This window comes from Passer montanus, unplaced genomic scaffold, assembly GCF_014805655.1.
Source record: "Passer montanus isolate IOZ18808 unplaced genomic scaffold, ASM1480565v1 scaffold10, whole genome shotgun sequence".
Classification (NCBI taxonomy): Eukaryota; Metazoa; Chordata; class Aves; order Passeriformes; family Passeridae; genus Passer; species Passer montanus.
Genome location: NW_024356505.1, coordinates 30095499 through 30167437, shown reverse-complemented (window position 1 = coordinate 30167437; position 71939 = coordinate 30095499). Strand labels below are relative to the sequence as shown.

Sequence of the window (71939 nt, the reverse complement as noted above, 5' to 3'; positions counted from 1 at the left end):
ATCAATCCTAATTTTGTCTCGTTTCAGAAAGGTCTTTACAGCTTAAGGATTCCCTGTTTAAATACCCATTTTGCTAAACTCTGGGGGAGGAAGGTGATCCTGGTCCAAGGTCAATGGCAGCGGAGTCGTGCTGAGGCAAAGGGACAGGAGCAGCTCTTTGTCAGAGGAACAAGCCCACGTCCCTGGGGATTTTTCTGCATTTGAATTCACTAAATCTGAAGTCAGAATGAGCTTTCAGAAGCAAAGGCTGATTTGTGGAAGGATCAGAGAATCCTGGCCTTGGCCTGGGATCTCTTGTTGGTCATGGAGACAAGCTGTAACTTCTAAGGAGAGACAAACTACACTGCAGCTCCCTCTTAACTCTGCAACTCACCTTTCAAATCAATCACCTCATGATGGAATATCTCAGCATAGAGGCCAAGGAGCCACGGTTGCCTCTGGAGAGTGTGCTCACAGCCTGGCTTCCAGAGGTTCTGGAGGCATCTCCCTTGCAGCCCGTGTCCTCCCCTCCGAGCATGGAGGTTGCCACATCCAGTTTTGTTGTTTATAAACAAATAAAATAGGCAACTGCCACCCTTTCTCTGCTTTTTAATATTGTGATTGGTCTCTGCAGAACATACAGCTTGCATAGATAAAGAACTGGACTGAAGTAAATGAGAGGTATAAATGGCAGGCAGGATCTTCTGAGCTTCAGCTGTAGGTGTCATAAGATTTCCCTTTGTAGTGCTGGATTAGTTCCTCACCTTTTCTGCATCTTCCAGTGAAATGAATGCAGGGGTATTGCTCACGTGAGAACAATAACTAATGTTAGAAGCTGCTGTCAAAACTTAGGAAGTGCTCTGGATTTCAAGCACTAAAGATCCTACAGATTTCACTATGTGAGTACACTGTAATGAAGTCAGTTCTGATTTGCAAGAGTGAATTATCCTGTAAAAGTAGAGTAGCAGTGAGATAGAAAATACTTGAATTGGAGCCACCCTCTCAGGAACACCAAACCCTTGGCTGGCCTTGGCAGCTGCCATCCCTCTGTGTCTCAGTGCACGATCACTGCATAAGCAATGGAGAAACCTCATCATTTTGAACTTGAGGATGAAAGCAATCCTTATTTACAGTTACACCCAGCGACCATTGTGCACAGGAAGTGTGTGATTATAAAAATACAGTTAGGACAAGTCTTACAAGTCTTCCCTACCTGACTGTAACAAGACAAATACTGCCTTTGTTTGATAAGGTAAACTGCAGAAATGCCCCTGCAGTGAACATGGCAGACCATGGCTTTGTAAAGTTTGTGCAGAGCTGCTGCTTCTGGGGGCAGAGTCAGGGTTTTGGGGGCTCTAAAGAGCCTCTTTAGCATGGAATCTCAGAGAAGAATTTTCCTCTCAGTCGGGGCACTTTCAACTGGAACATGAGCAACATCTCTTTTTACACCAAATTGTTTTCACAGGCAATATTTTATAGGATAAAAAAATGTGTTCTGTTAGCAACCATAATTGTTTGAGCCACAGGGCTTGGTTTGCCCAAGTGAACATACCTTATCCCCTGTCACACTGCTGGGTGCCCCCAAGAGAAGCCACACCAGGCTGACAGATGTGACACACAGCCTCTGGAGGCCAGGCTGGCTGCCCTGGCATGTCTCTCTTGACCCTGTATTTCCGTGGTGCCTGTGTGAGCATCCCCTCCCCATCCTGTTCCCTCTGCCCCGTCCCCGGTGGCAGCGGTGGCTCAGGCACTGCTCCTCCTGCAAGGCCATGGCAGGAAGGGGCTGGGGACAGCAGCCCACAGGCACAGGTAAGGGTGAAGAGGACGTGGCCTGAGCCTCTGCAGTGCCTGCTTCACAGAGGGGTGTTCAGCAGAGTTTGAGGCAGGTGATCCATGCCACGAGCAGCAGGTGCTGGTGAGCAGCGTTCCTCCTCTCCACTGAGCACTGGGGCTGTCTTTGCACTGACAGCATCTCACACCAGATTCTGAAGCCTTGAGGCAACATTGGAGCAGACAGCTGGGAATTCAGAGCACAAAGTACTCAGCCCTTCTGTATGAAAACATTCCTGCAGCCAGCAAAAGGACAAAAGTAGATCCATCTTGGGAGGCAGGACAGTATTTAATCATCAAAACTAGTGCAGAAAATATAATTTCTGAGTTTTTCATTCCATCTGACAGGCACTGAAGGAAAGGGCTGCAGTGAACTCCCCCATTTCTGGCCAGCACTTTTGTAGTGCATTCGGATTTTTCTAGTCTCCTCTGCAAAGGCAGCATAGAGTTCTGCAATTCTTTTAAGTAGCATCAAGGACATTGTGTTCCAGTTCCACATCCCTGATGTATCAATTAACTTGAGTGACTTGGAACTCTTACCTTGAAGCTGTGCACATAATGTTGACATTAAAAAAGAAAATGCTGCCAACATTTGTTGAAGTGCCAAAAAGAAAGTGCTCTGTTCAGGCTCACACCAACCACTCATTGTTCCCATCCTATCTCACAGGATAATCAGAAAGTGCCTGGGTGATTCTCCACCCTTTCCTCATTTTCTCTGCAGGGAAGCATGAGATCAGCAGCTTTCTCCTTTTGTTCATTTTTGTCCTTTGCATGACTATTTGTTTTGATTTATTAGAATTTATTTTCTTAAATTAAAAAAAAAAATCATGGGTACAATGGGTATAATGCAGGATTCCTGCAGCAGTGGGAAGCTGTCTCTGGAGACCCCCTGTAGCCAAGCTGACTCCCCAGAATTGTTCAGAGCACTTGAATGTTGGGTTTCTGCTCCAAATTTTGCTACAGAAATTTCCTGCTGGCTGCAGAGGCAGCACAGGGAGATTAACCTGTCTGGGCTAAAGAAAGCCTTGGTGAACACCACTGTAGTGATTAGCAGATTTGTAATTGCTAATTTGGTGTTCCAGTATTTAGTGATGTCTCTGGAAATAGGAGGTGTTAGCGATCTTGAAATATTTACAAATAGCTTCCAGCTAGCCAGTAAACGTAGACACAAGTCTATTAGTTCTAGGAAATAAATTCCCTGCTCCTAACATGTAAATATAATAATCAAAAATAGCAACCAAAAGTAAGAAATATGCAAGATTTAGGAGATATTTTAGCAAAATAGGAAGCATACTTTGCATAATTATGTCATGAACTGCTGCAGCTAGTGGGACTGTTACCTCTTTTTAAGAGTTTGGTCACCGCCAATTTATTTTAAACTAATGTGATCAGGAATTACATCTGTACATTACAAATCCATGAGCACTAGCCATAAAAAATGCAGCTCTTGCTGGTGCAGAATTCTTTTTGGTAAAACTTCCTGTGCTTTACTCACATAAACTCTGAGTCTCTGTTATCAGTCCCTTTCTCAGCTGTATAGCAAATGCCTTAAACTGAATGGGATAAGAGCTTCTGGCCACAAGCTATTTCACACTGTTCAAGGCAAGACAGGCCAACAAGAAAAGTGCCTGAAGTGAGGCCTGGGTAGCCACTCTTCTGGCAGCACAATGTGTACTTTTAACTACTGGCAGAATAACAAAATGAAAGAACTTGAGGTCAAATCAATCCCCAGCCATAAATACCAGGCATTGACCTTAACAACACTTCTTTGGTACATCTAACAGCAAAATTACATAGAAGGTGATATTTCCATTATGATTCATTTTCTCAGCCTCAGAGGCAGCTATCATTCTACCCTCTATTGCCTAGTTCCATGGATTCCCATTATTTTTTACCTAACTTCCAACTATTTTCTGATGTTATTTTTTTTATTCTGTCAAAACATCAAAGGAATATAGCCAGCACATGCAGAGTCATCTGAAGAGTGTCAAATCTGACAAATTTCCAACTGTTGATCTTCTAATCTCTGCCAGATTCTGCTGTAGAGTTGCCTTTCATTCTGCCCATCTAATGCTGCTTCCTTCCCTCCCTGTGAGACAGCCACTCTCCTCTCGAGGATTCCAGCAGGAAGGGAAGCCAGGCAAGATTTCCCTGCTCTGCTTGCACCCAGGGTTGCTGTGAGAGCAGGGAACTTGTGTGCTCCACAGCAGTGCCCGGGGCTCTGTGGCTTTACTGGATTTCACTTGCATGTCATGAGGGATTACTCTAATCTTCAGGTACACAAAGCAGAGGTAATTCACCTTTTAATCCATATTTAGCAAAAGTCTTTCAACACACCTCTGTAGTGCAGCTGACTGTCTTTCATTTGAGTACCAAGTGCTATTGTGGATAAAGGATAGAAGTTCTGGAACTCTGGGAACACTGGAGTTCACAGCCCAGGCATTCTGATGGAACTGATTTCTGTCTGTAGGTTACTGTCCTGAGCTAGCAATGGTTCACAGTGCTGCAGATCAGCCCAGCCCAAGCACAGACACAGCTGTAAATTAACACAGTTCACTAAAAAAAATAAATAAATAAAGAGAACGAGAAGGAACAAAAAAGCAGAAAGCAAGGTGGGAGCTCAGAAGCAGGGAAAGGGGCAAAACCAGGGTTTAGCACCCACTTCCCCCTCTTGCTGAAGCCAGGAGATGAGCATGGATTACTGTAAGCAAGGTGGGAGCTCAGAAGCAGGGAAAGGGGCAAAACCAGGGTTTAGCACCCACTTTCCCTCTTGCTGAAGCCAGGGGATGAGCATGGATTGCTGGCAGCACTGTGGGAATACCAGCTCACACAGATGTGCAGGGTGTGCTGAGGATGTTCTGCTCTGGAGCAGCCCACAATTAACATGGCACAAGGGATGGTGCTGCTCTCCTGACTCTGCTGCACCTCCTTGGCTAAAGATGCAAAGCCCTTTGCCTCTTATGGTGTAAGCAGGAATGTGTTTCTACACCTAAAAAAGAGCTGATGTGAGAGGGCTGACTGTGACCCTCTAGTAAAGGAGCTGCATTGTACAATAAATTGAAGTAGTTAAGAAAAATGGGTATGACTTAAACACTTCAGAGCTACACACATAAATAATATGAATTAATAATAGTAACATAAAATATTTAAAATGTAGGTATACTTTGTTCCTGTATTCACAAGTTAGGAGCTTCTTGTAATTCTTAGTAATATCTGCAGTGCACTTTGGAGGGGAAAAAAACCCCCAAACTTTTCTGACCTACCTTTCTCCTTCAGCTGTCATAGTCTTCAAGCCCCCTGGAACTGTAAATGTTCTTAGTCCTGAAAATTGTTCCATCACTGCTTTTAATTTGCCTCATCTCTTACTGTGTTGTGCTTGAATCAGAGTTGAATAATTGGTCTCAGTACAGAGCATGAGAAACAGAATCTTAGGGAAAGTAAATTAATGCATCCACTACTGCAGGTACAGTCCACTGATGAAATTATGGACTAGAAGCTCATGTCCTTGTAGCTACCCTTAATCAGCAACATAAATGTTCATTGAGACAAGGCATAATTCAGTATGAGTCTGTATCTTTGAACAAATAATTTCCAAAACTAATTATTTTGACTGCTAAAGTGAAAGACAACTGAAAAAGCATTCAGAAAATAATATATATTTTAACTGTCAGATTAAGAAGACAATATTTAGTATTTCAAGCTTAGTGGGGCATATATTGTTCTTATAGAAATCCACAGTTATTACATTAATTTGGAGAAGTTGAATCTATCCAGAAACTAGATATTTCTGTACAAGTTATAGAAATAATAAAAAAGTTTAAATGTCATATTAATATTAAATATATTTTTCAGTTATTTAATTTTAAAAAGGAAAGTGTACAACACCAAAGATATAATAATTTCTGAGCTTTTTTAACTACAAGCATGCTTTGCTTGGATGAAGGTTATACCTGTTATGCATCTGACAGTGACATACTGACCTGGCTGCAGGGTTTGTTTTCATTTCAGGGGAAGCTGAGAAGGTCTCTTCAGTGGGTGACCATAGACCCCACTGAAGAACTCAGGGTCCCTTCTATTCTCCCTTAAACCCCTTACAACATAAACACGCTGTGTTAGGAATGCCACATTCCCTAGGTCCCAGTGGATAAGTTCCAGCTGAGCAGGGAGCAGCCCTGGTACCACCAGAAAGAGAAGGAAGGATTAACTCAGGGGCACAGGGAGCTCAGGCTCAGGCTGCAGGGGGTGCTGAGGAATCGAAACTTCTTGGAGGCAAAAGAGAATTTCTCCACCACTGAATCCAAACCACTCTGGCCACTGTCCCCAAAGCAAATTTCCTGTCTCCTCCAGTGCAGTGTGGCTTTTGCTGGAACTTCAAACGTGATGTATCTGAGGAGCAGACCTTTGAAACTGTGGTTGTAAATAATGTTGGCAAGATTTTAAAGTGAATTTCACTGGATGTGTGATTTAAATCATTACAGTCTGGCCCTGACTGATGTAATGGAAGTGAACAACTATTCTTAGGTAAAATTAATGCTGCGCAGGACATGAGCACAAGGTCCAGGAGACAGAAGAAAATTTGCTGTCCAAGAAAGTGTTTAGTCTCCCTAAAAGCCTGAGATGATGGCATACACAAAAAAGGACCAGGATCATGGCTTTTTGGCAGTAGAAACTGGTTCACTAGGTTACCACTTTCTACAGACACCAACAGCCAGCCAAATCCCAGCTTTGAACATAAACTATTATGGTCCAGTTTCTTGATAGGGTGTTAGAAATCATGCTTTCTAAATTGGCCTTCTGGTTTAATAAGTTTCTGGGATAAAACAACTTTTATCATCAAAGAATTCAAGTAGAAAAAAGAGAGAATTTGTTTAATGTGTTTGATTACATAACTGGGGCTATGGATAAAATGGGATCAAATCCCCTGAATAAATGCACTTCCATGTTCAATAGTATTCTCTAAGAACAAAGATGGCATCATCTTAAGAGCAATATTAGTTTTGAGATATGTGCATATTTGAGATAAGTATTTCAGGCTTGAAAGTTTTCATTCTGTTTATCATTGCATGGCTCGGTGTGATAAACCTTTCTCTCAAAGTGTGCTTGTGGACAGACAAAGGAAACCAGCCACATCAAAAATCTGGACAGAGATAGTATAGCCCAGATAAATCTGAAGTTTGGCATCTGCTGGGAGTTCAGAGCTTGTTTAATTCTTTAGTAGTTTGTGGTTCATTGATGTCATCAGGAGAACAGGCTTTTGAAACTTCCCATTTCAAAAAATGCCTGATTTAAAGCTCAAAGCATATGGCAATAGCTGCTGCTTTAGCCCAGGAGAATGCCACCCAGAGTTGGAATCTGTGGTGTGTTTTAGTATTTTGTCAGCAATATGATCAAAATGAAGAATTTCAGAAGAAAAACCTTCTGAGTTCTGGGTGATTTAACATTTTCCTTGTGCTCCAGAGATAATCAGTATCATTTGTATCTTGGAAAGCAAGGCTCAGGAGGGGTAAAAAGCGTGTCCACCAAGAAATCATCTATTCCATTCTTCATTTCCATGACCATCCTCCTTATGTGTAAGGGCTGTGAGCAGCAAATGCCTCTGCAGTCTGTGTGTGTGTGCACAGCCCAGCCCCGGCGGCCGGGACAGTCCCTGTCCCTTGGGCAGGGCAGCCTGCGGAAGGCTTGTGCCGCTCTGTGGGGTGGGAAGAGGGCTGGGGGGGAACATTGCCCGGGAAGAGGAGATGGATGCGGGTGAGCACTGAACAAACCCGGAGAATGAAAATTAGCCGCCTCCTTGGCAGCTCCCTTGGCGCCGGCGCTTCCTGCTGGAGCGCAGCCCTTGGCAGCCGGGAGGAGCGGCTCGGTCTGTCCCGGTCCGTCCCGCTCTGTCCCGCTCTGTCCCGCTCTGTCCCGCTCTGTCCCGCTCTGTCCCGGTCTGTCCCGGTCCGTCCCGCTCTGTCCCGCTCTGTCCCGTTCTGTCCCGCTCTGTCCCGTTCTGTCCCGCTCTGTCCCGGTCTGTCCCGGTCTGTCCCGCTCTGTCCCGCTCTGTCCCGCTCTGTCCCGGTCTGTCCCACTTTGTCCCCCTGTGTCCCGCTCTGTCCCGATGCTGGGGAGGGCCCCTGCCGGGTGCACACAGCAGCCAGATGCCACCAGCCAAACCCACTCTCAGCCTTTTTTATGTCTCATCTTTCCACTGCTTGTCCCTGTTTCTCTCTGGTGTATGGCTCACAGGTCTGCCCTCCCGGGCTGCTCACCAACCACTGGCTTTGCTCCTGCTGTTCCTTTCGATTTGGCCACTTCTGCTTCACCTTTTTGTTTCTCTTAATACAGACAACATTGATAAACTTAAGTTGTCTGGTTTGGAGACTTCAGAAGATCCAAAGGCGTTGCAGGAGGGTAACAGGGGCTTGCCCTGAGGGCATTTGTCTGCTTGCAGCAGGGGCCAGAGCTCATCAAAGGACACCTTTTAGCTCTTTGGTAGCAAAAAAGTCACAGTTTGTCTCAAGTCGGATCCTGACAGACACAGATCTCCACAATCATTAAACCAATCGCCACAACTGCGAGTAATTTGGACCTCTGTAATCAGACACGTCAGGTTTGGTGATACAATCTCAGCCCTGAAAAAGTAATGTACATGTGCTTCAGTGCTCTGCATTGAAGATTCAGCTTTGAACAGAGCCAGAACAGACACACCAGCTCCCTTTCACTGGGAACCTACATTTTCATTTCCCACCCCAGATTTAGCAGTACTAAAGTAGTCCTGCACCTTTGCATCAGGCAGGTGTAGGAAACAAGAATTGTTTTATGTAAGTAAAGGTACAAAAAAGATGGGTTAGATGATACACTGAATCCAGCTATGTAATTATCTCCTTGCTGATGATCTCAAAAAAACCTTCCCTCAAAGCCAAGTGATGACAAACATTATTTCTCAAGGATTTATTACTTTCTTTCATTCTCTGTAAATCAGGGTGACAAGATAATTATGTGGAACATCTATAGAGAAGTTGTAGATTCAGAAGAGATCCATAGAAAGAGGCAAGAAGGCAAAGCAGCAAGGAAGATAACATGTACAAAATCTCTGCTGAATTTTGACATACCAGAAAACCAAATAACCTGTTTGGAATTAGGACCAACTTTGCATAAAATACAATGCTGAAATTACAGCCAGAACAGGAGAAATCTTGCTGACACTTGGCACCTGACATTGTTACCTGTGATGATCCCAGGGCAGACCTGAAAGAACTCTCAGCAGCAAGAACAATTTGGTTGAAGGTGTTGAATGTCTTCAAACACTGTCTTTTCTAACAGGATTCTACATTTCATCTCGAAGTCTCAGGGAGACATCTCATAATCTATCTTTCTATAATACATCCAGCTCTGCCAGATCAGCTGAACAAACAACTTTCAGTGATGAGTTTATTTGTATAAAAACACCATTAAAATTGCACTCACTAAAGTATGGAAACCTGTCAAGGCTTTGTGCCTTTTTAGATACTGACTGTTTCAATAGAAAAAAATTATGTGATATCTGGCCTTCCTTTCAGTTGCTATGGAGTTTTGTGCATACTGGGAAAATTTACCTTTCATTTATGCTTGGTCTAATAGACATTATAATGAAAATATTTGATTGAATGAGATGCAGAAAATATTTGATTGAATGAGATGCAGAAGATAAGTCACCAGCTGGTGACTTTCCATCTTGTCAGGAACATTAAGCCCGTTCCCTGAAATAAATTGCTAGTTCAGTTCCATGTGTCTGCTGGGGTTAAACAGCCTCTTACTGTAGGATGGAAAAAGACAGATTCAGCAGCAACCGCAGAAACCTGGCCCAAAATAATTTGGCAGAGATTAGGTTGGCACAGTGCCTGGGAGCGAATTACATCCATGCCACTGGGCTCAGTGGCCTTTCTCATATGGTCATTGCTATATGCTCCTGCAGTGACTTAGCATCTACCTCCATTTAGGTGCTTATTTCCTCAAATATCTTCAAAACACCCATACCATAACTATCAGAAGGTTTCTAGTGATTACGTGCTTTGCACGCAGAAGTCTCATCCCTCTGACCTAGTTTGGCTTGTATGCCTCTCTTTGATAGTCATTTTGGATACATTTTGCTGTTCTCTGTCCTTCCCACTACATTTCCTGGTGCAAATTTCTGTGAATGTGGCTTTTTGGCCAGCTCTCAGGCTTGAGAAAGATTCAGTGAAAGTACAGCAAAGGGAATTCTAGTCAGGAAAGCACAGAGATTAGGGGAAAGAGTACCCAGAACAGAAGCCTGACTTTCTGCCAGGAGACTGACTTTGCACTGTCTGACAGCAGCTGTCCCTCTGTGGGAAGAAAAGGATTGGCCATCACCAAGGATGTGCAGCATGCCTTCCTGGGTCACCACTCCCTGTGCAGGGAATATCACAAGGGATAGCAGGACACTTCAAAGGCAGGAGCTGTCTCACCAGTCACAGCCAGCACTAAATTCAGTACTGGTGAAGCATCACAAGTACCTTTTTTTTAGTTTCATCTAGAAGGCTTTTATTCAGGATACGGCAAATGGGATCACTGTGACATCAGCTCAGCTCCATCTGCTGATAGAGACTTTATTTTTGGCCATAAGTCACAATGGCTTTAAATAATTGAGACTGAAAACCTCCAGGATGATTCCTACAATGAAAATCATAATGCTTCCCGTGGCATCCTCTCTGGGAGAATGTGTAGAAGGAAGCTGAAACCCTGAGCTCAGCTGCAGGTAGGGAAAGGCTGTGCATGGAAACTCAGCTGCTGTCTGCAATGCAGGGCGAGTTCCTGGGCTGGCCCTGGCTTGGCTGGCCAGGACCCCACTGCTTCTCAGAAGGCAGATTTGTCCTGGCACAGCAGCTGCTCTGTGCTCTGGGGTGAGACACAGAGCAGAGTCAAGATCCTGGGGGCAAGTGCTCAGGGGAGAGAAAAGCAGAGAGAGGAGGCAAGGCAGCACAGAGGTGCAAAGCTTACAGGAACCAGACCAAGGGTCTCTAAATTTGCCTCCTGCTTTAGTTAACTTAGGATCAACACCTTGCATTTTTGAATATCTAACCAGGTACTACTATGTCCTTAGGCTGAACTCAAGTTAGTAAAAAAATTATGACTGGTTGAAAACAAATAAAACCCACACACATTGTGCCTTTTGACTCTGAGCCAGTGGGGTGTACATTCAGCAGTTTTTACAAACACTTGAGACATGCTTCGTAGCAAAGAAAGTCCCTGAAAGTGAAAATTCCCACACAGTGGTCAGACTGCAGGAATGATGGATTGGATGACAAAAACCTGATGTTGCAAATCTTGCTGTGGACTGGAGACAGCTGGGAACATCCAGCTGCAGGAACACAGGACTCTGTCAAGTCTGGATTATTTTGCTTATTTGTGCTATGGACAAGGATCACTACAGGCAATCTATCCTGTCTCCATCCACACACAATAAACATGACTTCTGTCACAAGTCTGTAATGGTGGCTTTCAGTGCCAGTTTATAGGCAAGATTCTTGAGAGACAGCTGGTTGTGGCTTTTGAACAACAGCCAGCTCTCACTGAAAGCACTGTACAAAGTTTTTTAGTGGCTTAGGAGTTGTCTGTCCTGTTCCCAGTGTACATTGACCCTGGCACCGATGGCAGAGCACATGGGTGGTATAACAGATTCAACAGGAAAAGACTGAAGGGCCAAGGATGTTAAATTCACATCCTACCCTTGGAAATCATTTCTGCCTAGTGAAGCTGTGAAGTGCATTGACAAAGAGGCACTCACAGACACTCCCCATATCCAACATTTCAGTGGAGGGACCCTCACTCTGAAAAAGCCACTCCTGCCCTAAGCAGTTTTTTCCGTGAGGAACTCCCACTGAAATTGGTGAAGAGGAAAAAACAACCTTGGTTAAGGCAAGAAATATGTTTCATGGGAAGTAATCCTTGAAAATACATTGAAATGACTTGCAAATTTTGATTTATTTCAACAGGATGGGACCTTGGCCACTTTTGATGTAGTGGAGATGAACTCCATAGGATGGCAAGTCAAATTTTCATGTTTTAGTGCAGGAATTCCAAGCAAGGCATCCCTCCTAACATGCATGTAATGAGCACAGTCACTGTTCTGCTGTTCCCAGCCTCTTTACAGCCACAAGTTATGCAGAAATCAGCTGCTATCAGATCTCACATACTATCTTTGACGTCCAATTTGTATTACATTATCAAAGAACTCATGAGCAATTATAAATTAATGGATACAGACACAATTCAACGTTAAGAAAATTGGATATATGTCAGTCTAAAAATGTGACATTTCAAAAATCCCAGGTGACTCTCCACAGTAACACATCTGGAAAGTTCTGTTTTTGCTGTCTCCAGTGACAGCTCACAGAGCTGGATCCCAGTCCTTGCTCTAGTCACTCTTCCTAAGCAGATGTCCTCACCTACCCCATGCCTTTCTGAAGCCAGCAAGAATCAGCAACTCTCTTCTCAACCTCAACAGCAGAACCAAGCCAAAGCAAGAAAGAATGAAAGAAAGAAAAAAAGAAAACACCTAATTTCTGATAAATCTAATAGGCTAATCAAATATAGTGAGGAAAGGCCCTGCAGAAGTGTATTTGTAACACATAGGATGTCAAACAAATCAGTGACAGAGGGAGAATGACTTGAGCAAGTTAAGTGTCCAAATAATCCATCAGGCTTTGAGTTGGCAAGAATGCTACAGGACCAGATGTAGGCTGTGAATCAGCAGCTTTGGAATGCCAGCACAGAAAGAATGGCAAGAGTGATCCAAGGGGGGGCAGAGGCATGCAGAAACTGCTCCAAGACCATTTTAGCAAAGCACATGTTTCTAACATATATTTATGTCCCTATGATGGTAAAATAATTGCTGAAATGCTTACTAGCTTAGTTCCTCAAAGCAGTAATTGAAGTCAAAAAGACTTCCTGATTTCTTGAAGAGATGAAATCTACTGCTGACGAGGCACTAAGACAAAATTTAAAATTTAAATCTAAAAAACAAGCATTGGAAAGTCCTATTTGCTGGTTCATTTCTGTAAAATGCTGAATTACTTCTGCTTAGTTTCCAAAATCTGCATTCTGTAGACTGACTCCTGTCTTGGCTGTCACCAGAGCAGGCTGCAGAGCGGGTGGGGGAGTGGAGGAGAGCTCTCCCTGCCCCTGGCAATGTGGTGCCAAGGGCAGGATTCCTCTCAGGGTGGGGATGGAGGCATGCTGAGGGCGTTTGCTCCCAGCTGCCTTTGGCTGAGCAGCCTCAGGATAGATGTGGGTCCAGCAGGAGGGCTTGGTGGCTCTCCCTGCCTCACCCTGCACATTCTCCCTCTCCTTGGCCAGGGATGATGCAGGATTTTTGTACTCCCAGACTTCATTGCTAAAGACCCTTTGAAGTCTGTGAAGACACTTCACAGGTCAGTGAGAGTCCTTATACCATTCTCTTTTTGGCAGTGTCATCCTTTTTAACCCCTACCAGAGGCGAGCCAAACCTCTTTTTGTCCTCTTTATTCCATTTGAGCTCATAGTCCCTGTGCCCTTCTAGAGAAAAATCAGACTACATTCACTAGAGAAAAGAAAAGAAGTGTCTGTTTCTAGAAACAGGAAAAGCACATGATACTGCCTGAGGAATTATCTTTATTTTCCTGAATTAAGCCATACTTCAGGATATTTTGCAGGGATTAGAATAGATCTATTTAACTTCAAATGTCTCTTACTGATTTTATGATTAATTTTTCTTTCCTTTTTTATCTTGAATGGGAAAAAGTTAATTAATTTCTAAAATTTTAGCAGTAACTTTTTCTCCAACTTTCAACCCAGGAAGAAACTTTAAAATAATTTCTCTATCAGCTGACTGACTGTGAGTGTACCCTGGTCTGCTCAACATACAAAGAGACCATTGTAAATAGTCAGAAAACACCTCAGCACTTCAAACAGAAATCACATGAAGGACCTTTCTGATGCCCAGATGGGTCAGTTGGCAGGAGGAGGACTGATAGCAATGAGAACCCTACTTTGCATGTGTTTATAATTAACACAAGGGCCGCTGAGGATATTTTTATTTCTTTTTTCTCATGACTCTGCTGTCAGCAAAGTCAAACATCCTCATGGCTTCCATAATGTACCCAAAGATGCATCTTCCTTGAGATCCATTTCAGCATTACAAGGCAGGAATATTCCTGTCACCAAGGAAGCAGGAACTGTTTTCTTCTTTCAATTAGAAATTAATTCTAGCTTTGACTAGTTCCTCAAATTACTTTGATCTAGTCCAGAACAGCAGAATAACAACACTTCTTTTTCTATGCTAGTGAATTCTCTGAATGTGAATTCATCTGAATTGGGATGAAGACAGCACAAGGAAAAAGAAAATGACAAGAAAAAAGGGAATTTCTAGTGTTCTGTTCTGCTTATCAGGCAAAAACTCCCATGCAAGGTGGCAATGCACTGGACCATGGGCTGTGGTCAGGAGGAGAACAGTGTTCTCAGAGGACAATTGCAAATCTGCATTCCTTAGGCTGGAGCTGTGCTGTGCTCTGGGGCACTGGGATCGATGACATTCCTTCCAGTCCCACTGTGCCCAAACTGAGACCTGGGGAAATTCAGTAACAGTGTCTTGGGCCCTCTGCCCTCGCTGCATTCGCAGCTGCAGCCGCCTGAAAGAAGGGAGGAGCAGCAGAAGCATTTCACCCACGTCTAGTGTATCTCAAACCTAACTTAACCACAGGTAGGGTGAGAAATTTATGTCACTCCTGTGTTCAGGCTTCACTTGCTGCTGCCCAGGCTGCTGCCGTGTGTGACAAAAGTGACAGTCTGGGTTCTGGGGACACCTCTGTGCTGGGAACTGGCCCAAGAGCACCAAGCAAATACCTGGCAGCTGCTGCCAAGGGGAGAATTGACCCAAACCTTTTGTTAGAAGCATAAATTGTGCCTCCCATTGCAAAACACCTGGGCATTTAGAAATTTAGAAGTGCTTTTTTTGTACTGTTTAACCATGAAAGAAGCTCCTCAAACAAGTGCAGTTTTTTGTTTCAGTTACTGTATGGTGAAACTAATCCTGGCCTTATAAAAAGAAAAACTGTCTCCTGTTCAACACCTCTCTTTTGATAAAAAACTTGAAATTATGTAAATTAAGTAAATCAGAATAAAAAACTGCCATGTATATTTCACATGAAGTGAACCTGCTATGCCTGCTAAATACTTACAGGCAATATGTGATCTGCTTTTGATTCATCACTTGTTTATGTCATACAGATATTTTTCCCTCCAAAGTAATAGGCAGAAAAAACACAATAAAACACAATGTAAAAAACCCCAAACCAGCTCTATGCCTAATGGCTTGTGCTTGCAGGTCAAAAAAGCAGAACTCTTTTCAGCCCCTTCTGAAAAACTTATGGGTTTGGGTATTATCTCACCTAGCAGAAAATCACTGAGAAATGTTAAATTTAAGAAAGACTTCATCAGCAAAATATGACACCTCAATAAATGGATTAAAATAAGTTGATCTGCATCTTGAACCAGAGATCAGCAGTGTGGCTCTGTGTTTGATCCTTTGCCAGTTGTGCCACAGGGAATTTGTCTTTGCACTTGTAACCCAGGCAGAGAAATGGCATGCAAGGGAGAAAAGTGCTGGAAAGGCTCATGAATGTCTCTGCAAATAGCAGTTCTTGCCTTGTAAAGGCACTGGGAATGCTTTTTTCATGAAGATTGGGTGAATACCCAAGCAGTCTCAACACTGATGGGCCTTGTATTGCTTTACAAACTTTATACAGACATACAAGGGAAGAGGAAAATGCATCTGGAAAGTATCTCTGTTGACCTGCAGATAGACTTATTCTATTAATTAACATTTTGATATTGAAAGGTTTCTTTAACTGCATCCCAAGGTAGCCACTAGCTAAAGTAAAAAGCCAGCTCTTGGGTTTGCCAGTAAAAACCAGAGTGGATGCAGGGCACACAGAATGATTCTGATTTTGGCTGAGTGTACACGTTCTTTCTGTTACATTCCCAGCCTGAATTGCAATATCAGAGATGACAATCATCATTTCACCTTGAGAAGCTAAAATACATGCCCTAAGAAAAGAAAACAAAACAGTTTGTACTTTCCAAATGGAATGAAATTATTTCCTTCACTGACTCATGGCAGTTTGTGCAGAGTTGTCCATGGTAGATTGTCAGACACCTGGCAATCAGCATATTGCCAAAACTATACAACACAGTCAGCTGTACAGACCTGATGTTTGTGACTTGAAATTATATGGCTTGATAGAGCAAATGTTTCAAGTTTTCTTAGTGATACTTCTGTTCTTCTGACAAAATAATTAAGCATTCTTTAAAAAGAGTATTTTATTGTGGCACCCTCAGAAATAACAAAGCATTTCTGACACACATCCATTGCATTCATTTGCGCAGTTGGAAGGCAAATCATCTGTCCTCTGATTGATTATGTCTGTGACACAGACCGCCATTAACATTATTTGAAAATGCAAGTTTGTATAATGCAGTCAAGGAGTTTGAATTCTGGCAGTGTCATCATATGCACATAATGTTAAGAGATGACAATTATTAATCAATCACCAGTTTGATTAATTAAAAACACCATATGCCAAAGCAGAAAAAATCGAAAGGAAATCCATCCAATCAAAATAATTCTTTTATCTTTTGATTTCAATAAAAAAAAACTTCCATAGTCTTATTCATCAACCTTCTTTGATTCTTTAGCAAATCAAAAGCATTGCTGCAGGGTTAAAATTGGACAAAAAAATCATGGAGATGTTTTGAAGGAAAACCATTGCATTTAGATGAATCAGACTGGGAGATTTTGCATAGGGAGTCTGGAATTAGAATACTAAACAATTTTCTATCTTCAAATACTGTATCTTGAATGATGTGGAATTCATTATTTTCACTTTTAACACAACAAGGAAAACATCCTCTTACTGGGAAAAATGAAGCTTAAAAACACTGCAGAAATTTTAAAAATATTGATATTGCCCTTCTATTTAAATTTAATTTTGATTGTATATGCTAAGAATTTTATTATTTGGTTCTAAATTATTGAAATACTTTAAATTATAGTAAAGGCCATTTTATAAACTCGATTTTATGAAAATGAACGGCATATTTAAAGACAAAGAAAAGAGCAAAAACACCCTCTAACATAATATGTGGTAGCTTATTTTTAATGAAATTATCTTTATTATCCCTTCCAAAAAAGCTGATCACTTTGATAATAACAGTACATAAACTAAAAGGAAAAGTGCATGCTGCGCTCTGCCAGTGGAATGTCTGATTTTGATCATTGAAAGTGTCAATTAAATACTTATGATACACTGGAAGATCAATTTTTATTTTTTTTTAATGCAGTGTGGGTAGATAACTTCAGCACACTACTCTGTCCTTAGGGCTTGTTTCCACTCAATCTGACATGCATTCATTGATATTGATATTCCTACCTGGTGGGGAAAGGACATTACTGGCAGGCTGGTTAGCCAATCTTTAAAGGATTCAATTTTGAATCTGATTCCTCCTTACTTTCCTTTCAAATATACCACAGACACCTGGCAAATTTGTCTCTTTGGTGTAAAAATAGAAGGGTTTTAAAAAATATTTTAAAATCTAGTTTCAGGTTTGGGGTTTTTTTTGGTTTTGGTTTTGTTTTGGTTTGGTTTTGGTTTTTGGGTTTTTGAGGTTTTTTTAGAGAAAATGCAATAATAGGGTGGGTAAAGTAATTGAGAACTCAGGCATGAGGAAGAGGGGATGTACATGAATTCCAAAAATGCAGTTATCCCAGAATCACAGAATAGCTGAGGCTGGAAGCAAGCACTGCAGAGGATCTGTCCTGCCCCCTGCAATGCCCAGTGCCTCTCACTGTACACACTAATACCATTTGGTGGCTTCTCTCTGCTCATAACTCATGCCAGAGTCCAATCAGCCCTTCCAAGGGCTAATGGCAGAGCTCTCACAGACAGCACTTCAGCACAAAGTTTGAATCAATAATGTTTTAATGGATTCTATTTGATCTTTGCAAGATACAGAGATCCAATCCAACTCTACGTCATTTGAATGCTTTCCTTCAAGTGAGTGCCAAATACAGCCCCTGCTTTGGAAAAACCTGCTCTGAGGAGTGTACTAGATGTGTGCAGCACATCTGAGACTCTCATGTGATTAGAAATGTTGTTCTGAGCCTGATGTGTTGCTGTTATCAAAATATTGTACATTGCTGCATATCTTACTGCAGTTTTCTGGAAGTCTACTTAAGGTGGGTCCAAATTTACATTTAAGGGTTCAGTGGGTCAACTTAAGCACCTGACTAAAATTACCCCATTTAGGGGTCCAGCTCAGTCTTCATCCTATCTAAGCTTTAGGCATCTAGGACTTGGATATCCAAAGGTAATTTGGATTACTTGGGCTCTTATACTGTAAATAGAAGGTACATGGGCCTCGCCAGAAGATATTTTTTCTACCTTGCAGTGACACAAATCACTTCTGGGCTATTTAAATTTGTTCATAGACTACAAGAGGAGACTATGAACACTAGATTATATGCTAGTTTATGGATGCCTAAACAGGTTAGGTGAAATCTCCTCTAGGTTTTACCTGCTCTGTTAACACTCTAGAAATCCTCCTGCCAAAGGCAAGGTCAAATAAAAAAGAACATAAGATGTCTCTGGCAGACAGAACTTCAGCTTTCCTTGGTCAGAATGCTGAAGAGACTTTCCTGGACACCAACCAGAATACAGACCATGAATACCAAGGTTCCCATATACTGTGGTATATGATGTTTCTTTAAACAATCTGTTTTCCCTTGCTATTTCTTCAAGAAAAAGTTATTGGCAGAAGAACAGTGTTTCCACAGATAAAAGATTACAATTTTGGCTGTTTTTTCCTTGCAGGAGCAAACTAATCTCAAAAAAATAAATAATCAATTAACCAGTTGACAGCGACTTTAAACTCTTGTTTATATGGCTTTACCTCTTTTAATGTTGAACCTTGAGGAAAGATCAAAGCAATAAATATTGGTAATCTCACGGGAAACCTGTCTGAAGCAAACCAAACCTTTGCTCCTTTTTCTGTGTTCTCATTGTTACATAAATATCCTTGCTAGCAATGCAGTAAATTCTGGTTTCCATGTATAAAAAGAAACAAAATCCAGCTTATTACCTACGACATAATTACCCTGTCTAGCAGGAATAAAAAACAAAGCAAAATTACTTTTGTTGCTTGTGTGTGCAGATGTTCCTTACAGAACAAAGAAATGGATTTGCTAAGTGAAAATCTGTCAGGTTTATGTGATTTTTTTCTCAGAGCAGAAATACTCTTTAAAGTAAAAATCTTCTACACATCAGAACACACTGGTGTGAGCACTTTCATTAATACATACGAGATTTTCTGAACGGGTTTTCTCTACAGTCCTGTAGATCTCATAAAACCTTCAGTGATCTTAATGAAGACTTATATCACATTGGACTTTTTAGTTAATTCTAATGTGATGTGACCAACATGCCAGGACTTGTCTTCTTTAAAGACAAGTCATGCTGTTGAGCTAGGAAGTACAAGAAAGGAAATGCCTGTCTCTCTGGGAGAGAGCTGTGCCACTACCTACACCTAAATACAAAGAAGAGAAAGAAAATGTACTTTGCACTCAAAGCCAAAACCAGCTCTTGTGACATTCAACATCTACAAAATGCTCAATAGGGATTTCTGGAGAAATCTTTAATTTGGCCGAGAAAAAGAGCCCTAAGCAAGTGGGAGGCACAACCAACAGCCTTCCAGGCTTGCAAGCACTGCTTGTTCTTCTCTGGGATCAGGTCCCAGCACAGTCTAGAACATAGTAATAGAGGATTAAAAAAGACTACTTGGGTCACTGAACGATGTCCCAGGCAGTCCAAGAACTACTGCAACAGGTATTTAGTCTTAAAAGGTCCATACAACTCCATTAACAACCACACACCTCAGCTTGCAGGATATTCCTGGTTCCCTGTGGGCCTGAGACACAAAGAAAAAGGAGTAAAGCTGTACATCTGGGGTACCATGAGAAGAAGGCAGGAGTGGTCATTTCCAAACACCCTTACAGCAGTAAGAATTGGAAGTAAATTGACCAAAAGGTCCTAAGATGCTCCAAGAGCTCCTAACCACAGAAACAACAGCAGTGCCTCTCCCTGACCACTCAGCCCAGGACCCACTTGACTGCCAGAGCTAAGAACAGAAGTCCTGTATGGGAGGCAAAGCATTGCAAACACACAGAATCTCCTCCCTAACAGACATTTGGTTACCAGCCCTACTAATAAATTGATACAAGAGAGCAGTGATTTTAAGCTTTAATTCTAACTCCACAGTCATTCTTATCTCGTTTTGGGATCCCCATCCATGAACTTATCAACCTCCATCTTAAAACACTTTGAGTTTCTTATAACAATGTACCATTGTTGTCTACCTTTTCCCAGGGAAAGTTAGCCTTGTGAAATACAGCAGTAATGTGATGCTTTTTTAAAAAATTTAAACAGCATGAATTTCTGTGTTAACCCTTACATCATTCTGCTAAATATTATATAAATAATAGTGACCATTGTTTTACCTTCATGCAATGGAAGTACGGCTGATGTATCTGTAATCAGTGTGATCTGTAATCCTTACACAGAAAGGACAGCTGCTCCAGATAATCAATTCATGCATAAAACACTGCTACAATTGAATTCATAAGTCCTAGATTAAATGCAGAACACATACAAGCATAATTTTTTTCAAGACAAACTAGGTACCCATGTAAGCCTCTGTGACCCATGAGATGATGATATAGTTCAAGAGGGAGGATTTTCAGAAATAGTGACAGGATTACAGAGGTATTCCTTCCTCTTCCATTCTTAAATTAATTTGGGGAATTATATCTGCTCTGGATACTTGAGCATCAAATTTATTAACAGTGTGAAATGTATATATTATTTTAATATCACACATAAAATAAGGATAGTATATTTACAAAGTAAATAAATACAAATTATTTTCTTTTCAATAATGACAAATACCTGTAACAATAGAAACGGAAAATTTTTGCACTAAAATTACTTCAGCATATTGTTAATGTGGTTGATGATATCTCTGAAAACACTGTTTCAACAGGAATTTAACTGTTGAAAATGGAAAACACCAATATTATTGACTTGTAAATAGAAAGGGAGATTATGTTGACAAGGCTTAGAATTAACAGGTAAACATAGATGGAATTCTATAACAGAAACATAGAAGGGCCTATTCCAAAGAAAACACTTGAAAAAGAACTCTGCTATCATGCAGTTGTTCCAAGGCTGCTAACTCTGACAAGCGTCAGGTACAATGTAAACAGGGCCACAGCATACAAGGACAACTGATGGTTCACACTACAATTTTGACATTACTAAATTAGTTTCCAATGCATTTTCACATTACAAAATATTCTGGAGAATTTCCAAGTCTATGTATAAAATTATTTTCCAAGTTATTCTAAAACTACCTCACTGATTATGAGGTCCATGTGCAGTAACCATTCTGTAGAACCATGACTGGGTAGACGGCTGGTGGATGAGGGAAAGGGAGCTAAGGCACACACAAGGCTTCAAACCTACAGTGTGCTTTACAATCTCCTACAGGCTGATCTGCCAAATTACAATGACCAATGAACTGCATGCTAAAGCTTCAGCTGCATCCCTCTAAGCTCCCAACCCTCTCCTTACATCCTAACCCTCACACACTCTGCAAGGAAAACCTTTAATCCCACATCACTGAACTGGATTGAGAGGAAGGCAGTGATCTATCACCCTTTTGTGCTGCCTGCTAAATGCTTGGCCAGAGCAAAGGACACAAAGAAAATTTTAGTTTTAATCACACTATGCTATGTAAATTCCAGTTATTGCAAGGGGAATTGTTTTCCATTTTAACAGACATAAACCTTACTGAAAAGTTTATTACGAATTGTTCATTTTTAGCTGGTGACAAGTCTAATGCTTTTGGGGGGCTCTAAGAATGAAGACTACACCAACTGAGGAACCCATTTCCTTATTTTTCTATCCAAGTACAAGCTCTCTCTTCAGAGCTGTAACCAAGGAAGGAAGTATTCTTTGCCAGGAATGATGATAGTATTGTTTCTGAAAGAGATGCATATGGACAAATCATAAGACAATTATTCAAGAGGCGTGGGAATCACAAAGGCAATTTCAGTTTCACTATTCCATTTTTTCTCTTTATTTCGGGCAATGCCTTAAAATTTTCTACAGACAATTAGTAAAACAACAAGGTCGTTGATGTCTATGGAAAAAGAAGAACTCAGAGTACCACAGTCAAAAGGATTAATGGCTTTTAAGATGAATCCATGTTTTCTTAATATCAGAAATAAAGGGGTTCCATAAATTGTTCTCATTGTTCTTTTGTCTTTGCCCATATTATTCATCATTTTGGTAGGCATCATGACAGAAGTCATTCTTCCAGGTGATTTAATAGCTAGGGTGATGCAGTAGAAAGCATTGCTGCAACTCCAGGAGACAAACTGTACCCTGTGCTCAACATCAAAGAAAAGAGAACAGGAAATCATGAGCAGAGGCAAGGACAGATTAAAAAAGAGCAGCAAACTCATAGAGATCATGAAACACAAAACAAATTATCTTAAATGTCGTGACGGTCTTGAGAAAGAGAGAATTAAAAATGTGGGGGAAGGCTTTATTAGCAGCTATACTTTAAATTTTTTTAGATGCTTGATGGACATTGGGAAAGCAACAAATGTATCACAGAAAACCATCACAGGGCTGGATAGACCAGGGTAGAGCTGTACTAAAGCTGAAAAGTGACCACCTTCATGAATGAAATAGGGATAAGACTGAAGTTTACTTAGGAGAACAAAAGCTCTTTAGATGTTGCCAAAAAAAGTGATTAGTACCTGTCTCATTCCTTACCTGATTTTCTTTTCTTTACTCAGCCACTCCTTAGTGTGCTAAATCAGCACTTCAGTACAAAAGCTCCAGAATAACCACTAAGAACTGCTGCTTTCCCACATACTAAATCCATGTTGTAAGAGCTGGCAAACATCCAGAGAAGAAAGAAAAAAAAAGGGAGATTTTTACTAAACAGCTTGAAGATCTGGTGGAACCTCTCTACTCTTTCCTGTGGACAGGCATGTAAACAAGCTTGATAAAAAATGAGAGTGAGATGGAGAAAACAGTAAGAATTGCACTCTGACACACACCTGGGCATGCAAGCACACACTCCCCACACCCCCTCACTCCCTCCACCTAGGGCAGCACATCCATGTATGGGAACAGTGGAAGTCAGGACAGTGAGTCTGTGTGAGGTCAGCAGGAGCTTCACAGGAAAGGCTGATTTTTGAGGTGCAGTTGTCCACCCTCTCAAACCTCATGAACAGTGTATTTACCATTGCCAGAGAAGTTTCTTCATCATGCAACCAGAAAAAGCACTTTCAGCCTGGCAGTTTTAAACTGAATTCTGAAAGTCAACTCTGTTCTGCCTATCACTTGTACTGTCATTAACGATAAATGTCAGAATTGAGACAATTCTGTTGATAAAAGAACTAGAAAAGAGGCTAGATTCTTCTCTTCCAACATTATTTCTACAAAGCTTTAAAGTAGAGATTCACAAAATATTATCTTGCTAAGAGATTTCAGACATGAATTTGAGTATAAGCATATTTCAAACTTGCTGAGTAAAAAGCTGTGTACAGTCATCTTTTTAAACAGAATTAGCCCTATGAAATAAATTTGGATTTTACAGTCACTTTGTGTGTGCGTGTGCATAACAACTGTGAAAAATACACTTTACTTCAACAGTCACAGCCTCTGATGTTTGATGTTTGTTGATGCATGAATTGGACAAAAAGATCTAGCCAGGTATAATTTTTCAGAACAGTATCAGTGGGAAGCAAATCCCATTTATCTTAAACTGATTCTGACTTTAATTTTCACTGGCTAATAGAAGCATGACAGGCTTGGCTGGTTAGCTGCAAGAATTAAGAAATGAGTAGAAAGCAAGATGGGACCTCTGTTCAAGCAGGCTTTTTAGGTCCTTCTCTAAGAAATCAAAAAGGCCTTCTCAAATATTACTCTTTCAAGCTTTAGATTTTAAAGAAACATATGAAGAGATGGGACTTTAACTGCTACATTTAGGGGCTTTTTATTCCTTTGATACTTCTAAATTCAAATTTTTTAAAAAAAACAACATATGAATGAATATATGAAAATTTAGATATTTTTCTTGTGAGTGTCCAATAAAATACCCTTAATGACAATGGAGGAAAAAGTGTCAGAGAAGACTCTTTCAATTCCATCAAAAGCCTTTTTTAAATCCCTGAAAATAAGGTCTCACTGAATTATCTGCACAATCTCAAAACAAAAGCTTTCAAAAAAATATATTTATCTAGGGGACTTGGGGGATTTTTTTCCACAGTCAGGATGGGACATTGCATGTAATTTCTGACACCCTTATAGCAGCTATATAACACCACTGGACAGACTCTGATGTGCTTAGAACTACACAGGGTATATGACTAATGTTTTTTGATAGATAATACATGTCATATAGATTTCTGGTCATAAAATACATAGCTTGACATTTCCTATCATTCAACCTACTTTTTGTACTCTTCTTTCTCCAAGTTTGGGGTCTGAAGTACTGTAAATTAGCTATGACCTAACCCAAGTTATATTAGAGTGGCAGGGGGTTTTTGGCACATAAAAGCACTTATATTAATAAAACAAGGTTATCTATAGACCATACCAATGAGGAGCTGTGACTGGCACTTTACAAACAAGAATAGATCCAAAGATTGAACATCCTTTAAAGTTCACAGTGCAGCTTGTGCTCCATATATTTTTGTGTGCCATTTAAAAGTTGAGAAAAAAGCAAGGCTGCATTTTGAAGAAATAAGCAAGGCTTTGGTTTCAAATGTAGACCTTTTATCTATAAATTTGCTGCTTCCAGGCAAGGTTATCAGGATATGCTCCTTCAGAAGAAAAATGCTGCAGTAAAGAGAAGGAGAAATTAAAAATGAGAATAAATAGGGGGGAAAAAGAAGACCAAATCCAAAATGGAGTCAAAGAAAAGTGTAGCCTTCAGATTACACTGGTGTTACATAGTTAAGGCTGACTTTCATTTCACATTTCAGGTAAGGTTGTAATAGCTGCTTCCTGTGAAATGGTAGTTTCCCCACCAAGTAAGTATGTAACAGAATGATCATCTCAGTGGGATTTCTTGCCATTTCTGCATCCAACCTGAGGTGCAAAGCAATGATGTTCATAGCCACCAGTGGTTTGAAATCAGGTTATTGTGAGACCGCCACTGCTGTAAATACCAGATCTTTACAGGTGGATCAGCCAAGAACAATTTTATGCTCTTTTGAACCCTTTGGATGCTAATTTTTGCAAAGCTTGTTCAGTGCATAATTTCTTTGTCTTTAGAAAGCTTGGAAATTTCACTCTATTTCTAAATATTATTATATTATAGTACTGGCATGAATTTTGTTCTGCAGTGCCTGAGCCAGCTCTTTTCTGGAGTAGCTCAATGAACCACACAGTCTCATGACGACACTTTGCCCTTGCCTCTCCCACTAGCAAAGCCTGTGGCAGCTATAGGATGGTGTCTTCTGAGTGAGCCAGGCTTCACTTGCTTGTTCCACGTTTCTTTGCTCCCGGTAGAAAATGAGGGATCGTAAATCCCATTCCTGATGCTGGTAGAGCTCCTGCAGGAATCACAGGCTTTTTTGTATGGTTCTTCTGTATTCCCAAACTTCTGCTTTGCCTCTTCTTTTCCATCTACTTTTCTCATTTCCTTCTGTAAATTCAAGACAGTCCTGCTCCTTGCCTTCAGATCAAACAGACTGAAAAGCAAAGGCTGCTAAGCCCCCATTGCTGAGACTTGGAGTGAGATCCTTTGTTCAGTGATTCACACACAAGCACAGACAGCAACAGGCATGGGCTGGGGGGCTTAATTCCAATAAAAGATTCTGCAGGATTCTAAAGAATATATTCATATGAGGTTTTTACCCAATATCAGCCTTGGTTTTTGAGAATCAAAATTAGAGCCCTAAAAAAGTCTCCCTGCCAAATTTCAGTCTTTAGGCTCTCTTTTATGATTCCCACATGGAAGGATTCTAAGTTTTCCTTTTGCAACAATGGAAAACAAGGCATTTCTAATTTATTTTTTTTAATAAATAAATCATCAATTTTTGCAAAAGTATAAAAAACTTGCTTCAGGCAGGCACCCAGCAAGCTAAGATACAATCCAGTGGTCAGTTGAGTAAGGGTTATAAACAATGAAAAGCAACAGAGAATAGAGACTTATGACAGGATATTTCAGACAACATATGCTGGATGATTTTAATGGTTAAGAATACAAACAAGGTCCAAAAGTGTGTTTCTTCTTCAAAGAGAATTGGAGTCAATGCTTTAGGTAATGAGCAGACAGATTTTTTTGCATGAATTTGCACAAATTAGCTGAAATAAACATCTAAAATGTGACATTATTCCCAGAGCTTGCTTTTGCTTTTAATTAGTCTATCACTATCAGAATATTAAATATGATCTTGCTGATTAGGAACAAATTAGAGGGTTTTCAGGTTTTATACATTTCCAGCTAAAAAGTGAAATAAAACTGATTTTTTAATTAATTACATTTTTTTTCCAAGAAGAAGTTACTATGTTTTAGCAGAAATGTTCTCAACACACATTTCATCCTTCTAGTCCACAAAAAATCCAAAACTTGATTTGAACAGGAGATGCATTCCATCTCATATTGTTTGCTGGAACGAAAAGAAGCTTTAGTGTTTTGCAAGCAGATAAGAGCTTAAAATGGTCTAGTTGGACCCCAACAGTTTCTTAGGCCATGGAACTTCATCCACCAACCTTCTAATCTCAATAAACCAGTTAGTGAGTTCCTCAAGCTGAGTTCACCAGACACAGTCTCTTGGAAAAGAGACTTAAAATATATTTATATTATTTAAAATATATTTGCACAAGCTGTTTGAACCATAACACTTGGTTAATTTTAATTACACTGTTCCAGTGTCAGGCGATGTTGCTAGACTTTGTAAGTCATCTTAACAACCTTTACAAAGTGCACTACAAACAACCAAGAATTTTGTTTGAGGTATGCTGTATCTTGCAGATTAATCACTCTTTTGTCCTGCAAATTGACTTGCAAATCTGGAATAAATTTGACCTGGAATGCACCTCAAATTCTCAGAAGTCATGTAATATATTTTCCTAGCACACTGCAAATTAAAATGAGTACTTGTGTTTGCATTGAGCACACTGAATGTCAACAAGTGCTGTCAACCGATGAATCTCAGAATTTAATACTTGAAAGGGCAGGAGGAAGCAGCTTTAATTTGCTTCTCCACAAACACCTGGTTTAAAGATTTATTCAAATATGTAATGTTCTTTTAAAACCAAATCAAGATCACTTTTGCTCTGCTGGAACAATTTTGATGGTTAATTACATCATTATCCCGATATAGCTTCCCTGTAAGGCTTAGGTTTGCCAATTCCTTTTGCTTAACATGTTTTTATTGGTGGGAAAGACTGAAGATCTAAAAGAGCCATAAGTCATAAAAGAATTTGTAGGGGTGTATTGCACAGTTCAGAAATGGAAAGAAACATGGTGTCTGAACTAACAACAGAAATTCCTTACATAAACTGCTTTAATAAAAGACGTCGGTCTTTACTAAGAAACGTTACCAAACTGATTGTCAGCTACATAGGGCATACTAGGCTTAAACAGCAAACAGAACAATTCACTTTTTATTACAACAGAGATAGAGTTTTTTCTCATTATAATATATTACTTTTAAACAGAGTCTCTTAAGCTAAGTGTCAAAAAATATATGCTATAGACATTAGATAACAACATAGGAGACAGCAAATATATTCTCAATTGGCAAAGAAAGCACATTCTGTTACTGCCACAAAATGGGAAACTTTCCAGGATGCTTGGTCTCTGCCATGTTCTCATGAGACCACATCTTTAAACACAAGTCCTCAAGGCTGCTCTTCTGACACATCTTGGCGCCAGCAGAGATAACACAGTGCCCTCTTTGAGCACACAGCTTTGTTGTGTCAGCCTTTAAGTAGGTCATGCCAAGGAGCAGTTGCTATTTTGAACAACAGATCAGAGAAGAGAAACTTCATGACAGAGTCCCTGACAGGGATCTGAGAGCACACGTGTGGTTCAGCAGAGCTCTTTTACCAAGGACTCCCACAGCTGGGATGAAACTCTATCCCAGCCACTTCTCCTATGGGCTCACACAGAACCAACAGCTTCAGAGTGGCCAGTTCCTACTACAGAGTTCACACATGCTGACATCTTTTGTTTCAACATATTTAAAATGAGTAATTATCTACTCATGCATCTGTGTTGTCTTTCTGGAGTGTCTGCTCTGTCAAACATTCAACAGGTAAGCAAGGCCAAGCACTTATTTTCTTGACAATCATCTAATTATGAGGTTTCTTCTTTGACTGAGATGTTCTTACATTGGACACTACACGTCATTAAATGCATCTAAAGATACGTCCCCTCTGCTTATGGATAACAAGAAGTTTCTTCAATACATTCGGGTAAAGGATGTTCAGCAGGTGAAACGTACTTCTGTGAATAATAATCACAAAGTTGTTTATTATGCAGCTAATATTTCTTTTTCCTTATGTACAAAAATAAATTAATTGAAAAAGTAGTAAATAATTTACACTCCTTTCATAAAAGTAATAATCTTCTGTCACAGGAAATCTTTGAGGATCCACATCCTGCAGCTCCATAAGAACATTACTAGCCATAAGCTTGTGAATAACCCCAGAAATAGATGGGATAGAAGTATTAATACATCTTGAGATAGAAGTATTAATACGTCTTGCTGCTTGAGATACAATGTAATAATTTCAAAAATAACAACCAACTAAAACAGGTTTTCTGACATGTAAAACCTAGTAACAATTATGTTTAAAACATTTTATTGAAAACTGTAGACAGATGTCTGTGTATATCTCATATGCCAGGTGTTGTGGACTAGCACTGCACCTTCCACAGACTAAGCCTCTACCTTGGCTTTTCCAGACAACTATTTCCACATGTCCTCATAGGTGTGGACACGTTATTGCTGCTGCCCTGCACAAGACAGCACAGTCCTGCTGCATTTTTCATCACAGTGGAAAAATAAACTTGTTACAACACGAACTCGGTTTAGAACATTTAGCTTACCTCATAAGATAAACTAGGCACAGAAATATTTTTTGCGTTACTCTGTGAAAAGAACCTATAACTGCAGCTAGATTATTAGGCCATTCTTCTGTCATGTGGAGCACTTTTGAAGTGTTTGCCTTGCACACCTATCCTAAGTAAAAAACACACCACTGAAATCCCTAAACTGAGAAGTCTTAAAAATGGGGGATGCCTGATTACAGATAGTCCCTGTTGAAATTCACACTACTTCCTCCCTTTTTTATAAAGAATAATGAGTACTTTTAAGGAAAGCATGCTGCTCTTCTGAGTCATTCTGGCCTACTAAAATACACTAACTTAAGAGAAAGGCTCCTTATTATTTTTTCTGAGGTTTTTAAAATTATCTTCAAGGTTATGTGAAAAATTACCCGTACAAATCATGATTTCTGTCAGGAAACTGGCTGAACTCAGCCAAGCTGTGAGTTTGTACTTTGTTCCAATCTGAAAGTTCACACCTGGATGTAAGAGGCACAGTTGTAAAAGTGTGAGACTCTTGGGGCTCTCTATCAGAATGGTTTACCTGATGTTTTTGTGTAGATACAGTCACTAAGTTTTGGTCAACTAGATTTAGAGCCCCTGTAATAAATACATAAACAAAACTTGCAATAATTTGAGCTTTAAAAAATTGCTGTCCAGATTTTTGTTTGGTTTTTTTTTTTTTCATTTGAGATGAAGATGTCATGACAGTCTCCATCCCAGAGGTGACACCACGAGCTGTGGGCTATGTGTTCTCTGATCCCACTTGCTGGGTTCCATCTCCAGGACGCACACAAGCAATGAGGGCACACTGGCTTCTCCATGTGACCACCTCATGGATGTGGATCTACCCCCTTTTAGCTAGCAGAGGAAAAGAAATGCAAACAAACTAAAAGTCCCAAGTATTATAGTGTCCTATCTCAACCACCTGCTTTAAGCCTTTGCTTCACACTCAGCCCCTCAGTTTTGTCACACAGACAGTGCTGTCCCCAGCACTGGCATGGCATAGATGTTTAAGTGGAAGGTTCCCTCTACCCACCACACCACCGATGCCACATTGAGCAAATGGATTGCCCTCATCACACAGCACACCGCATTGGAAACCTTGGTGACATGGCCATGTCACCTGTCCAACACCCGCTGCCAGCAGAGCTGAGGTGACAGCACAGATCGGTGCCCGACATGGCCATGTCACCTGTCTGACACCTGTTGCCAGCAGAGCTGAGGTGGCAGCACAGATCGGTGTCCGACATGGCCATGTCACCTGTCCAACACCCGCTGCCAGCAGAGCTGAGGTGACAGCACAGATCGGTGCCCGACATGGCCATGTCACCTGTCTGACACCTGTTGCCAGCAGAGCTGAGGTGACAGTGCAGATCAGTGCCCAACATGGCCATGTCACCTGTCCAACACCCGCTGCTAGCGGAGCTGAGGTGGCAGCACAGATTGGTGTCCGACATGGCCATGTCACCTGTCCGACACCCGCTGCCAGCGGAGCTGAGGTGACAGCGCAGGTCAGTGCCCAACATGGCCATGTCACCTGTCCGACACCCGCTGCCAGCGGAGCTGAGGTGGCAGCACAAGTTGATGCCCAACGCTCCTCACCAGAGTGGCCAGCAAGGCCTCATCCCTGCAGCCCTCGACCTGAGGGAGCCGGGGGTGCTTGGCCTGGAGAAAAGGAGGCTCAGGGGTGATTTTTTCAGTCTGTAATTGCCTGAAAGGAGGCTGTAGCCAGGTGAGGTCAGCCTCTTCTCACAGGCAACCAGCGACAGGGCAAGGGGACTTAGCCTTAAGATGGCCCAAGGGAGGTTCAGGTTGGACAGTAGAAAGAATTTCTTCACAGACATTGGAATGGGCTGCTCAGGGAGGCTATGGTGGCTGTCCCTGGATGTGTTTAAGGAAACACTGGATGTGGCATTTAGTTGACATGATGATGTTTGGTTATACATTGTACTTGATCACCTCAGGGCTTTTCCAGCCTGATTCTGTGATTCTGTGTGGATGATGCCAGGTTGCCAGGAACGTGGTGGAGTCACCATCCCTGGAGGTGTCTAAGAGGCATCTGGATCAGGGGATGGGTGATATGGTTTATGGGTCACGGGGCCAGCGCTGGGCTGACGGTTAGACTTGATGGTCTTAAGGGTCTCTTCCAACCTTGATGACTCCATGATTCTATAAATCTATAATTCTACTATTCCATGAGTTTATGGTTCGTGAAGGGAGCGGCGCCCGCGGGCGGTGCCATGGCGGCTGGGGCGGGGCGGGCGCTGCGGTGGGTGACGTCACCCGGCCGCCCCCCCGGCGGGGCGGGGCGGGAGCCGCGGCCGCAGCCGCCATGGCCGGTGCCATGTTGGGGAGGAAGTGAGAGCAGGAGGCGGCGGCGGCGGCCAGGAAGGAGCCCTTCCCTTTTCCCTCCTGCCGGGGCGGGCGCGGGTTTCCCGGCCACGGCGGCTTGCGAGACCCCCGGCGCGGGCGGTGCGGCGGCGGCAGCTGGCGGCGGCGGAGCTGAGCGCCCCGGAGGCGGCGGTGGCCTAAGATGGCGGACCCGGCGGAGTGTAACATCAAAGTGATGTGTCGCTTCAGGCCCCTCAACGAGTCCGAAGTGGCCCGAGGCGACAAGTACATCGCGAAGTTCCAGGGCGAAGACACCGTCGTCATCGCGGTGAGGGGCCGGGAGAGGCGGGAAGCGCCGCGGGGCACGGAGGGAGGGAGGCAGGGACGGACGGACGGACGGACGGACGGAGGGGTGTCGGGGGTCGGCGGGGTCAGACGCCGCGGGATGGGCGCGCTGTGAGGCGGGAGGGCTCGGAGCGCCCGCGGGCGGGGACGCCTCGGGAAGGGGAGCGGCCTCCTCGGAGACCGAGCAAAGGGGAGAGAAAGGGGGCAGGGACAGCTGCGGGCGGGGTGGGCTGCTCTGGCAGTGGGAGGCGGCAGGGCAGGGCAGGGCAGGGCGGGAGGCCTTCGGGAAAGGCTCCAGCCGAGTGCCGGGGTCCGCCGGCCGGGCGCTGCCCGGGCCGTGTGTGAGTGCTGAAGGCACGCGTGGGAGCTGCCCCCCATCCCTGTCTGCGGAGAGTTTGGGGGAGAAGCGCGGAACGGCAGTGCAGGCTCCCGAGAATTGGTGCTCGAGATCTGTACGGCGGTCTTCAGCTGACAGCTTCTTTTCTGTTGTTGTTAAATCCGAATAAACAGACCATTACATGTTCGTAAATGTATTTTAACTGGAGTCTCCTTGCAAGTTATGAGGCCTGTTAAAAACAATACGGATGTTGCAGGGGAAAAGATAATCCTTTCCGTTTTCTTCATTGCTAGCTACAAAGTGGAGCTGGAATATAAAAATAAAGTACGGTAGTTTGTTGCCTGGTTTGGTTGGTGTTGTACAAACTCACTTTAGCCCCAGTGTTTGTTTTGTTTTTGTTAACTCTTAATTTGTGTTTTCGTGTAAACATATTTCATGGGAGATGCTGATTCTTGCTGGAATTAACTTAGAGGCCAGTTATCTGTCTAAAAATTTTGGGGATTTGTTTTGTTTTTTGAGACTACCAATAATAGCTTTTTTGCATAGTGTATGAAGTTGCAGGATGCAATTTAATAAAATACTTCTTTTTGTAAGAGGAGTTGCTAAATACTAGTGCTTTAATCTATTAATATTTGGCTGATTTTGTCAATAGAATATGGAATTCCTTGAGTCTGGAGTGACAAGAACAATAGCATGCTTGTGAAATGAGGTAATTTGGGCTCATTTCAGCTGGCAAGTTACTATCTTGGAGTACATCACTTCTTCCTGAGGTTGTACAGGTAAACTCAGAGTAAGGAACCAGTCCTGGAAAACAGAAAATTTAACTAGAGTGGATAATCTCACTTTAATCAATAAATACCCATTCATTGTGACACTGCATAGTCTGTTTATAATCCACAGTTTAGTACAGAAACCTTCATGTGTTCTGACTTAAGAAATAAATTTGCTTTCAGTAGCCCTGGTCCAAATGAAAGCTTATCTTTTTAAAATACTCTTTAGGTGCACTTTAAAATTATCTGAAATGTAGATTGTGCTGAGGTGGTTCTGTATCTGAGTAGAACAATTTGATGGTGTGCTTCTGAGGGATCATGTGGGGCTTTCTGCTCAGGATTGATGTTTAATGTTGCCAGCTGTACCTTGGTTATTTCATCTTGGTAAAAATCACAACACATATCCCAGTTTTCCTGGATCCAGGACTTGCTATATCTGACCTGGGGAAAAATGCCCCCAAGATTATTAAATTGGGTAGCAGTGACAGTCTTTGTGTCATGTTTCACAAAATTTGGATAAAGGTTTGATACTCTGATTTTGTCTTTGTAATGGTGGCTACAAGATTGATATCCTCAAAATTATGACTTGAATCTCTAAAACTGTTGACAATAACTTGTGTTTAGTAGTTTTGTTTTTAATAGCTTGACTGAGTTTTCACAAATTTAGCACTCTCTAAGCTGAGCCTGTAGCCAGGCACCGCTCGTTTCTGTGTGTTGCAGAATTGCCCAGGGGAGGATAACAGAAGCAGCGCTCATGAAACAGTGGCTGAAAGGCTTCCTCCACGAGCTGTGTGTTTGGTTACCTCAGCTCTTTGGTTTCTGTCCTTGTTGCTGCCTGTTGAGCAGTAATTGAGCTACTTTTGTTTTTTTATAGCTGCTTCCCTGGCTGCCTGAAGGACTCGCACGTCCCGCCGTGCCTGGCTCGGGGCTGGAGGCTGCTTTAGCAATGCTTGGGAGTTGCCTGTAATGGTCGATGGGAGGGAGGTGAACACCGGCAGGCAGCGGAAGCAGAGCTGATCCCAGGCTGCAGATTTGACTCCTCTGGAGGAGGGTGGGGAGGGAAATCAGTGACTGTAACAAACCCTCCTCCTTCCTTGACTCCGCTGTCGTCTCTGAGCTAGCTGTCTTCCCTTCTTTTCCTAGCTCCTATGAAGTTAATGTCGTCCTTGTCTTTCTGGACGAGTGAGTCATTTTGATCTGTGTTAGATAAAATAATAGTTTTAACTGTAGCTAGTGTGTAACAGCAGTTTGAGGGGACATAGGGTGTTGGTCTGCTTTAAACAGCAGACTCTGAAACAAAGTATTTTCTTTCCACAGGATGAAACTTTTTAACTAGTAAAGGGTTTTAAATTTTTTAATTGCTGGTGGCTTCTTTTCATCTTACTATTTTGTTAATTATTTTTTTCCTAATGGCTTCTTCTGTTAATTAAGTATAAGGATTTTGTTAGAACAGATGATAGGATTACTTGTTATATGACTTTTATGATAAACATTAGAAATGTACCTGTATGTGAAAATTGATAGCAATTTGCTAGTGGAATTCAGGCTTTTGAGTAAGATAGAACAGGGAGGAAGAGCAGTTTGATAGGGGATTATCTCCTTTGTTTTATCCAATATAAAACTTCTTGCAACTGAGTAGCTTTATAGTTCTGCATAATGTATCTATAGATCTTCTTTAAAAACCTTTCTGTATCTAGTCTTGTTCATCTTAACACTCCCCAAAAGATACATTGCTGAATGCAGTGACACTCTGGGGTTTGGGGCTGAAGCCTCAGCCCAAAGCAGCCCTCCCTACCCAGGGGCTGCAGTGGCGAGGCCTTGTGGGTGTGTCAGAAATGGGCAGGATGCCTCGGTGTCCAAAGGGCTTTTAGTAACGATCATGGCCTATTCCTTATTTGTGTGGCTTTAGAAAAGCATCATGGCTACTGTCTCTGTTCTCATATTTGTTTAAGATGTACCCCTGTGATCCTGGAAAGAGCTTGAGACATTTCCCTTTATTATCATTATCTTTTAAACCAGTGTTGGATTGTAAATGAGACAAGGCTAGGCTAGAAGGTTGTTAGAATCTGGTAGAGAAGGTCACTTCTACTACTGCAGCTTTTAGTAGCAGGTTTTTCAAAAGAAAAATGCTGAAGGGTGTACTGGACTGTATAGATTTAAGAAATTAAATGCATTCTTTAAAATAACTTTATTGTTATTATTTGCTAATGCAGAAAGAAAGCAGTGTTTCATTACAGACAAGAAAAAGGCATCAGGTCTACAGTGGAACTATAAATATGAATCAGGAATTGCAATCTGTAGCTGAAATAATACTATTATTCCATTGTTACCCTCTATTTCTTTTTCTTACTTTATTCCATTAAATGTTGAGAAACAAAGATGCTTTTCAGGTGACAGTGGTATGATGATTTAACAGAGAGGAAATATTCTGGTTTCCAGGAATCTGTAAAGGCAGAGTTCTTCTCCCTGGCTGCAGTGCCAGTTGTGTAGAAACACCTCGCTCATATTTGCTGGGTTTTTTTTGTCCTGAAATTCAGTGACCATTTTTATATAAAGCAGTACTTGCTTTTCTCTTTAGAAGAACCTTTCTACTAAACTAAAAAGTTTGGCTGAAACATTTATTAAAAAAATATTATGTTTCTATTCTGGAAATTGAGTTTCTAGTCAGTGTTTTAAATCACATATTTTAGTAATTCTATAGCAATAAAATAACTGCTGTAAAAGTTAATACTTGAGTTGCAGTATTTCCACAGAAATAAGAAAAAGGGGACAAAAAGCTGAGATTCACTGACTGTTCTGTAACAGCTGCACTTTTGTGTGCATGCAGCTAAGACAAGAAGAAAATCCTCTTTCTTTATTCTGAAATTAAAATATGAATTTGTAGCTGTGCCTTTTCACCCATTGACAGTGTTGGGCTTGATTAGGTGTGTCAAAGCAGCAATACCTTAGCTTTGTAATAGGAAGAAGTGAGTCAGGTGTCTGACATCATACTTTCCAGAAATTATTCCATTTGGATAAATCTTTTAACATATTTTGTGCTGATGGGAAGAACATTCTTTAATATAGATGCAGATCTTAAAGGCAAAGTAAGCCCATTATGTACTATTTAACCTTTCACCAAGAATAGGCTAAGCATGGGTAGGTATTGTAGCACTGTTTTAATTGTCCATTCTAGCAAAAAACATTACAGAGCTTCTGCGTGTGTTGTGGTAGAAAAATATGCTACTGCTTTTCCAAGTGAATCTTTTACTGCTGACTTTGCTGCAGATATCAGTGCATAAGAAGTAAGGTGAACTCAGGTGATCTTATGAATAACCAATTCTGTACTTTATGGAAAGTTGCAATAGTAACAAGAGATTTTTTAAATTACATATATGGATATAACCTTTAATATTTCTCAGACTTTCGATGTAAGTTTTCAGTGTAGTTGTGATTGCAGACTTTTCTGTAGTCCTCACTGGATACGTTGACACAAAACTTTTTCCACAGAAACTCACGTGTACTCCAAATTTTGTATAATTTAGATTGGCTGAGCATCCTTCATATAATGGGTAACTAGTCTTTAAGTTAGCTGTGGAACTGTACTTCAGCATCATCCCTTTATTAAGATTTGGTTTTACTGCTGAATCACACTGGCAGCTGCACCTTTCTGAAGGCTGTGAGAGCACTTGGAAAGTTCTGCTGTGAGACCACATCCCTTCAAGTGCAAGGCACTGCAGGAGCTGCAGTTGTCCTGTGGCTGACTACAGACAAAAGAAATGCTAGGCAAGGAACGAAAAGATTCTGAGAGGGGAAGTTAGAAGTTCTGCTTGTTTGCTTGGTATTTTATGTCTTGCTTATAAGGCCATATGTACTACATTTTTAACAGAATTTGAGCAGCAGTTTCTGAAGATTTCTGGAGTGTGTCAAAGCAGCCTCGTGCTGTGTTGGTGACACTGCTGCTACCCCTGCCAGGGACCAGGGGTAACGCTGCTTGGGCCTTTTGTGTCTTCGGTTCATATTAGATCTGATTGTTTACTGCTTGGGGAAGAAAAGGCATCTGGTGCACAAAAAATATCTGACACTTTAATCTTTCTTGATTAATCTCTTAAAGGTAATGAGGAGACTTTCTAGGGCATGGTAATCCGTGTAATACTGTTTTAGCTTTGTTTACTGCAGAAAGACTGTAAAGAGAAGTGATAAGACATAGCATTGTAGATGTCAAGGACGTGAAGCCATACTGAGTGGGAGTAATTTGCATTCTTAAAACATAATTATCTTGGAACCTGCTTGTCTAAACTTACTTGATTAGATACTGACTCAGTGATGATGGAGCAGGGACATGCCACTAATATGGATTTTCATAGGTGTGATACAAAAATTAGGATGTGTGAGCAAATATTCCACTTTCCACATGCAAGGAATGGACAAGTGACAAGTGACAACAGGACCCCTTGTGAGGATTCTCTTAGCCAAGAGACATTATTAACATTATTAAGTTTTGTATATTGATATCAATTGTTAACTTGAGGGAAATTGAAATTGGTCATGTGCTTAGCAGCTTTTACTGTATAAACAAGATCAATTAAAGGCAATACTGCCAAAGTGAAGGCCTTGATTTTCTGTTGCACAATGGGATTATTTCAGTGCATATAAATGTGCACTGGAGCACGAAACAGAGCTGTTGAATGTTTTGTGGTGTAGCTGACTTGCAGTGTGTAGTGTAGCTGATTGATACCTGTGCAATTGGAGGCTTTTTGAAACTACAGCTGCTAGTGAGAAAGATGGTGTCATCTTTTCTATAGGATCTTTGCCTTTTGGTGTGATGTGTTCTCAGTCTTCATTTTCTTACCTCAGGGTTACTTAACTTGTTAGTTGTCTCCCTCCTGGTGTATCTAATGGCCTCAATTCTGCCTGTGGAACACAGGGATTTGAGGTGTCTTTGAAGCTGAAATGAGTAAAGGAGAAGGGTGGTGTTTTCCCTGCTGTGAAACAAGTGTTCTGACAAACTTCAGCCCCTTAGGGACAGTTTCTGCCTACTGAGTCTTGTGGTTTCTTGAACATATTTATACAGTGAACACTGTAATTATTTTTCCAAGAGAGTGCTCATCCACCTGATTCCAAGGCCTCAGATAAATGTGTTTAGTCTAAAAAAGCTTTGTTTGGTGTGGTGCTGGATATTATTAAAAGACAAATGGAAGGCCGGGCAAGGGAAGGCAAATGTGTGTGGGTAAAAAATAGAAGCCATACTTGTTTCTTTGCTGGAGAGGCAATTCCAGAATATCCTCGTGGGAGGATGATGATGAATTGAATTTAGGCAGAATGGCACACTTAACAGTTGCAGGGAGTCTTAACAGTGTTAACTGCCCTAGGTTTTTTGTAAACTTCACCCATCTGCTGGCTACCTACAAAATCAAGCTCTGAAAGTGCTACAAAAATTTGAGCTTTGTAAAATGAGCATAATCATTTATATCCTAATGGATTGTCAGCTGCTTAGAACTGTTATGAGACTCTTCTCTAAAACAAAGCAATATCCAAAGATCTTCTCAAAATTCTGTCAAATCTTCCTCATGTAGTCTTTTCCAAAATGAGTCTTGTGAAAGGTTCCCTTCCCCAGCATTGCCTTTTCTTTTGCTTGTGGAGCTTTATTTTAAGGATGTCTTATATGGCACAATAGTTTGTGTTGAATATTTCTTTTTGGTTTGATTTTTTTCAAGAAATACTGGCAAGACAGATGCTCTGTCATGGGGTATGTTTTTAATAATCTGAGTTTATCAGAGTAAACCCACCACCAGGGTAGGTGAGAAAAAGGGGTTTTTAGATGTACAGACCAGGCACTGGCTTACCTTGTAAATCAAGTAACTTGAGGTCATGTGGCAGAGCAGTTTTGCAGAACTGTGTAGATAACACTTTGAAACCAAATACATTTAATTCAAGGCCTTCCTTGTAAGCAAGCGTGTGAAGCTTTAGGCAGCACTGTTTAAGCTGATTTCCACACTAGTCTTCAAGTGCTTAAAATAGAAGATTGGGCTGAGACAGTGTGGAGTACTTCTAAACTATTAACAAACACCTTCCAGTTCCACTTCAGCATTTTTTGTTAACTCTTCTGTTTTGCTTTGTTTGTTTTTTACAGTCCAAGCCATATATATTTGACCGTGTATTCCAGTCAAACACATCACAAGAACAAGTATACAATGACTGTGCTAAAAAGATTGTCAAAGGTAAGGTAGAAAAGCAAATTTACTATAAGAAAATCTCATATTCCTCTGGATTTCAGTGTTGAAAACTAACACTTGTATTGCTGCCTTTTATCTCTGGAATGTTTAATAAGTGCCAACATGGATTGTAGCACCATACAGTCATCCTGTAGTTGAGCTAATAAATTATATCAGTACTTAATCTGCTGTTTCAGTTGATTGCAACATTTGGTAACATTTACCTGTTACATTTTAGGGGTTTTTTTACAGTTCTCTGCAATTATAATTTAAAATAATTTGTCAGAAATTAAACATAATAACTCTTACTAATAAGTTTGAGATGTGACACCTACCTTCCCTATGACCCCAAATTTACTGGTGAGAAACATCATACAGAAGTTCATTTGGAGGAATGCAAGAGGAAATGAAAATTGTGAAATACGTGTTATTGCTGTGCAAAACTGAATGCTCAGATTTAGCCTAGTACCTTCAGAAAATCAAGTCTTGTCACAAAGAAGGATATGCCACAGTAAGTTTTTGTAGTAAGCTATAGGCTAGTTCCCTGAAAATAAAATTGATTGATTTCTTGAGGGCATCAATAAATTCTAATTGACCCAACTTTCAAAACAGCTTTACAAAGCCTTGTCAGAAGTCCCTGAAAAACCAACTGTTAGTTAATACCAACAGAATATTGGGTAAACATACTGTGTTTTTCATCATTAGAGAAGTAAGTTGTGTGGGAAATTCATGCTACTGCAAGTATTTAACCCTTGAATGAGTTAAATAATAGTCAGGCTCAGATCAGAAGGTTGCTCCTTGAAAACTGAATTTAGCTAAGAATTGTAATGCTGCCCCTTTTCTCAGTGTAAGACTCTGAGCTCTGTGTGGCATTTCTCAACTGTGCTGCATCAAGTAGAAAAGAGCTCTAGTGGTGAGACAGGTGGATTTACGGGTATGGTGGAGTGGCAAAGACCTCCCCATTTGGAAGCACCTTCTCGTGCTTGTTTTTGGAAAACAGAAGTTTGCTTGCAGGATGTGATTCTAGAGTAACTTGCACATAAACCAGCCCCTCACCCCTCAGTCTAAAACTTTGCTTGGTTCATTCATAATTTGAAATAGAAGCTTATTGCCTGAGAGTAGCATGCTTGACACTTAAGAGCATTACCCATTTTCTTCACAATTGGACAATTAAACTTTCCTGAAGGCAGAAAATATGATGGTGTTCTCCTGTTTGGTTTTTTCTGAGATATCAAAGACCATCTGTTCAGCCTGGCAATTGTATCGATTTCCTTTTTGTTCCTAAATGTGAAGTCCTGATTTTTCTGGTTGAAGAAAGAGGTACTTCTAATCAGCCAGCTTCTAAGGCATGTCAGTAATGGCAAAATGCATTAAAAAATGTAGGAAGAAGCACCCTCCCTCCCCCTAACTCTTGCACAAGGTTCCCAGACATTGAGTGATTTAACTTGCTGGGCATTTTAGGACTTGCTTGCATTTTATTTAATTCAACTCATCTTTAGAAGAAGGAAATTAACACTAATAAAATACTCTTTCCCTTTAGATGTACTTGAGGGATACAATGGTACAATATTTGCTTATGGGCAAACATCATCTGGAAAGACACACACTATGGAAGTAAGAAATGTTAAAATAATTTTCTCTTACTGTCACTGTCATGTCTTTTTGTCACGATAGTCTTTGCTGTGTAGAAATAAGATGTCAGCTTGTTCTCTGCTTGCAACATTTTGATACCCCCTTTTTTTTAGGACTGAGAATGGCAATTAGTGTGGGGGTTTTTTCATGCTCAGTAGGAGGATGAGAAACACAGGAATAATATCAATAGCATAGTTTCACTTGTAGTTTGGGAGAATTCTTTTCACTTTTGGGAAACTGTGGGGCTTGCTTTGCTTCATGGATTAAGTGCATCATACATGTCTGCATTTTGTCTGTTAAACTGAACCAGATGTTTTGTGTTTGAATACTGTTTGTAATGCTGGATTGAGTATGAATTTTTTGTGACATTCTGTCTTTTTCTTTTCAGGGGAAGCTTCATGACCCAGATGGAATGGGCATTATTCCAAGAATAGTACAAGATATTTTTAATTATATTTACTCCATGGATGAGAATCTTGAGTTTCATATTAAGGTAAACTTTTGTTAATTTTTACTTTAATCTGTATTAAAACTCAAAGGTAGTCTGTATGTAAATGGATATTTTATATCTGTTTCAAATGCCTGTAAATTGGAAACCTGATAACCTGAGTTATTACTGAAGCAACTGATTTTTCCTAAAGAATTATGTTAAAGCTTTCATTTTGTTCCATTAAACATAGATGGAAACTATGCTGATAACCTGTGACAGTGCTGATAGTGATTGAAACTTCTGATCAAAACAGTTTCTTCTAAAAGATACATTTTAATTCAGCCTTAAGAACTTGGGCTGGATGTAGTGTTACGTGGGAGGTCGTAGTAATCATGCTGAATCCTTGTGATCAAGAAGCAAAGCATTTTTGCCTTCTGATGTATCTCTTTTCTTCTTACTTCTAGGTGTCATATTTTGAAATATACTTGGATAAAATAAGGGACCTTTTGGATGGTAAGACTTTTATTTGTATTGAACATAAAAAATAAATTATTCTGAAGGGACATATTAAAAAGCCCCTTATGTTATCGGGTATTCATTATGCTAATAACTTTGCATGATAAAGGTACATCATAATGGGAAAGCATGGAGCTCATCTGTATGGTATTACATGAGCTGCAGTGGTGGTGCTTTCTTACATATTAAGTTTTTGTCAGGTGTTGCTGAGAGGTGACACTGATGACTCAGGCATGCATTGTACACAATGCTTTCATTCACTTTTGCCTTAGCTTTGGGATGTTTTCTCTTCCAGTTTCAAAGACCAATCTTTCTGTTCATGAGGACAAAAATAGAGTTCCCTATGTAAAGGTGAGCATCAGTCTGATGTATTTTCCTCTTGCATGCCTCTAGTGTGCACCATTTACTGGTCATGTGGTGTTATTTTTCACAACCCCCCGTTTTTTTTTCCCCAAAGGGTTGCACAGAACGTTTTGTATGTAGTCCAGAAGAAGTTATGGATACTATAGATGAAGGAAAATCAAATCGACACGTAGCAGTTACAAGTAAGTATCAGCTTCTGTTTCCTTTCAGTGATTTATCTATTTGCTTCTGATATGCCTTAAAAAAGTAGGGGAGGCACAGACAGTGAGCTAAATAATTCAGGTGTTTGAAAGGGTCTGGTATAAGCAGTTTCAGTATGTTTTTCAGAAACAAGTATTTTCAGTTCATTTCTGGTTAGATCATGTTGCTTAGACTGGGATTGAAAAGAGAGAGTAAGTCGTCAGTGAGGAGCTATGCATCACTGGAGAAAAAGGTGTAGTTCTGCTTTAGGAATAGTGCAAAATCCCAGTTTGTGGAATTTGTTTCAATTAACCTAGAAATCTCTTAAGTGTGGCTTGTCCACAGTTTGATCATTCTGTTGCATATTCTAAGAGCAGCTGATCAGAATTCAGACCTGCTGCAGATTTAAACAGCATCCCAAGATTTTTGGGTGCAGCATGAAACTGAGTTGCAAGGAGCCGTGCCATAGGTCTCCAAATTCCACAAAAAGCAGGATTTGGAAATGACAGAAGGGTTAGAGAAGACGAGGAAAAGAGGTAGGTGCATGTGAAGTAAGACTTGATCTCTTAGCAACTGAGGTGACTGTCAGCAGTCTCAGAGCCAATTTGAGGATGTTTCACAATCTTCCTGTGTTTAGCTCTTTATTCAGGAAGAGAGATTATACAGTCATTAAGAAAATATAAGTGTTTTCTTCTCATTTCTTAGGTTAAGGATCAAAAATAAAAATATTATGTACCTTTTAAGGAATGTTTCGCTCTTGTGGCTTTGCTTCATTGCTCATAAGTAAAAAGGTTCAAGTGGGGACTGCACTAAGAAAATTGGATAGAATATTATTTTGTGTTCTGTGCTTCTTTTATATCAGTAAGATGGTACTTTTAGGACTGTGAGAGATTTATACTTAGAAGGAAGAAGAAATGGCCAGATGTTCTCATTCAGATTAAATTTTGTTACTGGATTAAAATAATACTTTAAATTCAACAAGTCTTATTTTCTCTTAATGTTTCACAGCAGAGGGGGCAGTACAAGACAGGAATGAAAGGCTGTGGCCAGTTAAAATTTTCAGAGAAGGATAAAATGGGGTACACTGGAAGTCTACAAAAGACTCTCCTATCAAGGCCTACATATACTTTCTGTTCTAATAAAGTAAATTAATGTGTGAAATCCATGGGTGACAAGCTAGCAAACCTGATGAGTGAATTTACGTGATATTAATAGGAGCCCAAGGGAAAACTGGATCTTTCTTACCCAATTAGATGATACCATTGGTTTTTCTGCCTCTAGGTCTGCTGTCATTGGGAGATTACACTATACAGCTTCATTAGCTTTGGATCTCTTGCTGCATTGTGGGAAGGTGTTTTAAGTGAGACTGGTTGTACAAATCTTTTTGATGTGTTTATTTTGAATTACAGATATGAATGAACACAGCTCCCGAAGTCATAGTATTTTTCTTATTAATGTAAAACAAGAGAATACTCAAACAGAACAGAAACTAAGTGGAAAACTTTACCTTGTGGACTTGGCAGGTAGTGAGAAGGTAATTATAAGTTTCTCTTTCTGCTCTGAAACTGTATTTTTTCTTTACAGTCAAGTATTTTACATTAGTGTAATTTCTTTACAGTCAAGTATTTTACATTTTACATTTAGTGTAATACTGATGGCTCAGTTGTCATCTCTGAGGTGTGTTAATTTTGATGCTGAAATATGGTTTCTGAATCCTAGGCTGACTTGGCTGTTAAACACTTTAAGCAGATTGACATTTCTGCAAGGGAGGGTTTGTAAATCTGGACTAGGGTGTGGAAAGAGGGTAAAGTTCAGTTTCAGTATCTGAGAAAAAAAAAAGTGTTACAGATGTGTGGGTTAGCCAGGTACAGGAATAAAGTTTTATGGCTGTGGAATATCTGGATTTTCTTATGTAGTGATACCAAGTTTCTTAATTTGAAAATCTGATTAGCATTGGTAATATTTGCTTTCCTGTATCAGTAGCTTAAAGCAGGGAAGGAAATATGTACTGTAATTAGTCTTCTAAAAGCTGGATTTCTGACATTCTTTTCATCTTTGCTTCTGGGTTTATCCCTGTCTTTGCCTCCAGTTATTTCAGATGTTTCTGCTTGCTGTTGTGTTTCCTTACATCATTGTTCTGTGACCTTATTGTTGTCTCTGATCCTATATTTATTCTGAAATGTGTTTCTTTAGTTAGAGTCTTGTTCCTTTAAAGAAGAGGGCTGGGTTGCAGGTCTCCTTTCTCTATAGTTCTTTTCAGTGTTTGTTTCAAATTTTACTCTAGAGCATTTCCTCACTCCATTTGAAATACATGGAGTTTTCTAATGCCTTGTATCAGTTTATACACAGGAAAATAGAATTCTTTCATAGTAGTCATTCCACCAGTCAGCTTGGTGGAAATAGTAATGGGAGGGTTATAGAACTCTAAGTCAAATTCAGCCCTGGAGGGAAAAGATGCAAGGTAGACAGAATGGCAGCAGGCCGGATTTATTTCATGTTTCTGCTACCAACTTAAGTTCCTAGAGCACACATGTAGGTCAGAATATGCCTCTAAAATCTGTTCTCACAGATTTATGCTTGTGAAGATTTTCTGCTGTATTTTCCATGGCTAGTAGTGGAATGTGGTTTGGGTTTTATGGTTTGTTTTGTTTGGGTTTTTAAAGGGGAGAGGTAGTTTGATTTTAAGGATGATCTCTGGACAGACTGTTCATAATGCTTATTTACTTTTAAGGAATTAATCTTTTTTACAGACTTTAAAAAAACTTTTGAAATTGTTAGTTTGATAGAAGTTATCAATTATACATCTATCTGCTACAAAAAAGTGTACTTTGCAGGGAGAATATTCACTTCAGTTCAAAACATGACAAATGTCTTCAGACACTGAGTTTTGAATAAGAAATTGATAGTGAATTGGGGAAAGTCTGACTAGGAGTTGGCTTATGTGTACCTCATAAAGTCAGGGAGACTGACTTATAAGTGGGGAAATTAGATAAGTTTTCTCTTAAATTTTGAAGATCTTTTTTGAAGATGCATTCCCTCAGCATCTCCCTTATCAATGTCCTGCAATATTGTATAGGTTAGTAAAACTGGAGCAGAAGGTGCTGTTCTGGATGAGGCCAAGAACATCAACAAGTCTTTGTCTGCTCTTGGAAATGTCATCTCAGCCCTGGCTGAAAGCAGTGTAAGTGTTTTCTTTTGTCTTTTTTTACTTAAAGGTTAAAAGTTTGCATCTCTGAACATACTGTGCAGAAATTCTTACCACTCTCAGTGATATGAGCCACTGCATTGCAGGAGCCCATTGCTCTTGTACTGTATTGACAGTAAGGATTAGTAAGTTACATTTAATGCTGAGGGACCTGAGCATCATACTGAAAATTTCCTTGTGCTCTAAAGGTTACCAGACATAGAAGTACAATTTTGTCATCTCATGCATCTTCAGTCTTAAGGTTAGTGAATTAAAGTAAAATTTAATGTCTTTCTAATGAGGTCATACCTAACAAAAGTGTAGTTCATATTTCAGCAAATTAAATGTGTCTGAAAACCCATGACTGATCATTTAACCTCTTCCTTGGTAGACATATGTTCCATATCGTGATAGCAAAATGACCAGAATCCTTCAAGATTCACTAGGGGGTAATTGCAGAACCACTATTGTTATTTGCTGTTCTCCATCTTCTTACAATGAATCTGAAACTAAGTCTACTCTTCTGTTTGGCCAAAGGTGAGTACATGACTTAACAGGAATAAATGCAGAATGAGATATAAGTAAGTTGCTCTGTTAAGATTCCTGAACCAAATTAATTAGAATGTTTACTTTCTTTCTGTAATTCTTGAGTGTATATGTGCCTAAGTGTTGTGATCTGTCTTGTCTTATAATATATGTAAATCCTTAAACCAGCCAGGATCCTGAAGACTGTATTTTCAGGAGAACCGTATCATTTGGATCAAATTGTGGTTTAATGTATAGTCTTGAAGGGCTATAAGTACTTCCCTGTCCCCTGCCCTCCCTAAAGTAGGTAGGAAGGAGCTCTCCCCTGGTAAGTTGAGAGCCAGGAGAGCCTGTTCTCTGGTCTGTATCTAACACTCCAGTAAACTTGGAAATGATACTTGTGAATTCCTGTGTCATTTTTAACTGAATTTATCCATACTCATCTCTAATTAAGTACTTTAGTTAAGTAGTTTTCTTTACCATTGTATTATTGTTGCTGTTTTGTTATACTCCAGTTCCTGACCACTAGATTGAATCACACCATTATTGGAGCACCTTACAAAACCAGTCAGTGTTTTGCTAGTCCATCTGGTCTTTGATGTTACTGTACCTCTGCCACTTCAGTCCAGCAGGATAGTTTCCTACTGGTCTTCTCTGAGAAGTTTTGTACTATGGAAAATAGACCAGATTAGAAATCCAGCAGAATGTGGATAGTTAGTGAGTGTGGAGTAATGACTGCATTCTGCAGCAGTGGAGGGTTTGGGTTTCCTTTTAGAAGGTAGAAAGTCTTTTCCTTTTATTTAGTGAATGAGCTACTGGAAAGTGTCTTCCAGCTGCAGCTATAGTCTTTTCCTTTTATTTAGTGAATGAGCTGCAGCTACGTAGTTTCACTGCCTTGTCCTCCTGATGTTTTCAGGAATTATCAGAGTGCACTCCTGTCTCAGCCACTACAGTTAGTCCAGTATAATAATTCAACTTACTGGGGATGTCAAATTTATGCTGAAGCCCCCAGCTGTAGTAACTAGAGGCTATGTAATACTCATATAATAGAGTAGAAAATCATATCTCTTTTAGTAGTAATGTCTCCCTAAGATTTTGCAGAAGAGTACTTATAGGAGTCAATGCAGGGCAAGGGAGATGTTTAACTTCTGTTAAGCTTCTTTCCTGTTCTGAATTTTGGAGTGGGATATTCAGTAGTAGAAGACCAAACAGGAAAACTACTGAGATAAGTGAGGTATGGCACTATAGTGAAAACCATACATTGCTTCATTAATATGTTATCAGTGCCTGTAGTTTTGTCTCCAAAACTAATTTTAATGGAATTCATCTGAATGTAGAGACTCACATCTGCCATTACCTAAGTAGCTTGTAACACCTTCTTGGTTAGTGGAGATCTAGTAACTGGGCTTTTGGTTGAAATGAGTTGTTTCTTAGATAAGCTTTTGGTTGAAATTGGCTTTTGGTTGAAATGAGCTGTTTCTTAGATAAGCCACATGGTTTGCATGCTTGAAGTGTCCTCTCCATTGGACAGTGTTTGCTAGATGTGGAATACTATCATTTGTTCAAAACTGTGTACAACTGTCCTGACCTCAGTTCTTTCAGATGAAGGTATGCAGCTTATTTTTTCCAACTCAAATCAGCTTGAGACTTCTGTGCATTCCAAAAGTTGTGTTCTGTCTTTCAACAATTTTATTAATCCAATTAAAAGAATAGTAACTTGATGGGGAATAGAAATAAGGTTTTGGAAGAGATGGGAATGTTTGTTTTCACTAGTGATATGTGAACATGTTTATTTAGTAACCTTTAATTCCTTTCTTTAAAATGAAGTTTCAGAGCTTTTTGCTTTCTCTGTGTAGAGCAAAGACTATTAAGAACACAGTCTGTGTCAATGTGGAGCTCACTGCAGAACAGTGGAAGAAAAAGTATGAGAAGGAAAAAGAGAAAAACAAGACTCTGCGTAACACCATACAGTGGCTGGAAAATGAGCTCAACAGATGGAGGAATGGTGAGAAGCAGTTTTATTATTATTCTTCAAACTTTAGGCAAGACAACACACACTGAGTTAGTCTTCAGGCTACCAGAAATAGCTAAGAGCACTATGCAAGGCAGTAATAAGCATGCTAAAGCTGTAGTAGTGAGTCAGTTTTGGAGCATGATATTTTTCACTTTATTGCAACTGAAATAACTTCTAATAATCATGTTATGACAAAAATGTCTGAAAGTGTATTCCTGTTAGATGGTTCAACACTTGGTTTTCTAACAGGACTAGATTTACTTACATTGTAAAAAAATTTATTTTGTACAAAAAACTGATATTATTTGTAAGTGCAGAAACTAAGTAAAATGTTTCCTCTGTTTTGGTTTTCTGATTCAAAACAACATCACACGATCTTGCCCTCATTTATTACTCAAACGTGTAAATAGGCAAAAAGTCCGCCCAAATCCCAAAGTTGCTGACAATACCAAATAAATGCCTGTTAATTCTTCCTGAATGATTAACTTCTTATCAGTTCAAGTTGCTGGCAAAATGCAAGTTAATAGTGAAGCCATAAATTCAGAAAAGGAGAACATAGGTCATACAGATATACTTTGGAGTTTAGCAGCTGTAGAAGACGATTTTGCAATCTGACAACTGCACCACATCCTGATACAAATCTGAAAAAAATGGGTTTGCTGAAATAGGTTTGGTCGGATGTAGGGGGTTTTTTTTGTTTGTTTTTTGTTTGTTTGTTTGTTTTGTTTGTGTTTTTTGTTTTTGTTGGGGTTTTTTATTGTTTCATAAAGCTGGTATGAGGCCACACCTGAAATGTCAGTGTTCTGAAAGAGCTATACTTAACATGAGATACTGGAGTGTCAGAGCCTATACCTTCCAAGGACTGCATAAAATGTTTTGAATAAAGCACTAAGGAATTTAGTTTAATTTACCAGAGAAGTGCCTTGACATGTTCTGTTTTCTTCTCTGTGAAGTGTTCCCATCAGAAAAATCTTTATGAACATAAAAGGATAAAAATGTAACTGAAAATATTTAAATTAGAAGCAGAACAATGTAAAAGTAAATGTGGCTACCTAATAAAAGAGTGCCAAGGGAGAGAGAGAGAGTTTTATGTCTTCTGGGACAGTTAGGTGACTTTCTAGAAGATAAGGTTTGATGTGTAATTTGGAGCTCATCATATTTCACCCAGTTACTCTGCTACGCTTTGTGGTAAGCAGGAAGTAGTTTGGATGATCTAGTGGTCTTTTTTTTTTACCACGTAATCAGCTGAATTCAATTGCTTATTAACTGTGTAAAACTGTTAGTAGGGAAATATGTAATACTTCTCAAGGATAATTTTGTGGGAAATACGTCGTGGCTAACTGTACTAAAATAAAGTTTACTTTTAAGGGGAGACGGTACCAGTTGATGAACAGTTTGACAAGGAGAAGGCCAACTTAGAAGCTTTTGCGGTGGACAAGGATATTACTGTTATTAATGATAAACCAGCTACCACAATTGGAGTAACTGGCAATTTCACTGATGCTGAGAGAAGGAAATGTGAGGAAGAAATTGCCAAACTTTACAAACAACTGGATGACAAGGTATGCCATTCTTGCTTAATGTAAGATCTCTTGAAAATATGTCTTGAACTTTATTATTGTGTGATATGTCTTCAGCGTTCTCAGGAGGAGAAGCCAAGGGGCAGGTACAGATCTCTTCACTCTTGTGACCCCAGGGAATGGCCTGAAGTTGTGTCAGGGGACGTTTAGGTTGGATATTAGAGAAGGTCCTTCATCCAGAGGGAGGCTGAGCATTGGAACAGGCTCTCCGTGGAAATGGTCACAGCACCAAACCTGACAGAGTTCCAGAAGCCTTTGGACAATGCTCTTGGGCACAGGGTGTGATTCTCAGGGTGTCCTGCACAGGGCTGAGAGTTGGGCATGATGATCCTGATGGGTCCCTTTCAACTCAGCTTATTCTGTGATTCTGTGTTTAATTTGCCAATATTCATTTATTAGCTCAGCTTGTTTAAGTATTTGCTAAGAGTGCTTCCTCTTAATTCTGAATAAGAGAAATCAAAGTTGCCTTATCTGGTGCTAAGGGAGTATAGTTTGTTATTTGGAAAACAGTGGATGTGGGAAAATGAGTAATTTTGAGACAAAATTTTTTTCTTTTCACATTTTGGATATTTTATTTGAAAAAAAACCCCTAAAATTTAAGCAGTAGTATTTGAATAGAAAAAAAATTTAATTAACAGTTAATTGTTCCTTGGAAGTTAGAACAACTTGGACAAGACTTGCAAAAACACAAGTATAAGACTTTAGTCTCTGAAGCATGATGTATTACACATAAATGCCAGGTTAAGAGCCTAATGAATCAACCAGTGAAAACAATTGTTTTTTACTTTTATTGCTTTGTTGTGTAATTATCTTGGAATAGAGAAAAGTTAGGCACCTAATGCCTGCTCTCTTGTAGATTATTTTTTTCTCAGTGGTATTTGTCAGTTTAATGAACACAGTCTTATTTCAAATGCAGGATGAAGAAATTAATCAGCAGAGTCAACTAGTAGAAAAACTGAAGACACAAATGTTGGATCAGGAAGAGGTGAGTTTTGCTCTTGCATCTTTATTTTATTTTCATTTTCTTTCCATTGAAGAAGTTGGTGCTGTTTGGAATAGGTCACAGTTTCTGTCCAAGGAGTAGAATGACAGCTTAGTGCTGCACAGTAGTTCTCTTCTAAATGCTCTGACTGTTCTTTCCTCCCACCCACACTGTGCTGATGGCCAAACTTAAACCAGCTTTACTTGGATCTTAAGTATCCATGAAGATTGAAAGAATTGAAATATTTTATGCAAAGACAGCCACAGTTGTCTTCCATATGCAGAGTTAGCAGGTTGTCAGAACTCAAGGTAACTTGACTGAATGTAAGAAATCTGTTTAAGGTTTACTTCTGGTCAGTTGCTGTACAGAGAAAGAAGGGAGAGGAGGGAAATGTATTGTCCCATAATGAAAAAGGAAGTATCTATGTGTTAATTGACACCATACTTGCTAGAATATTCAAATTATTTGTATTCACATGTTGCCAGGGATATAAATTAATGAGGGAAAATTCCTAATAATAATGAAAATTTCATTTAGCCAAAATATTAGAAAAATTATTTCTCTATAGCAGAAATGTTAAAAAAGAGATCTTTGTGTGCATATTCAGAAGGAAATGGGTCAATGACTAGGGAAGTTGCAGCTACTGTTGAATCTAATTTAAATTTTAAAATCTAAATTTTTTAGTAATTTTACCCTTTGTCTCATTGTTCTTCAGCACCTAACAGTGTTAGAATGCTGGAAGTTTAGTCCCTAGATTATTGATAATTTTGGACTCGCAAGTAGTGTTCAGTGATTTTTTTGAGAACTTGCAATATTCCATGTGCATTTCTAGTTGCTACTCCTATGTGTAATCGCTTCTATTTTTAGGATATTTTAAAATGTGAAGAACTGTGAATAGAGATGGTGAATTTAGTTGTTCATTATATTCTGGTTTGGGTATCCTTATTGCATGAAGCTAGTCACTAGGAATGTAGATATAAGCTGAAAACATTAATAAAATCAATAAAATTTAAGATATGTGTGGAATTTTCGTAATGATTATTTATTGTTGTATTTTTATTAAACCTCTGTCAATGTTGCAGCTTCTGGCATCAACCAGACGGGACCAAGACAACCTGCAAGCAGAGCTGAATCGCCTTCAGGCTGAAAATGATGCTTCTAAAGAGGAAGTGAAAGAGGTGCTACAAGCCCTTGAAGAATTAGCTGTCAACTATGATCAGAAGTCTCAGGAGGTAGAAGATAAGGCAAAGGAATATGAACTGCTTAGTGATGAACTCAATCAAAAATCGGTAAGAAATTAGGATAAGAAATGACTGACAATCTTCAGTGTGACTTTCTTGCCTTACCTGTATTTCTTAGTCATTTGAAAGTGTTTCACAAGGGAAAATGAGATCCTAAATCTATAACTTAGTTAGTTTTTGCAGGGAATGGTTATCTAAAACCTCTAAACTTAAGAAAAAATGTATGGTGATTATTGACCTAGATAGTGCTTGTCTTCTTAGTGCCTGTGGCATTTTACTGCCTGAAGAGTGTTCAGAAATATCCTAGGTGTCAACACTTAACACTTTCATTGCATGCTCATTTTGTTTGTCTTTCTGGGGAAATCCTGACTTAAGTGTCTTCTCTTTCCAATCTTGAAGTTGCAGTGAGCATGCTACAGTTTTTCCTGAAAGGAATATGTATTTGCCTGCTGTGTGTTTGGAATGTGAGATAACTTACCTTGATGCCTTCAAAAATAAGCAGTTTGGTTTACTTTCTGAAAGGAGTAGTTGGGGACGTATTCCACAAGATAACCCTTGTTAAAATACAGATGCAGCATCAGTCTCACAAGCTACTGTGCACCTCCTTACATCCCTGCAAAGTTTCTGAACTGACAGTTTTGGTAGCCAGTTATTTGGTAGCCAATCCGTTTTAAGCAGTTAATACTCTACCTTACTCTCCTAAAATTCTAAGTACTGGAAAGGATCAGCACGTTTGGCAGCATTGCAGACAATATTAATGGCACAAGTCTCGCTCTCCTCTGTTCTTGAATATGAGATGATAATAAGGGGGTCTGAGTCTTCTAGTGGCTGTCTTCCAATTTTCACTTAGTAAGATCTGACTTGGTAAAACACTAATGGTGTAATTGAAGTTCACAAGATCATGAACCTTCTCTTTAAACTTCTGAGTATTCTGAACTGAGTAGTCTTCACTGGTCACTTGCATCACTTGAAGATTGGCCAAAAGTCAGAGAATGATGAAAGAGTCTTACGAGCAGCATTTAAAGTCTGTTGGAGTAGGCTGCTGTCTGTGTATGATTCTGAAGTGTATGGTTTGTTTTTTGGGGGGTTTTTTGTTTGCTTTATTGATGTAGTTTTTAGTTATAGGTACTGATTCTAGATATTATAACTAACATCCACTGAGTGTCATGAATAACTCAATCTGCAAGAAAGCAACTGTTCAGAGGTGTCACAAAATCAAGACATCCCAGTCTGGCACTGCTAACCCATGCAGTAACCATCCTTTGGCATCTCTGCCTGAAACTTTCCTGCTGTAAAACTTCTGGTGTTTTTTTTGAAACTGGACAACAAACAGCCAAGTCTTGAGCGTGAGAGCTGCTGAGCTGCGGCCACTACAACCACAGCAGCTCAAACCAGATGAAAAAGTGCTCAAGAATAAGTGTTGTGCTTATGAAATGTCAGTACTGGAAGAGTATTCTCATTTTTTGATTTGCAAGTAGGGAAGAGTTAAGAGCTCTGCAGATAGGGGTGAAATTGTTTTAATTTACCAAAATATGGTGGAAGGTGTTGGACTTGCTGTCCGTTTACCTTTTTTCTATAAATGTGATTCCCTGCAATATTTAATTGTATATAACTTTAAATGCTGTTTAACAGTGTTAACACTAATTTTGCTGCAGAATTTTAAGATTTTGTGAGTTGAAGGTCTGTGTCCCCAGTACTTTTTAGTTCTTCCAGAAGGAATGCTGGTTCTCTCTAAATAGTATGACACTAGTTCCAAGAGCAAGAGTGTGTTTTGTTTAATCAAGGGTAACTTCTTTTACTCTAGGTCACTTTAGCCAGTATAGATGCAGAGCTTCAAAAACTTAAGGAAATGACCAACCATCAGAAGAAACGAGCAACAGAAATGATGGCCTCCTTACTAAAAGATCTTGCAGAGATTGGAATTGCAGTAGGAAATAATGATGTCAAGGTAAGAGTTAATCACTGCTGTCTTCAGTGCCATGTATTAAACACATGCATTTTGGATAGATGGGGGCATTTTCTTAGTATGGTAAAAATTACTGCCTAGGAAACTTCATCTGTATTAGTAATTTGGACATAAGCTTCTCCATTGCTTGTATTGTGACTTAATCAGGTCCCAGACAGGATATGATTATGCATAGACAAGGGAAGAGTGGGTATGATTTTTTTCTGAAGCAGTGTTCTCATTCCTGTTATCAAACTGCTGCATGAAGTAGTCATAATCAACAGCACTGTCTTGGAAATCTAATACTCCCCTACAGTGATGATTGGGATGATACATGAAAAACATCATGAGGATAGGAGATAAGTCTAGAGGATGGCTGCAGGGCAAGAATGTAAGCAGTATTAGAAATCAATAGTGAATGGTATTTCCTTCTTCAAGCAATTCATTGGCTTTGTACAAACTTCTAAATAATCAATCAGAAAACTTAAATACCAAAATGTAAGTGGTTTTTTTTCCATTAAGTTCTGTGGTTATCAGTTGAGGCTGGGGATGTGTCCTGGGCATTGAGATGCTCCAGTGCACTGTTACTTCACTTTTGTTATGTGAGCTTTCTGAATGTGCTGTTCCACCCTTTTCAGCAGCCTGAGGGAACTGGCATGATAGATGAAGAATTCACAGTCGCAAGACTGTACATTAGCAAAATGAAATCAGAAGTGAAAACAATGGTGAAACGTTGCAAACAGTTAGAAGGCACACAGGCTGAAAGCAATAAGAAAATGGAAGAAAATGAAAAGGAGTTGGCTGCCTGCCAGCTCCGGATCTCACAGGTAAATATTTCTCTACAGTGCAGAGTGTTCTTTATAAATTAAATTCATTAACCTTTCAGGGGGAAAAAAAAGTTGCAGGGTTTTTTTGGCACCTGACAAAGCACACTGTGAGTGAACAGCCATAGGACTCAGCTGTTTCCTTAGTACTCTCCTCAGATTGGATGCTAAGTAATTCTGCATGGGAGGATGTCAGAATTCCTGCAATTTATCTGTAGCCTGCTAATGCTTTTGTAGCACTTGTATTAAAAACTGGAGCCCGTGTGTTCTCCATCACAGGATTCTTTACAAATACAAGTCTTATAAAAGCAGTGGCTAGTGGGCACTCTGCCTGCTAATGCCCCAGGCTGGAAGTGGGAGAGGTAATAGCAGAATAAAATTCCAGGAGGTTTGTATAGCAGATTAAATTTATTTCTAATGTGAGAAAGGCCATTTTAATGTGATTGTTAGAAAAGATAAGTAATGTGACTTCTAACACTTTGGAAAACTGTAATCTAAATACGTAGTTTAATATTTCTGTATATTGTTTTTCATAGAGATAATCATCTCTTTTAAAATCAGGAGATGCATATTTCAGGGCAATCTTCTAAATACAGTGGGCCTCTTTTGCCTCTTAGTATTTAACATTCAAAACATCTCTTCTCTCAGCCAAAAATATATTTCATTCCAACCCAGAATAAAGACATTGTCTTAAAGGCTACATTACAGATCTACTTGAGTGGTCATGTTCTTCTAAGAGTCTAGCTGGCACCATTTTTGTTTTGAGATGAGGTTACTTGTTGTGTAAAAAATAAGTATGAACCGTTTATGCAGATGTAATTCCATGGTACCTAGTTCCAAAGCAAATTAATCTTTTCATTCCACAAGCATGAAGCCAAGATCAAGTCACTGACTGAATATCTTCAGAATGTGGAACAGAAAAAGAGGCAGCTGGAAGAATCTGTGGATTCCCTTAATGAAGAATTAGTTCAACTCCGAGCACAGGGTAGGACTTGCCTCCCTACACCCCACCCACCACCAGCATTTTAACAGTATAGTGATAAATAGAAAGTGGGAATTGTTCTGTTTAGGTTGAAAGGTAGAGCTACAGAAAGGCTTTTTGCTACTGAACATGTAGAATTAATCCATTGTAAAACATGTTTGGTGCTTGAAAGAACTGTTATTGATAGGATTAGACATGTTACTAATTTAATTAATTTTTGTTGTGGGAGGGCACTTTTTCCAAATTGTAAGGTGTTGGCAAGAGAGGGGAAATCAATGCCATCATCCATGTGATTGCGTAGATATCTGGCTGAATTCTGTGTTTTATTCACTGTCCCTTCTAGAAAAGGTCCATGAGATGGAGAAAGAGCACTTAAATAAAGTTCAAACTGCAAATGAAGTCAAGGTAAGGCAATTTCATTGCTTAAAAAAGAAGAAAACCCTAACAACCCAAATGCCCTGGAGTGAAGCCTGGTGGTAACTCCTAACATTTAAATTGTTCTGTTTTTTTCTAATAGCAAGCTGTGGAGCAGCAAATTCAGAGCCATCGTGAGACACATCAGAAACAAATCAGTAGCCTGAGAGATGAAGTTGATGCAAAGGAGAAGCTCATCACTGAGCTTCAAGAGTAAGTGCTTGTCTTTATTTTAGTGGTGCCACATGTCTCTGGACTGGGCAAGTACAGAAGCACAGTACACTGGAAGGAAGTGGTGAGAGTTTCCTCCAGAGCTGTCCTTCTGTCTTCCATTTTGTTACTGAATGGGCTGAGAGTTTCAGCTGATAAAATATTTACTTTGTGTTCAGCCAAAACCAGAAGATGATGCTTGAACAGGAACGTCTGAGAGTTGAGCATGAGAAGCTGAAAGCGACTGATCAGGAGAAAAGCAGAAAACTTCATGAGCTTACGTGAGTGATAATAAAAGTGGTGCATAAAACAAATGAGTGTGGGGAGGCTTACTCTATAAACTAGTGACATCATATGATGCAGTGCCTCTCACTTTATAGTATGCTTGTGAAGAGGCCTTCTTGAACCTTTTTTTAAAACCTTTACACTGCATGAGTACTTAAAATAGGAAGCAAAACTATGAAAGGTATGAAGACCATAAATGTTTTTTGTTATTATGCTATTTTCAATTTGCAGCTAAGTATTGTATTCTGTAAGACTGCAAGAGTCTTCTAACAATTCCCCTTACTCTTTTTCTGATTCTTGTTTTCCCTTAATCTTTTTATGTTTCTTATATGATTTAACTTGTTAGGTGGCTCTCTTTGGTTTATTCTTAAAATTAAACAGTTGCATGCTTCATTGATTAACTAAATACAATATGTTGGTGAATTAGAGACTCGAAAGTTAGCGGAAAAATGGAATTACATTCTGCTTGCAGATAAGTATCCAAGTCAAGCTCAGAAAGAGTTCTCAGCTCCTAGAAATCTGACCTTAATCTCCTGGAAATCTTTCTAAGTGTATCAGTTATAACCCCTTCCTGGTGCATGCAAATTTATCTTTACAGAAGCTAAAAATACATTATACTTAAAAGTACTTTTTGAAAAGTTCTTTTTGTCTGTGTTTAAAACACACAGCGGTTTTCAGGTGTTTTTATCATGGTATTTGAAGTAATCAGACTGATTTGTGCTGGTAACCAAGAAGCAATGCTTGCTTGCTTTTTTTTTTTTTTTACTTTTTTGTTTGTCCTGTTTAACTGACTAAAATTTTAACAGTACTCTGGTATTGTGATTCCATCTTATTTTGATTTATTTATCTGCCACAATGATTACAAAACTTACATTAACTACAATAGGTTTTCTTGCCTTGTGAGATTTGCTATACATTCCACATTATTGCTTTCTATTTCAGTTTGTAGGCTCAGCTGCATCTAGCTGACCACTTTAAAGCACCTGCTGTATAGGAACATTGCTCTTCAAAGGATTTGCAAAGTTCTAAAAATTGTATTCTGTGTCCTCCCCCAGACTTTTTGAATCCAGTTGTTTTCCACTGAATATCATAAATGTGCATGGCAAATGACAGACCAGGAACAATGCAGATTATTCACTTTAATTTTTTCAGTTTGAAGTTGTAGAGGATGCCTGGACCTGTTTATCCAGAGACACCTGGAAAATGGATAGGATAGTGACATCATTTAGAATATTTTATTAGATCAAATGTTTGCTCATTTAGCTGTGAGCTAGTAGTGAAACTGACTAAGTGAGGAGAAATACCTATTTTGTGACTATTTTGTCATGGTAACTGCACTGACTTACAGTTCTGACCAAGAACATTTCCTGTGCAGAAGATGCTTTCACATTAACTGGCAAGACAGCAGCTCTGTACACTGATAATCATCATGTTCTGTTCCTGTACACTGACAGTGTTGTTTATGATGCTGGTTTTGCCAATGTGTTGAAAGTGAGGTGTTAAAGAAAACAAAGAAAAAATTTTTAGTCTGGCACATGATACTTATCATATCAGCTAGTCACAGTTAAGAACATTTGTAGAATAAGATCTCCCCAAATACTCACTCCAGAGTGGACTCTGAGAGTCTTGTCTTTTACTGTTCTAGAAACTTCTATAATTTATCCATCTGAATGTACTTGTTTGTATTCAATATTAAGAGTACATCCCTCTTTTCCTTTTGCAACTCCCCCAGTCCTGCCACCCCCATGCCATACAGATTTCTGAGTGTCATCTGTTGGTTACATCTTTAATTTAAGACTTCAACCAAAGGACTTTTTTCATTTGTACCATAGAGTGTTAATTACTCTAGTTCTCTAAAAGAGCATTTCTGAATTTTCTGGGATATTTCAGAAACAATTTATTCTCTTTTAGGGTTATGCAGGACAGACGGGAGCAAGCGAGGCAAGATTTAAAGGGTTTGGAAGAGACTGTGGTAAGATAGTCGGAATATATTCCAAAGCAAATGTCAATATTTGTCTTTTTCTTTCAGAGTTTGTTTGGGTTGTTTTGTTAATTTCTTGTCTTTAACTGCAGGCAAAAGAACTTCAGACTCTTCACAATCTTCGGAAGCTGTTTGTTCAAGATCTGGCTACTAGAGTGAAAAAGGTAATGTGGTGCTGTAGTTAGACTTGTTGCTTCTGAGAATGCTGCATGAATTTCAGTTTAGAATTAAATTAGGATCTGATGTTTATTTGGTTTAATTTTTGTGGTTTGAACTTCATATGCAAGTTCAGATTTGTACTCAGCCTCCTGTCTCCCTCCATGTGCCTTTGTTACTGCAGAGTGCTGAGATCGACTCAGATGATACAGGAGGCAGTGCTGCACAGAAACAGAAGATTTCCTTCCTTGAGAATAATCTTGAACAGCTTACAAAGGTTCACAAGCAGGTACAGTGAGACTTTATTTCAAATTTTAGTGAAATTACTCCAGATCCATTATTACAGAAGCAACTGTCTATTGGTCATAAATAACCTTTATAAGTGAATACTTCTACATCTTAAATGTGTTTCTTGATACAGGAAAACTTTAGTCTATTGTTTTGTAACATAAATTAGTTAGCTGTTTTAAGTACATGTGAGTGTATAACAAAATAGCTGCATTTAAACAGAAAGGGATCCAAGTTTGTGTTTAGACTGCATATATTAATCCAAGGGCTGTTTGCCTGTCTCAGATGGAAGAGGTCCCTCTGTTGGATAGCAGGTTCTTCCACAGTAACTGATTTTTCAAATGACAGTCTCAATGGCACTGACCTGCACAGATTTACTAAAAGCTTAAGCAAAGTTAATATAGTAAGCCTACTGCTTTTCCTCTTTAGGTGTGAGGAGGGTATTTGGTTAGCTCTCCCTATGAAGGGACATAAGAAAATACTCAATTCTGTTTTTGTAGCTGGTACGTGATAATGCTGATCTGCGCTGCGAACTTCCTAAACTGGAGAAGCGACTTAGAGCTACAGCTGAAAGAGTCAAAGCTCTGGAGTCTGCGCTGAAGGAAGCCAAAGAGAACGCTTCTCGTGATCGCAAGCGCTACCAGCAAGAAGTGGATCGTATAAAGGAAGCTGTAAGATCCAAGAACATGGCCAGAAGAGGACATTCGGCACAAATCGGTGAGTAAAGAATCCCCTGCCCCCTAAAGCTTCATCTCCTACTTTTGTTTTGTTGTTTTTGTGTATATGTGCGTCTTTCAGCCTTCATTGAAACTGCACATGCCAATGTGATCTCTTTTCTACTGTGAGTTATATTTTGGTTAACAGACTGTGTGTGGAGGTGGTACTTCATGGTTGTTTGGCTTTTTATTTATTTTATTTGGCTTTGGAAAGGGCTTACCAACCTAGATTTCTAGCCTGAATATGTTACATTTCCTGGAAGAAACAGTACACTGCATGTGAGTCTTAATCTCTTAGATTATTCCAATTCCATTCCAATTTCTAAGACTAAAGAGGTATTTCAAGGAAACAAGAAAGATTAAGCCATCACCTTCAACAACAATAACAACAAAATTGACCTGATATTAAGGGGCAGAGGAGCAGACAGAAACCCATAATATCCAAAGATCCTTAATTACCTTTCCAGTTCTTTGTTCCAAAACATACAGTATCCATGGCCCTCTCTAGGGGAAAATAACAGAAAAATGGGTGGGAAGGTGGAGGCAAAATAGTCGTATTCCTTTGCTCCTCCACCTGCCATTACTCTGTCGAGTGCTGAGGATGGAGAAGGTGTATGACCTGTGGAGAACTTAACTGTGCACATTGCACTACAGCTGTAGAACTGAAGGACTTCAGTCATCAATATACTTCTCTTAAATGTTAATGTGACTAAAATGAGTGTTGCAGTTAAATTTTGCTCATGTTCTGCAGGTCTGCAAAGAGCTGTTGCAAAATTGTTTAAATTTTTTGGTCACATGAAGTGGCAGCTTGCAGACAGATGCTTTTTTTGTGTCTAATTTTCTCTCAAGTGGTCTCCAAGAAAACAAACAATTCTCTAGTGAGCTCACCTGAGGTATACAGCCTCTTGTGATTAAATGTCTAGATGACAATGTCTAGTCATGTCTTCCTGGAGATCAGTTTCCTATAAGGCAGTAATTGAGAAGTGTTTCTCTGCTGCAGCTGCTGCCTGTAGATTCTTTTTTGCCTGCTGAAATTTTAAGTGCTTCTCTTTAATATTACAGAATTTTGTTAAGTCCTACACATACATTATGTGTGTTCTGTTGGGAGCTAAGAGCAAAACTGATTGAAAATACAGTTTATTAAGTGTATGCAGCTTATGAACAACCTGTTGAAAGTGCTGGATTTTTACTTTGGCTATAGAGCAAGTTTTATTTTTATGTGGTGGTAGGTTGATGAAGCAGTGTTATCTATGGAGTATTGGTACACAGAACCACCTGCAGGGAGAGTAACTAATGACTTTATCAATAAGTAGATGTGGGAAGGACAGCAAGTATGATTCCTTACTGACAACTCTCAGGAAGCTGTCTTAGTGTTGTGTCTTCCTGGAGTTCTTATTGCCAAAAAAAAAAAAGATTCATGGAAGGTAATGCATTAGGTGGCACAAATAATTCTCGTGAAGATAATCCTTATCAGAAGCTTGCGAGCTTTAACAGGGAGCAGTAAAAGCAAAACCTTGTCTGTTTTCCAGGGTTTGTTGTAGTTGACACTGATCTATTGTGTTCTCAGAATGCCATCCTCTAAACTTGTTTTCTTATGCAAAGTGCATTCAGTTGTGACTATTACATTTGGCTAATGATATCAGTACATTTGAATAATCCAAGGTATTGTTGTGTGTATATCTGTAAGTCACATTTCTTGTCTTGCAGCTAAGCCCATCCGCCCTGGCCAGCATCCAGCAGCTTCTCCAACTCATCCAAGTGCAATTCGTGGTGGAGGTGCGTTCACCCAGAACAGCCAGCCAGTCGTGCTGCGCGGAGGGGGACGGCAAGACAAAGTGTGAGTTTGTCATGTGGCTTTTTTTAAAATGTGTGATCAAACTACTTCGTGATAGGTTTGTTACAGTTCATTCTGTGGCATAAAATCACTTGAAAAGTCAGATTAACTCCTCCTTTTTAGAGAATTTTGTAGCCAGTGGAATGGTATAATGTATACCTGACTAAAGATGCTGCTGCTTTTCTTCTTAAATGTGTTTGCTGTAAAATGGTAATTCTGATAGTGGTCTGCAGGAGTAGAGCAAAATGTGGAAACAATCAATTGGAGATGATTACCAGTCAAAGACAGTAGCCACTGTTTGGGAAAAGAGTGGACATTTTAAATTCTTTTGGCTTGCTAGTCTATTTTCAAATATGATTTTCTTCAGGAAAACATTCAGTGATGAAATAAAATTTACCGGATTTTTACATGTTATTTATTTGCTTTTCTTACTGTGTTTGCACACTGCTTCATGTGTCAGTGATTTGGAATTATTTAACAGAAGAATTCACGTCCTTGTCCAGTAAACTTAAAATGTTAGCCTAGCTAAAATGCAGTTACCGAACTTGAAATGAAATGTGCACGCACTTTAAAACATCTCTAATCTCCAAAGTAATTACATGTTGCCTGGTATTTAATATGTTTAAGTTGCTTTACAGAATCATCTCTCTTTTTATTAATATCTGCTTTATAGTTGGTTGATCTGTTGTTCACCTAACAGTAATGCTGTACTTTATATTCTCTGTTGTCATCTTCACTTTTGAATGTGTCTATAAATATCTTGTAGACATTCCCTTAGTTAATTATCTGCATCTTCAGTTTGAAATACATCTAAAATGGGGTGGGGTGCTTGAAATCTGGGTGCTCCTCTTCTGAAGGGCTCCAGAACAGCTTATGTCAATCTTGTTTCTATTTGTTTCTTTTCATTAGCTGACTGACTTTTCCAAGCTTTCTCTCCAATTCAGAGAAAACAGGGCTGTAGTACTAGTCAAGGTATCTGGTTCTGATCAGAAATATCTCTTAGTAAATAAGAGGTTGAACTGATGAGTACTTTAGCCTTGAATAACTTTTGCCTTGAATGACCAAGGAGTTGCCACTAGCCAGGAATAGCAGTAGCAGTCATGGGAAATGGAGCTGGGCTCTAAATGGTTTCTGGCTCTTATGTTTGCTCCATTATTGCAGTCAAAATTGCATGCAGTTTGTGGTGCTGTAAAATCGTTGGTAGCAGACAGCATTGCTTAAATGCTTTGTGTGTTGTGTGATTTCTTATTTTAAAGTGGGATTTTTATTAGCACTTATCTGAGTGGTTTAAGAACTGGGCTCTTAAAGGCCATGTAAATGGTGATGTGGTCTACTGTAAATGTAAATAACTTTGCCTTTTGTCTTAATTCTGTTTGTTTTTTTTTTCATTTACAGTTGCTGAAAAGTAAATGCAGCAGGAGGAGGATTGGATATTGTGTAGAGGGAGTCATTCCATTACAATAATCTCTCCTTTTGGGGACTGTAGGATTATTTTTTGAAAATTGTATAAATTGTACCTGGCCTGTACAGCTCTTCCCCCTTCTACAAATTCTGCTAACTGATTCCCAAAAAAAAAAACCAACTAGAGTGCAATTTTGGCGTCTTGAAAAATGACATGTTACTTAAAGTGTAGCTCTGCTTATTACACAGTTTGTCTTTCATGTCTTAAATTTAGTCTGCACTGTGCCAAGCTGAATGTACGTTGAGAAAAACCTTAGTTCAAATTTTCTAGTTTAATTTGTGTACATCTTATTGTCTTAGGGAATGTGCAACAGTGTTTAAGTATACTTTCATTTTTATCACTTCACATAACACTACATGTCCCACTGAATGAGGGCGGCACTCTGCATTACAGTTCTCTTTTGGAATGCTGCGCAGAGCATGGAGCTAACTGTGTTTGTGCAGGGGGAGGATCCTGAAGTGCTGGCACGGCTGCCTCGAGGCGCCGCGCTCCACCGACCGCCAGAGTGCGGTGAGAGCAAGGCTCTGTGACTCATCCCGGAGCCCGGCCACCGGGTCACCTGCAGTTAAATACTGTACAGTGATGAGAGTAAACCTGAGTTTACAAAAAAGACTTTGGCAATGGATTATCCCATCTGTCCTGTTCCTGGTTCTGCACACAGTACAGTCTGGTGGAGTGAAAACATTCTGCTTCATTCTGATGAGCCTGTCTGTCCATTTGTCTGTGTCTGTGATGGTTCACTTTCACTATTTTGTAATAGTGAAATGAGGCCAACCTAAACTGTAACTTTATATTCCACTACATACAGTACTGGAATTTTTGACTAAAATTTTAATTTTCAGTTTAAAAAGCCTTTTTCAGCAACAGGCCAATTAATTCAGATACGTAAATAAAGGACACAACTTTTTAAAACTGATGTATCCAAAAATGCCAGAGGCACGTGTTTAAAATAACAATAAAATAAAGTGCTACCCTGAATTGTATTTGTAATTCATTTGTAAGTAGGTATATGAAATGTCCAAGGTAGTAGTTGTTGAATATTTTTCTTCTCTTTGCAATAAAGTCCTGTAAAGTGGCTAACAAAATGAAACGTGGGGTTTTGATTTTTTTGTTTGTTTGTTTTGAGCTCCGGTACTCTCATTGAGCTGATCCGGGGATTAAAGTTTTATAGTATAATTTACTTAACTTATTCGTAGGGTTTAGCCACTATAATTTTTAGGACAGCCTTCTTCTGTATAGAAACTAGTTAGTTACCAGGTCTTTAAGAAAGAAGAAACTTAGTATTGCTGGAAGAATTCAATGAGTTTTCAGACCTGGTTGATAGAACTTTTTGTTCTGGCTTGAGTTTTTTGCTGGGTATTCAGTTATTGTGGAAACAGTAGAAACTCTGTGACTGTTCAGACAGCCAATCACTTTCAATTTTTATATTTTAAAATAGGCAAAATATTTATATTATGATGGAGTATAGTCAAATTTTAGACCTTGAACCACTTTTTTTCTATATCTACAGTAGTCTGAATTTTTAGTAATTTGATTTTTGAAGGTTGAGTGTATCATTTGGAGATCCCACTATTTTGGAGTTTTCAGCTTTTAAGACGGTTTTCTTCACCAAGGCAGCCAGACACTCCAAGCTTGCAGTTGTTTTAGAGCACAGTTGAAGGCAGCATACTGAGGGAAAAAAATAAAGAAACAACAAAATATTTCAATTAAATTTCTCATCATGGAATCAGCACTGTCCATTATCTTTCTCAATGTTAACTACAGGTTTTCAGGCCTTCATTTGTCAATGTGCAATCATAAAAACAAAACAACACACTCAAATGAAGCAGGATTTTTTTCTCATGCCTGTGAATGGGGGTTTCATTCCTGTAGGTAATTGTCATGGGTTTTGGTGCTGAAAATTGCTGTGTTTAAAAAATTAGATTAAATAGTAACTAGTGTGTAGCTCAGTGTACATCACCTTTTTATATTTAAACTTTTTATTTTAAACCTTTTATGAAGTTTACCAAGAACTGCCTCTTAAAATGTATAAAAAGAAAAACACACAACTTTCTTTGCTTTCTGGTTTGGCTGTCATAGGTCAGCCAGACAGGACAATTACTGTATTTTGTAAATGAAAGTATTCAGTCTATACAGGGAATGTTCAACACTGCTGTTTCAACTTGCAGTCTTTGAGTGGTTCTTATTTTTATGTTCCTCTAGATCATATTTTTAAAAGATGGTTTAGGATAGGAACTTGGTGAAATAATATTTATTTCTGGTGAACAACTAAATTATTTGCATAACTTAAATGCTGACTCACTACTGTGTGTAACTCTAAATTTGACATGAGGACAAGTCTACCTGTGGAATCTGATTTAACTTCAGTACACTTAAGATGCATTAAAACAATTGGTTTGGGGAAGACGCCATATAGTTTTAACTTACCTGCATGCTGTAAATGTATTTGTGTTTAAATAAAGAGGAGAAAAATCTTTGAACTTCTGTGTGCATTTATTCCATTTATTATCTCTACATGTGGTCAAATGTGGTGATGCAACAATCTTGTCCAGGTGTGTTGTGCTGTGCTTGGGGCTCTCCTGAGTGTGGTGTCAGTTGTCTGTATGGTGATGGTCAAAGTTCTCTTTTTATCCACGTGCTTGGACAGTTGTTTCCAGAGTCTGTGTAGACTTGGTTGGAAAGGAAATACCATGAGTTATCACTTGCTTTGTGAGCCTCTCTTTTTTTAAACTTGGTGTCTGCTGGTTTGGTAACCCCACATTCTGGTTGAGACAGATGAATCCATTTCCAGTATTTCTGTGCCACCTAGACTTGTGTAGGCTTCTTTTCCTTTCCAGGGACTCATTTTCCTTTACCAGTATCTGTAAAAGCTGGTTCTGCTTTTTCTTAGTGCTATTGAACTGATGTTTTTTTATGGAGCAGTGGGGTTATGCAAGGCTGCAGTCAACTTCTGGATAATTTCCACAGAAAAAGATTTAGCTAGATGTATAGCTTTGATATATAAATATATACATATATAAAAAGCAGAAAGGAGGTCATGATTTAAGTCTGCCAGTACACTTACTGTAAAAGCAAATATCTCAGGAGGGAGAACTTGCATCTGTAAAACTGTTCATCAATGAGCTGATCTGTACTGTAAAATATTTCCTAGCGTGCCCTGTGCCCAGTCACAGAGCCTCCCTTTTGAATAGGTCTCTGTGTTTGCTAGGGGATGATCAACTCAGACCTCTTTAACTGCAGACACCCACTAAGGGATGCTCAGAAAGGAAAGGAAATCTTTCACTTTGAAGTTTCTTATGAGCAATGTAATGGTCTGAAATCACTTTCGAAAGTGAGCAAAAAAATATTACTGCATCTCTGCCAGGGAAAAGCTGTGGTTACCTGCACTGTAAACTGGTAAGGAGTTCATTGGCTGGCCTTGGTCCCTTCCCCCTTGCATGCACCGAGGAGCTGTAACACCCGTTTAGGAAGTGTCAAAATGAATCACTGTTTAACACGTGCTATGTGCAAAGCTGCCACTTAAGTACGTATTAAGGAAATAATAAATCCTCACTGAATTACGAAGGAAACACCTCTGGGAGATGATCACTGAGGACTGATGAGTACGTCAGAGTTTTTGCCTGGGGAGTTTTGAGCTCTGAGTCTTCCTGAGCTCCGCACGGGGCTGTTCGTTGTTTCATTTTTACCCAGCCCTTGCTGGGGCAGTGCGGGCAGTTTGAGCCGCCGACTCCTTCGGGTGTTTCACTGCCAAAGCTGGAGGGGCAGAGCGTACCAGTCAATCAGCCGCGCTGTCCAGGGTAATGGGCAGAAGAAGTTCGGGAAGAAGGAATATACAGTACAAAAGAAAAGAGCCTGTTTAGCCTATTTGCATTTGAAAAGGAAAGTAAGAGGCTAATGATTATAAAGGGAAAGCTGAGGCGTTGCACAGCATGGTGTGGCATATCTGCACCCTGGGATGTCCTGCAGGCTGTGCTCTGCACGTGTGGGCACTGCGGTGTTGTGGAACTGAGCTAAATCCATCGGCTGTCTCCACCTCCGGTACCGAGGGAAGTGTTGATGTGTACCTGCAGCAAGGAGGGCAGCATAACCCACATTCTGCGCGTTCCTGAATCCACACAACTGGGCGTGGAAATAACTCGGAGGTGCCCCCGGGTGTGTGTTCAAGAGAGCTATTTCCACAGCTCCTGTTGTGAGGAACAAATGCCTGAAAACCCCTGTCCTGTAAGTCAGCTAAATTGTCTCCTACACTTGGAGACAACTACACTTCACAGCTTATAGCACGTATTGAAGATACCCGTGGAGCCACTTGCTCTTTCAGTGGATTCTTGATTTTGCTGTTGTCAGGAGCAGCATTAACAGGTAAAGGTAAATTAGCTCAGCAAAGTGTAAATGTAAATGTCGGGTGTTATCCTGTCTGCTTATCGCCTTCATCAACAGGCCCGGTTCCATCGGCCAAGGGCGTGTTGTGCTGCCGGGACAGATGTTTTAAGTGATCACTCATCATCCGATAAACAAGCGAGTATTTGGAGGGTGTTTTGTTATGATCTTCCCTGAGAGGGTGTAAATGATTCTTTGAATGCTTTTACTGCGGGAAATACCCTTCAGCGGAAACCAGGACGGAGCTCAGTCTGCTGCCCAGGAAGGCTGGCTTCAGCCACAGCTCGCCGCGAGCCTTTCTGTGCCTGCAGCAGCCTGGTGGTGACCGCAGGGCCCGGGCTGGTTTGCAGGGCCGGCAGCAGGGCGAGCCTCCCCTGCTGCTCCTGTAGGAGAGGATATCCTCTCGCACTTGGCGCTGGGTTGTCGTGCAGAGGCAGCGCAGCTCCTGCTGCTCGCACACCGCAAGAGTCCCGTCCTGTCATCACCAGGCTCAGCCCCCGCCGCCCTTCCCCTTCAGACTGCAGAGCCCCCTCGGCCCACCTCGGGAGTGAGTGACTTGTCCCTGTGCTGGGGGAAGGGACGAGCTGCCTGCTTCTCCTGAAAGATACTGGTATTGCTGCTCCTCCTGAAAGATACTGGTATTGCTGCTCCTCCTGAAAGATACTGGTATTGCTGCTCCTCCAGGTCTGCTTTCCTCTTGGGCACGAGGCCGTGTGCTCAGGGTTACACAAGAACAAGAGGAGCTGAGCCACAGGTCATGGAGAGGAAGGAATACAGGCCAGGCTGTGGAGTAATAAAGGTTTTGAGTTTGGTCTGTGACACTTTCTAGGTCTAAGGTTCAGCTTGATTTCAGGCCGAGTGATGAGTTCCTCCACCGCCCGGGCTGTCATCCTCCCTGCCCAAAGGACAGTTGTGCTGATGAGCCTGCAGGGTGCTGATGAAGTGTAAGCCCTCTGTTATCTCACTGCTCGGGGCACTAAACCCAGAACTGTCCACCCGGGGCTGCAACTCCAGCGGGGCTGGAAACCAAGGATCCACTGCTCCCTCCCTCGGCCCGGGCCTCTGCTCTGCCCTCAGTCCGGACCCCGGGCTCAGCCGGGCCCGGATCCGCTCGGGACGCGGCCCCGGCGCGGTGCCCGTTCAGCGCGGGGCGCGCCCGGCTCACGGCACTCCCGCGGGGCTCCCGGCATTCCCGCGGGGCTCCCGGCACTCCCGCGGGGCTCCCGGGCATTCCCGGGATCGCCTCGGTTCCTGGAGTCCGTCCCTCCCGGACCCGGCCGCGCTCCCGGCGCCGCCGCCCAGCCTGGGTCCCTCCTGTCCTGCCGGGAGCCGCGGCCGTGCTGCTCCTTCCCCCTGAGCTGCACAGGATTGAATCCTGCCCTTTAAAACACTGGAAAAGACGCACGTTGTTTCTGAATAAGTACCAGAATATCGTGATAGGCATTTTCCACTCTTTGTTTAAACTACTTTTTTTTTTTTTTTTTTTTTTTTTTACAGAAAGATATTTGGAAATGTCACAGAATTTGGTTTCGTTATTTGAACTGCAAAATGAATAGTGTGAATTAATGGCAGAAAGTCAGACCTGTGCAGTGGGTGAATCATTATCAAATCCACTCATAGGTGAAGCTTGAGACATTTTTGTATTTTTCTCTCATTTCCAGCTGACTTGTCTTCATTGATCCACAGACACTTGAGCAGCACAATAGAGGTGGGAAGAGTCATTCCTGATGAGAAATGGATTTTTTTCCTCCTGCGCTCATTATTGTAGAGGACTGTCAGTTTCCCTTGGCAGCCTGTACAATGGGCTTGCTCTCTAATAAATGCAGATAGCATTAAATTAACGTTTCATTCCCACAGTGACAAACAGTGGCATCCAATTCCAGCACAGGATAATTCAATGACAATATGGCAGCAGACATGTACCTCGCCTGTTATGGGCTAATCAGTGATGCAGTGTTCAATTTGGACTCAAAGCATCCACATAACTTGCAGTGAGTTTATTAGCCTTTATTAGCTGGTGAAAATGAGCTGGGAAGTGCAAAATGAGAGAATATGACTAATAAAAAAAATCAACATAAAAGCATGAGTCAAATCTAATACAAATTTTATTTCTACTCTTCATCTAATTCTAACTGGAACCTATTCAGGATCTGTCAGGGGAGGAGAACTGTTTCCAGAACTGACTGCAGCAGTGTAAGCACATGTGGACATGAGGAAAACGATCCTTGGTTCATATGCTGGGCTGATGAAGCTGGTAGAAATTGCACTGCCAGCCTGGGAAAGAATGCAGTTTGGTTTTGTCGTGTCCTTGGTCAGAGCTTGGAAATGCAGGACAAAGCAAGGCTGTGGAGAAGGAGACCCAGAGGTATCTGGAAACAGTTGCACCAAAGATCTCCAGCAGAGCAGAGCAGATTCCCACTGCAGGGAGACTGCAGGGGCCAGTGAAGGGAGAGCAGAGCCCCCAGCACCCTGCCGTGGTGCTGGGGAGGGAGCTGCTGGTCCTCAGGCAAGACCTGGCCCTGAGCCTCCTCTCTGCCCCTCCCCTGCTGCCTTTGCTCCTTCCTGCAGGTGCTTGGCTGGTGGGCCCAACCCTGAGTGCATCTTTCTTTTGGAGTCACAGCACACGTGGGAAAACCCTCCAGAGGGAAATGGATACTGAGCTTTTTTCAGATAACTTGCAAAAAGAAGAGATTTTGCAAGGACAGGAAATTCAGCCTTCACTTTTACAGCATGCCCCGGGGTTTTGTTCTGCACATCAGCAGTTCTGCAGGAGGGAAAGGACCGGTGGCAGCCGTGGAAAACACAGGGTTCCCCTTTCACTTGTGCTCATCTTTCTGGGCTGTGTGCTTCTGAAAGGCTATTTTGGTGCATGCATTCTCAGCAAGAGCAATGCTTCAGTTAGTGCTTGGCATTAAATCTTACGGGTGCTAGTTGCTTTTTACTTCTCATCAGATGAGATATTTAAAAGCATCTCATTTGTGTCCCCTAGAATTAGTCTGAAGATTCTCATCACACTTGGTTTTTTATTAATGGAAGCTTTTGGAGACACATCTGGCATATTTTATTGATCATAATCTCATGGCTGGAAGCTCATCTTGGTAGCTATAGCAACAGAATTATTTTTTCCAAACGTCAACATAGCTCCACAAAAAGTGGAGTAAGGAGGAGCAGATAATTTAAATTGCTAGACAGCTAATAACTCCTTCTTCTGTAATAACTCCTTCTTCTGTAACCTGGCCTGCTCTGTGGGACAGCTCTTTCCTCTGCTTCCAGCTCCAGTGCTTGGCTCTGAGAGCATTCCTAGCAGTGTTTCTTCATCCTGCCCTACAGCAGCATCCTGCTAGCACTTGAAAATGGTGATGCTGGGACAGCCAAGTAAAGCAGTGGGTGGATGCTGTTGCCTCCCTTGCTTTCCCTTAGGGCTTTCCAGTAAGGCAAGTGGAGAACCACCCTCAGCCTCCAGCCAGAGCAGAAAGTCAGATCCAGCTGTGGCTGCCTGACTTCTTCAGGTCTGCAAGAAGCTGCATATGGATATAACCAGTACTTCCAAAAGATTTCCAGACATTCAAACCTTCACATCATCCTCTCAGCTATTGACTAAAATGGGCCTTTGGAAGTGCTGAAGAGCACAGCCCTGAGAAAATTGCAGAGGGTGAAGGGCAGACACCTTCCCTGGGGGCTGCAAATGCTTCCAGGTAGGGGCTGGAATATGTTCCCACCAGCTCCGTGGCTGGTGAGCAGGGCAAAACACTTTGGTGTCCTTAACTTATTCCCCCAACTGGTGATTGCATTCCCCAAATCCCGCTCCCAGTGAGGGGAATTTCCCTGGGCCCCACAGCCTCAGGCAGGGCTGAGGCTCTTGGCAGCACCCTACAAAGGGCCTAGGTGAGGATGATGGTGGTGGTGATGATGATGATGGTGACGGAAGTCAAACTCACAGCTGGCAGGCAAATCATTCAGAGCTCTGCTGCTGCAAATGTCTCCTATTTGAGAGACACCTCCACGTCTGTGCAGCCCTGTCCTCAGCCCCAGCAGCAAGGCAGCGTGAGGCTGTCCCACGGAGCCACAGAGATCACCCTCTCAACACCCAGGGGGGCTGAGTTTGGGTTTGTTGGCCTTTGTTGGTTTCTCTGTTTTGGGTTTTTTTGTTGGATTCTTTTCCATCATCTGGGTTTTTTCCACCTTCTGAGTTGTGTTGGACCCCTGCTCCCGGGCCGCGATGATGGTGGTGGTGATGATGATGATGGTGACGGAAGTCAAACTCACAGCTGGCAGGCAAATCATTCAGAGCTCTGCTGCTGCAAATGTCTCCTATTTGAGAGAGACCTCCACGTCTGTGCAGCCCTGTCCTCAGCCCCAGCAGCAAGGCAGCGTGAGGCTGTCCCACGGAGCCACAGAGATCACCCTCTCAACACCCAGGGGGGCTGAGTTTGGGTTTGTTGGCCTTTGTTGGTTTCTCTGTTTTGGGGTTTTTTTTGTTGGATTCTTTTCCATCATCTGGGTTTTTTCCACCTTCTGTGTTGTGTAGGACCCCTGCTCCCGGCGTGTCCCGTGCGGGCGCTGCGGCCGCTCATGCGAGCTAATGCAGCCCGGGTCACCGAGCGGGAACAAGGCGAGGATTGTCCCCCGGAGCTGGGCAGGGCAGGAGCGCCAGGCACGGGCGGGCAGGGCAGAGCGGGCACGGCTCAGGCTGAGCTGCAGTTCCCGTTCGCCGCCGGGAATGCCAAGGGCTGCTTGCTGCAGGGAAGCTGGAATCGATGCTGCTGAGCACAAGGGTGGCTTGGCACGGCTCGGCGCTGACTTGGTGAAACACGTT

The 71939-nt window shown here is 40.6% G+C and overlaps 1 protein-coding gene across 2 annotated transcripts; it reads left to right on the top strand.

The window, feature by feature from the left end:
* The first annotated feature begins 31315 nt into the window (after positions 1-31315).
* Positions 31316-65226, top strand: KIF5B (kinesin family member 5B). 2 transcript variants are annotated; one of them, XM_039706952.1, is made up of 26 exons: positions 31316-31684; positions 38921-39008; positions 40543-40616; positions 41023-41127; positions 41529-41577; positions 41876-41931; positions 42038-42125; positions 43533-43657; positions 45200-45304; positions 45699-45844; positions 47689-47837; positions 49215-49408; positions 50343-50411; positions 51491-51697; positions 53454-53597; positions 54236-54421; positions 55286-55403; positions 55744-55805; positions 55918-56027; positions 56204-56305; positions 58221-58281; positions 58383-58454; positions 58631-58735; positions 59235-59451; positions 61158-61287; positions 62680-65226. In XM_039706952.1, exons 1-26 carry the CDS (start codon positions 31559-31561, stop codon positions 62684-62686), a joined length of 2895 nt encoding a protein of 964 aa, XP_039562886.1. In that variant the 5' UTR covers positions 31316-31558; the 3' UTR covers positions 62687-65226. The 2 variants fall into 2 exon arrangements, with proteins under 2 accessions (XP_039562886.1, XP_039562876.1); XM_039706942.1 differs by having other exon boundaries at positions 31317-31684; positions 54233-54421.
* The last annotated feature ends 6713 nt before the right edge of the window (positions 65227-71939 follow it).

What these genes read in the sequence shown, in the direction of transcription:
- KIF5B (XM_039706942.1), top strand. Translation starts at nt 31,559, where the DNA reads ATGGCGGACCCGGCGGAGTGTAACATCAAAGTGATGTGTCGCTTCAGG. An exon ending in GCCAGCTCCGGATCTCACAG is followed by an intron (nt 54,422 to 55,285) that starts GTAAATATTTCT and finishes TCATTCCACAAG; the next exon opens with CATGAAGCCAAGATCAAGTC. An exon ending in AGGACATTCGGCACAAATCG is followed by an intron (nt 59,452 to 61,157) that starts GTGAGTAAAGAA and finishes CTTGTCTTGCAG; the next exon opens with CTAAGCCCATCCGCCCTGGC.